Genomic DNA, 70497 nt, shown 5'->3' with positions numbered 1-70497 from the left:
ACAAGAGCCGGGCGGTGGTGGCGCACGCCTGTAGTCCCAGCACTCGGGAGGCAGAGGCAGGCGGATCTCTGCGAGTTCGAGGCCAGCCTGGTCTACAAGAGCTAGTTCCAGGACAGGCTCTAGAAACTACAGGGAAACCCTGTCTCGAAAAAAAAAAACCAAAAAAAAAAAAAAAAAAAACCTCAACAAGGTGGAAAGCCGTGGTAAAGGGGTGGGGAAGTTAGTCTCGAATGGGTCCTGCTTTGTTCCTGGAACCGGGTCCTCACCCCTGCTGACTCTGCACCCCATCATTCTCTTTCTCCAGCCCTTTCCTTCACAACCTGAGGGGTCTTCTCAAGTCACTTGGCTTTTTTTCTCTTTGTCACCAGTCTTTATTTTAGTTATTTATTTATTTTGGTTTTTCTATAGCTTTGGGGCCTGTCCTAGAACTCTCTCTGTAGACCAGACTGGCCTCAAATTTACAGAGATCCACCTGCCTCTGCCTCCTGAGTGCTGGGATCAAAGGTGTGCACCACCACTACCCGACTGCAAGTGCCCTTTCTTGCTGAGACATAGTGTTTGTCCTGTTTTTAGTATTTATTAATTTAAATGTTTTTATTTTAATTTCTCCTCATGTGCATTTATGTGTTGGCATGTGTATACGTGTGCAGGTGCATTGAATTCCCCTGAAGCTGGAGTCACAGAAGTGGCTGTGGGACACCTGAGGTGGGTGCTGGAACTGAACTCATGTCCTGTGGAGAGCCACAGGGCCTCTTGACCACTGAGCCATCTCTCTAGCTCTGCTGAGCCCGGTGTGTATGTGTGCATGCGTATGGGCACCCTGTTGTGTAAGAGGACAGTGTCAGGCTTTGGTCTTGGTTCCCCTTGTCTGAGACAGTGTATCCTCATCGTTCTGGGCGAATCGTCTCTCTTTCCACCTGCGGTAGGGGTAGTATGGGATTACAGATATGAGCACCTAGCTTTATGTGGATTCTGAGATTCGAACTCAGGTCCTTGGAGTTGTACAGCCAGCCATTTCTCCATTAAGCCATTTCCCCAGTCCTATTTTATTTATTTTTTATTTTATGTGTACGATGTTGGGGAGAGGTGTAGAGTGGAAGTCAGAAGACAATTTTGTGACATTTTCTACCTTCGTAGGAGTAATGGGGATTGGGCTCAGGTCATTGAGCTTACTTATCAGCAAGCATTTTACCCTCTAAACCAGTGGTTCTCAACCTTCCTATGCTGTGTTTCTTTAACACAGTTCCTCATGTGTAGTGACTCCTCACCATAAGATTATTTTGTTGTTATCTTTTTTTTTTTTTTTTTTTTTTTTTTTTTTTTGAGACAGGGTTTCTCTGTAGATTTGGAGCCTGTCCTGGAACTAGACCAGGCTTGCCTCGAACTCACAGAGATCCGCCTGCCTCTGCCTCCTGAGTGCTGAGATTAAAGACGTGTGCCACCACCACCCAACTGAGAATCACTGTTTAAACTATCTTGACACCCTAGTGTTTTGGGGACAGAGTCTCATATAGCCCAGGCTGGTCTTGAACTACTGATCCTCCTGCCTCTGATGCTGGTGGATTATAGGCGTGTGCTACATACAGGCTCTTTGTTTTGAAGCATGGTTTCACTATGTAGTTTAGGCTGTGTTTGAACTCACTGGATAATCCAGTCTGGCCTCCAGCTATCCTGACTATCCCCTAGTGACTGGGGCTACAGGCATGTGCCACTATCTATCCCCTAGTGGCTGAGGCTACAGGCATGTGCTACTATCTCCTAGTGGCTGGGGCTACAGGCATGTGCCACTTCACCTGGTTGTATTATATGCTTTCACATACCAGCTTCTTGCCTACCTCACCCACCTACCTGGGGGCCAAAGTTGTCTCTTTTCCTTCTGGCAACTTGGCTTCTGATTAGCAAGGGACAGATTTCATGAGCTATAGGCAGGCAGAGAGCCAGGAGAAAGAAGAGGCAGGGATGGAGGGCTGGATTCCACAGTGAGGGAAGGCTCCGTTTCAGCTGCAGGACCAGCACCCTGGCAGGGTGGGGGCCTGGGAGCCAGAGCTGGAGCTGCCTGCCGCCCTGCCTGCCACTAGTGAGAATTCTCACACGTTGTAAAGGAGGTTCCAGCTCCATTCTGGCGGGGCAGCTGGCTGGGCTGTCTGGGCTAGCCCAGAGATTCCCAATTCCCAGCATGGATGAGTGTGTGGCCGGGCCTCCCTGACCCTGGAATTCTCTTCTTGGGGACAAGACACTGAGCTGAGATCTGGGCCCAAGACTGTTCCTTGATTCATCGAGACACTACACACTGTCCCTTGAGCAGCGACTTCAGCCCCACAGTGACTCGAGCCTGGGTGAAGGACACTTTCAGACAGGCAGAGATGCAAAAGTGGGGTCTGGAGAAATAGACTGTGGTCTGCCTTCTGTGAAGCATGTCTCTGTGTCTGATAGGAGGGGAAGAAATGCAGGGCTGAAGACGGTGGTGGTGGCACACGCCTTTAATCCCAGCACTCAGGAGGCAGAGGCAGGCGGATCTCTGAGTTCGAGGCCAGCCTGGTCTACAAGAGCTAGTTCCAGGACAGGCTCTAGAAACTACAGGGAAACCCTGTCTCGAAAAACCAAAAAAAAAAAACACAAAACCAGGGCTGAGGTGTACCTTCCATCTGGATTTAGTGTCTAATACCTGTAATTCCAGCACTAGGGAAGTTGAGACAGGAGGACAGGAGGATTGTGGTGAGTTTAAGGTCAACCTGGTCTACATAGTCAGTTCCAGAAGGAGGGAGAGAGAGACTTGGAATTAGAGTCATGTCTTGTGAGGGGGAGTTAGTGGGGATCTCCTGAGGGTGGTTAGAAAAGTGCTTGGTGCGGACTCCAGTGGGCCTGAGTTCGAGCCTGGCTCTGCACACACTTCCCCGGGGCACTGTGCAGCCTTGGGTCTCTCCTGCAGGAGGAGAAGCCCCAGAGACCTGGAAAGGACTGCTGGAGGCCTGAGGGGATGTGACATGTGTCAGGCAGGTGTGGGGCTCTCAACTCTCACAGCTGTACAGGTTGGGGCACAGGAGAAACAGAAAGGAAAACAGCGAGAAGAGGGGGCCTCATAGGCTCAGGAGCTGGTGGCTTCTCTAAGTTGGGCCTACGTGCGTGTGAGTCACTATCTTTTAGCTGAATTGGCTTGGCTAAGTGTGTGTATGTTAGTGTAGAGATGTGTGTAGCAGGTGTGAGTGTGTCGGTGGGTGTAGGTATGTCAGTGGGCACATCTGCGCATACAGAGATATATTCTGGGAGTGAACTGCTGTGTGTGTGTGTGTGGTGTGTGTGTATGTGTGTGTGTGTGTGTGTGTGTGTGTGTAGTTGCTGTGGCTATGGCTGTGGCTAGCATTTGTGTCTGAGCTGGGAGGATCTCGGGTTGGAGGCAGCCTCTGGTGTTGGGTGGTGTGAGTGTGAGAACAGGGGAGCCCTTCAGGGCACATGAGGGTAGATTGACGTATTCACATATAGCAAGGTAGGGGATGTCCAGTGTATGTCTGCATGTGTGTGTGTGGCCCTGTCACCGCCGGCTCCAAACCCGGCCACATAAACTTCACACCCCTGCAGGCGGGCTGCGGCAGCCCCTTGGCGGGTGCTGGGCAATGGAAAGCAGATGGGGCCAGGATGCAGGCCATATGGGGCTGGGGGCGGGGGTGCATTCCTCCCTCCCAGAACCAGGAAGCCCCCTGCCTGCGGCCCCCCATCGGGGTGGGACCTGAAGCTGACACTATAACAAATGTCCTGTAGCCAGCGTGGAGCCAACGGAGGCAGCCTCAGCCTCACAGGAGACTCTGTGTGTGTGTGTGAGTGTGTGTGTGTGTGTGTGTGTGTGTGTGTGTGTGTGTGTGTGTGTGTGTGTTGGGGCATAGAGGTGGCATGGAGTGGGGGTGTTCGGGCTGGGTAAGATGATATTGACCTGAGAAATTACAACTGATCCCAGGGTTGTGCCTCTCACACCCTCACTCTGCCCCTCAGTTTCCCCAGTAGGGTACTCACAGGGTGGACTGTTTAGAATCTAATATCGGAGACTTTGGCCCACACTGACACAGATGTCACCAGCCACAAGGTCAGTGGTAATAAAGGCAGTTGACCTTGGTTGTCTGCAGGGCCCTGGCCATGGACCAAGGCCGTGGCTCTAGGACTGGGGTTGTGGCTCAATGACAGAGCTCTGTCCCAGCACGAGTGACCTGGGTTATCTAGCCCTGCTTTGCCACCAACTGTTGGCATAAAGGGCAATAACTCCAGGTCTGGGCTGGGAAACCTACTATGCTACCTTCTTCTGTGCCTCAGTTTACTCTCTGGAGAGTAGACTGATAATCCTGGCACCTTTCTATCTCTGGGCGGTGGTGAACTTAGCATCTGGACACATCTCATTCACATTGGGTGGAAGCTTCCAGAAGCCCAGGAAGGAGCAGTGACTGGAAAGGACTGTCCCACAAGGATGATGTCATCATTACAGTGGATGATGTCATCGCAGCAGGATGAGGTCATCACAGCTGGGGCAGCTCATGTGGCCTGGGGTCCTCAGGTTGTTGGAAGATAGTCCGGTCTGGGGTCTGAGTCCCCCTGACTCCTTCCTTGGTCCCACTGGTGAGAGCGGGGCAGCTTCAGAGCCAGGCTCTCTTTCTGCTGTGGGACCCTGCGCAAGTACCTAAGGGGGTCCCTGCCCTCAGGCAGTGTTAGTGGACAGGGTCAGTGGTGAGGAACGGGGCCTACTTTCAGACATTGAAGCAAGTCTGTCCAGTCCGTCTCTGTCATCTTTTCATCTATGGAAGCTGAGATCAGAAGAGGGCTGGGTGCAGGGCCCAGGGTGCAGGGCCCAGGGTGCAGGGCCCAGGGTGCAGGGCCAGTGCACAGGGGGCAGAGGCCAAGGTGCATGTAGCCCCAGGGTGCAGGGCCAGTGAGTGCATAGGGGCAGGGGGCAGGGCCCGGGAAGCAGGGGGCAGGGGCCAGAGTGGTTCTGCTGGCCTTGGCTTGGTTGGCTACCTCCTATGAGTCTGACTGTTTGGGAGGAATCCTGTTAGGTTGCTTAAACCTTCAGTAAATGTCTGGAGCATGCTAGATGCTCACTAAACACCAAATTGCCTTCACTCTGGTCTTTTCCCTTTTGAACCCCCTTAGTGGGTATCTGATATTGATTTCTACCAAGCCCATCCCCCTTTTCTCCTTTCTCTGGGTCTCAGTCCAAAGGTTTGGGGTGGGGGTAGCTCCAGCCTTAGGGATGGGCAGGACTGACCAATCAGAGAACTACATCCTCTCAGCCAATAACAGCCAAGTCTGGGATGTTTTTCGCTGACCCTATGAGGGCTACTTAGGTTTTTTTTTTTTTTTTTTTTGTCTGGGATTACTAACCCCTTGAGGGTGGAGGCCTGGATGTGGGGTTCACCTTGCCTGAGGTGGGGTTCTCCTTTCACACTGCCTGGATGAGGGGGAAGCGAAGGGCCCGGCATGGCGGAGATTGAGTTCTGGCGGTGAGCGGAGACCGCCTCCATGCCGCCATGCCCCTGCCGTAACCTATCCTTGCTGAGTGAGGGGCGCAGAGGCAGCCGAGGGGCTCACACCCAGGCTGACTGGCGCCAGCCACAGCTCTCTTCAGCTCCAGGCGCTGCAGAGCGGGGTGTAAATCCCTGCTGGCCGAGGCCTCCGCCCCCAGCCTCGCTGCACTAGAGCTCAGCTATTTCGGATTTTCCCAGGGGACAACGTTTCCTGCCTCTGGCGGAAAAATCTGCAGAAAATGAGAGACCTGTGGTCTGGCTCCAATGCAGCCCCAGCCTGGGACAGAGGAGAATTCTTTTCTTAGTCTGCTCCCTTCTCCTTCTCTGCCGTCCCTTTTCTCTCTCTCCCTCTTATTTTGTATTTTTACTTTTTGAGACAGGGCTTCACTCTGTAGCTCGAGATGGCCCTGAACTCATGGCAATCCCCCTGCTTCAGCCTCCGCAGTGCTAGGATTGAGTATGGGCCACCACATTGGGCAGCCTTTCTTTTTTTCCTGCTGTTCTGGGCATTGAACCTAGGTCCTCCTGCATGCAAGGCAAGTGCTCCACCTTTTATTGTGATACAGGATCTCAGTAAATTGCTCAGATGGCCTTGAGCTTGTGATTCTGTCTCAGCCTCTAGAGTAGCAGAGATCACTGGCCTTCAGCACCAGACCCCAATCTTCTGTCTGTCCTTCCTTCTTTCTTCCTACCCCTCCCCCCCAACTCTTTTGCTCCCATTCCTGCAGGTCATATCCGGTTTCCCTCAGCCCCAGGGTCCTTCTGGTGGCTTCTGCCAGGACAACCTGCTTGCCACCCCCAATCCAGGCATCCTTGGCTTGTGCTAGGCCTTCCACACAGTGAGCAGGGATATGTGTGGCCTGATAGGACCCCCCTGAGGATCTCTATGCTCCTCTATGTGTTGGTGCAGTGGCTGGGACCAGTGGAGGAGAATGCTCAGAAGGCTGGGGTACTAGTGGCCCTAGGACCCTTCCCAAAGACATCAAGGGTGTCTTATTTCATTCTATTATTTTATTTTTAGACAGTCAAGATACACAGCTAGGGCTGACCAGGAACTCATTATGTAGATCAAACAGGCTTGAACTCAAGGCAATCCTCCTGCCTCAGCCTTTTCAGTGCCAGGTGTGCACCACTATATCCAATTAATACTTCCTCAAGTCCTGTCCTATTGTGACCCTCACCTTTTGGTGGACAGAAACCCACTTATGTCATGGACCCAGAGGCTGGAGAGCCAAGTGGTTTGGTTTGGTTTGGTTGTTTTTGAGACAGAGTCACTCTGTGTAGTTCTGGAACTCACTGCATAGGCCAGGCTAGCTTCCGTCTTACAGAGATCCACCTGCCTCTACCTCCCATGTGCTGGGACTGAGGTTCAAGGCTTGAGGACTGTATTCAAGGTAGAGCCCATATCTTGCTGGCTTATATTAATTACAGAATCACAGAATGTTTGACCTATAGCTCAGGCCTATTACTAAATAGCTCTCACAACTTAAATGAACCTATTTCTATTAATCTACATTTTGCCATGCGGCTTCATGGCTTTACCTGTTCTCTAGCATCTTGCTTCCCCAGCGGCTGGCTTGTCTCTTCCTGACTCTGCCCTTCTTTCTCCCTGTATCTCTGTTTGGCTTTTCCACCTGGCTTTATTCTGCCTTGCTATAGGCTAAAAGCAACTTCTTTATTAGCCAATGGGAGCAACACATATTCATAGCATACAGAGGGATTATCCTACAGCAGGTTCTATTTGAGAAGAAGGAATTGCAATTGGTAAAATACCCTCACAAGATTGGCCTATGGGATATTTTCTTTTCTTTTCTTTTTTTTTTTTTTGGTTTTTTCGAGACAGGGTTTCCCTGTAGTTTCTAGAGCCTGTCCTGGAACTAGCTCTTGTAGACCAGGCTAGCCTCGAACTCACAGAGATCCACCTGCCTCTGCCTCCCGAGTGCTGGGATTAAAGGCGTGCGCCACCACCGCCCGGCGGGATATTTTCTTAATTAGTAATTGATGTGGGAGGGCCCAGCCCACTGTGGGTGATCCGTTCCTGAGCAGGTGGTTCTGGGTTCTATTAGAAAGCAGGTTGAGCAGGCCAGTAAGCAGCTCCCCTCCAGGACCTCTGCCTCAGCTCCTGCCTCCGGGTTCCTGCCCTGAGTTCTCTCAGGGATGGAGTGTGGCCTGCGAGTTGTAAGCTGGAACCAACCCTTTCTCCCCAGGTTGCTTTTGGCTGTGGTCTTTAACACAGCAATAGGAAGCTGACTGAGACAGTTGACAGTTAACTGAGTGGGTGGCCAAGGAGGCTGTGCCAAGTCCACACTCCACTTGCCTCTTCTCTTGCTTGCCTGGTTTGGTGACAGGGTCTCACCATGCAGCCCAGGAACCTCTAATTAGCTCCTGCTCTCTTTCAGTCCCAAGTGCTGGGATTACAGGCCCGAGCCACTACACCTGTCTCAAAACATCTGTTCAGAATTCCACCTGGGGACTAGAGAGATGGCTCAGCATTTAAGAGCACTTACTGCTCTTCCAGAAGACCTGGGTTTGGTTCCCAGCACCCACCTGGTGGGTCACAACCACCTGTTACTCCATTTCCAGGGGTGGGGGGAGGGTCTAATGCTCTATTCTGGTCTCCGTGAGTACTGCACACTTGGAACACATATTCCCATGCAGACTCACACATACACATTTTTTTTTTTTTAATTTTTGTGGAGGTGTCTTGAAAATTGTCAAGACAGGGTCTCACTATGTAGCTCTGGCTGTCCTTGAACTCACAGAGATCTGCCTGCTTCTGCCTCCTGACTGCTGAGATTAAAGGTGTGCATGACTACGCCCAGCTAAAAATCTTAAAAAATAAAAACACAGCTTATTAGTGTGTGTATGTGTATGTGCACATGCGTGTGTGTGCGCGTACGTGCACCATAGCACATGCGTAGAAGTCAGGGGACAACTCTGTGGAGTTGGTTCTCTCCTTCCGCCTTTACATGGGTTTCAGGGATCAAATCAGGTCACCAGCGCCTTTACTTACTGTGCCCTTTCGCTGGTCCCTGTGGCAGGTTTTATAAGGATTTGTTGAACGAATGCGTGAATGAGGAGAGCTTACCTTTGAAAGGGACCTCAGTGAAGCCCCCTCCTTCTCTTGGTGCCTGCTGAGCTAGAGAGAGAGAGAGAGAGAGAGAGAGAGAGAGAGAGAGAGAGAGTCAGTCCTGGCATCTCTCCCTGCTGTGTGACTCTCCCACTTGGGATTGTCTATATGAACTAGATGACACCTTGCAGACCCCAGCCCTGGCGTGTCTACCGATGGCCTGTAAGCAGAGAGAGTTAGCCTTCTCTTCCTCTGGTTCCCTGTGTGGTCTGTCACACAGGGCACGCAGTCAGTGCAGAGGGGACAGGATGGACAGATGCATGAGATGAGCCTGTGTCCTGGACTGCTTTAAACACTCACTGCCTAACCCTTCCCCGACAACCAGTACCAGGGATGGGAGCCAGGAGCCTGGCCTAGCAGACCCTCCATGAATGTTTGTTGAATAACTGAATGGATACAGCACTGACTGCATTTCACACACTCCGTCAGCCCAGGGTTTTTGGCACAAGTCCCACCCGCCACCCGCTGTCTGCCAGCTCAGCCTCTGGATTTCCACATCTGCCGCCGCTGCCAGGAGTGACAGGCCCTGGGGGAGGTAGTTCCCGTCTTCAGAGCCAGGGACACGGAGGCTGCCAGGACACGAACTTCCTTCATAGAGTAGAGTCAGGCTGAGTTATTCCCCCCGGCCTGGCCAGAGTGTCAGTCAAATTCTTGAGCCTCTGGGCAAGGGCCACATCCAGGAACGACTTCAACTGCTCACACATCTCAACTGCCTGCCTCAGTTTCTCCATTGGAAACTGTTCTGAGTTTGAAAGGAGTTGTGTGTAGAAATCTGGGTTGGTTTCGTCAGTGTACGGAGGAGAGGAGCTGCCTGGAAGCATGGGCAGGCTCGGCCCCAGCTGGAGACAGCCTGCAGGCCTTGGCTGAGTCATTTCCCGCAGGCCTCCTCGTCCCCCTAGAGGGTGTCGGAAGGCCAAGGTGGAATGTGCTGGGAAGCAGGGATTGTCAGCCAAAGGAGAGACAATGCCGGCCTGGGCTGGCTATCCTGCCCGCCGCCTTAATCGGCTTTCTCCTTCCTTCCCACACTAATTCCTTTGGTGGACAAGATGTCTTGTTTATTGCTTTGTTTTGTTTTGTTGACACAGGGTCTTACTTTGTAGCCCAGGCTGGCCTCAAACCCAAAGTGATCCTCCTGCCTCAGCCTTCTGAGTCCTGCGTTCACAGGTGTACGCTACCTGGCATGCCTGTGTCACACATACTCCTGGTGTCAGTGTATCCAGGAGGAACCTGGGATGGCCATGTAAGGCAAGAATGATCCGGAGGGGTCAGAAGCTCAGGGACCCCTCAGGCATGTGTCCTTGGGGCCTCAGGTAAATGTCCTTTGCTCTACTGCTCACTTCCCGCCAGGGTTTCAGAAGCTCAGTTACCTTGGTGCTGCCTGGCACTGTTCCACTCAGTTAGTGACAGTCCCCACGGGTCACCTGAGCTAGACCTGCCCAGCCAGGATGTGGCTGGAGAGCCGAGTGAGTGGACCTCACAGGGAGAAAGTCACAGGCACACAGGGGTCCTCAAGGCTTTGTTGGTCTTCTGCCTGCTCGTGGTCTGTAGTTAACAAGGGTGTCTAGGGTGGTGCCTGTGATGAGAGGGAGCCCCGGGGTCACCCCTTTTCTGTATGTTCTCAAGGAACCCTTAGCCCTCTCTAGGCCCGGGGCCCCTCCTCTCTACAAAGAAGCCGTCTTCATGTACTCATGCATGCATTCATTAATTTGTGCCTGGCATCCACTGATGTTTCTTGCACACCTACTATGTGCAGGACCCTCACTAGGCAGCGGTAAGCAGTCAGCAGCAGCCTGACTCTAAGGGAGTAGATGGTCTCATGGGGCGGGAGGGGGCAGAAAATAGACTCAGATCAAAGATAATTTTGGGTGGAAAAGTACTGAGGTGGCAGTGGGGACTAATAGCAGGGACATAAAGGTCCCTTGGGACAGGGAGGCCGGGAGGCGCTGTTTGAATAGACAGAACCAGTCCAGAGGACACAACCAGTCCAGAGGACACACGCCTCGCACAAGAGCAGCAAGAGCAAAGGTCCTGGGGCAGAGCCAGCCGCGTGTTCCAGGTGTGGTCCGGGCTGGGGAACAGTGGACAAATGGTAGAGAGAGGTGGGAAGGCATGATAGACATCACAGGGTCGTACAAGTCCCAGTTAGAGCCACCAGGCTCGTCTCGAGCTTCGTCATCTCTCTAGAGAGCGTTCCCTGGTGACCCTGGCAGAGCTCGCTGTGCTTTCTCTCTTGACAGCCACAGCCACAGATCACAACCCTCTGAGCCCTGGCGGTGGCGGTGGCGGGAATGTCTTTTTTCCCAAAATGACAAGGAACCATTGACTCGCCTGTGGCAGCAGGTATACAGCTGCTGAGCCAGCACAGAGCCACTGAGGGTGACTGGAAAGAGTGTCACCTCCGAACACGCTCACACGTTCGCCCTGCAGCCAGGTGCGGAGCTGATCCCCTGACTGAGCGGTGATGGCTGACCTAGCTTCCCAAGCTGCGTGCTATGCCAAGCACCAGGGTGGTGGGGCAAGGGGCGGGGTTTCCAGGTGAGGTAGCAAGTGCTGAGTGGTGACCTTCATAAAGTCAAGGGCGTGCAGCCACCACTTCTCTCCAGTTCCAGAACATTCCCATCGCCCCAGAAGGAAGCCCTCACCCAAGATGCTCTGTCCACTCCAGCCTCCCAGCTCCTTGCTCCCCCTTGCTGTGTGTTTGCCTCTCCAGTCATTGTGTAGGAATGGGCTCCTGTGTAGAGACTTCTGTGGCTGTCACCTTGTCTACGGTCAGATCAGTCATGTGATACATAATCAGTCATGTGATATAATGAGTTTGTACTGATCTTCTTGCCTCGATCTAACAAGTGCCTTTTGCAGCCATGCGGTGGTGGCGCATGCTCTTAATCCCAGCACTAGGGAGGCAGAGGCAGACAGATCTCTGTGAGTTTCAGGCCAGCCTAATCTAGAAGAGCTAGTTCCAGGACAGTCTCCAAAGCTAAAGAGAAACCTTGTCTCGGAAAAGAAAAGAAAAGAAAAGAAAAGAAAGAAAAAGGAAAAAAAACGAAAAAACAAGTGCCCTTTGCTCATTTGTTTTTAATTGTGTTTTTAATTGATGAAGAATGTGTCACCTTACCAATAAACTGTATTTTGACCCACTGGTCAGTCAATGGCATCTGAGTTATATCCATGGTTTGACCATTGAGAATGGAGACTGCACTATTAGGAACATTGTGGGCAAGTCTGTCTCTCCTTCTGTTTCTGAGACAGGGTATCCTCGAACTCCTGATTCTTACGCCTCCCGAGTGCTGGGATCCCAGGTGTATGCCATCATACCCAGCACATCAGGGTTTGGTTGCCACCCCCCTCATCTTGGTGTCTAAGAGCAGGGTCCTGTCAGTCTGCATTGAACTCAGGAACTGTCAACTAACGCTGTTAAAAGCAGCCATGGCAGCCGGGTGGTGGTGGTGCACCCCTTTAATCTCAGCATTTGGGAGGCAGGGGAGGCAGGGGAGGCAGGAGAGGCAGAGGCAGGCTGATCTCTGTGAGTTCGAGGCCAGCCTGGTCTACATAGGGAGTTCCAGGACAGACAGGGCCAAGTAGAGAAACCCTGTTTCAGAACAAACAAACAAAGAAGTAAACGAAAAATACAAAGTAGCCACGGCGTTGGGGCTCTCAGGACTGAGTAGTAAGGAGGCCTGTGTTGGCCCATTCATCAGAGGAGGAAACTGAGGCCTCAGAGGTGGAACTTGCCTGCTGTACTGGTAATGAGAGAGCCTCAGGGCTGCTGGATTCCAAACCAACTAGAATGCACAAAAGGGTGGAGAGAGGAGGAGGAGGGAGAGAGAGAGAGGGAGAGAGAGGGAGAGGAAGAGGAACAGGAAAGTGTGAGGGAGAAGGAAGTTTGTCTCCAGGCCAGGTTCTGTCTCCCCAGGTGCCACCTGCAGAGGAAGCTGGGGTCAGAGGTTAGAGTGTCATAGGCCTTCACCTGGATGCCAGCTTCATCTGTCCCTTCCTGACTGAGTGACGTAGGGAAAACTGGTTCACCTTTCCGGCCCCTTTCCACATCAAACAGTAGAGCCATGAGTTTAACATTTTATTATCTATCTATCTATCTATCTATCTATCTATCTATCTATCTATTTTTGGTTTTTCGAGACAGGGTTTCCCAGTAACTATGGAGCCAGTCCTGGAACTCACTCGTAGACCAGGCTGGCCTTGAACTCACAGAGATCCACCTGCCTCTGCCTCCCGAGTGCTGGGATTAAATGTGTGCACCACTACCACTTGGCAACATTATATTTCTGAGACAGGGTCTCATGCTGCTAGTCCAGCCTTGCACTTCTAATCCTTCCGAGTGCTGGGACTGTAGGGGAGTGCCATCGTGCCCAGCCTAGGGACTCCTTTGTGATGCAGAAGGAAGGGTGCCCCCAGAATTATGCTCTTGGTGAGGGTGGAGCTGGGGACACATGGAGTCTGGGGGCCCCTGGAGTCTCTTCTCCAGAGGAGTCTTAGGGGTGGGGAAGAAAGGGCTGTCCTGTATGAGGAAGTAATGCCCCCTTGGGAAACTTCTTAGCTGCAGCAGAAGGTTCTGAATCTGAAGGGGGTCATGATTTTCTCAAACTGCCTGGACTCCAGATCATGGAAAGCCGAGATGGCGGTGCTCATAAGATCCCCAGAATCACCATGCACTCAGCCCAGAAATAGCAGCTGTGGCCAACTCACAGACTCCCACAATGGAACTGTGCCTGCAGCGTAACTATGGCAGGGGCAGTATGACCGGCGACGTACCCCCAGGCGAAGCTGCAGAGTGGGTACCAGGTGGGATCTCCAAACCTGGCATATTTGGTGCTCAGGGAGGACTGCAAGGATGTTTTTGAGCTTTTGTTATGTGCCAGGAAAGTACAAAGCAACCTGGGAAGGGGTGCCAGAGAGGTAGCGATATTTACTGAGGTATGCGCAGCTAAGAAGCTGCTGAATTTTGCTTAGCACGAAAGCCATGCCACACCATCAGGTGTGGTTGTTGTTGCTAGTGTGTCTGTGTGTGTTGGAGGTCAGAGGACAACCTTCCTGGTCAGTTCTTTCCTTCAACTGTGTGTTTCGGTGATCGAAGTCAGGCTTACACAGCGAGAGCCATCTTGCTGAGCCATCTCTGCAGCCCACGCTGCTGTGGGTCTTGCTGATGGGATAGGGAGAGGCATGTGGCCCCCGGAAATGCCCTTCATCTCAGCTGTCGACCTTGCCCTCCTGTGAGTGCCTGGGAACTCAGGGCCGGGATGGAAGGAAGCTCAGGGGTTGCAACCCTGGGGTCCCATCTGCCTAGGGTTCCCAAGGAGACACAATTGCTGATTCTCCCTGTGGCGCTCAGCTCAGCAACACCAGTTCTGAGCTGTGACGAGCATCTCTGTGACTGAAGCCTCTGCATCCAGCTCTGGAAGATGAGGTCAGCCTGGCACATCCCTGGGAAAGGGTCGTGGGTAGGCGGGGCCATGGCTCAGTCTGTGAAACATCTGCCGTGGGAAGGGAGAGCCCCTGGCCACGTTGAGTGGACGCTGGGCTGGAGGCCACACATCAGGCCAAGGCTGGCACCGGCCCAGCCGCCGGGACATAGCTACAGAACCCCAGGCCAGACTCCTGAGTCACCCTTTCCAGTTGTTTGCCAAACCAGGCGGGAAATCGGGGAGCCAGGGTGGAGGCAGGGAGGGGAGGCTGTGGAGAGTTGAGACCTCTGTCGTGCCTTTGTGGGACAGAACAGATACAAATCACCCACCCGTACCAGAGTGGGGTGCTGGTACTCCCAGGTTACAGGCAGCCCCCTCGGTCCTTCCCAGAACCTCCCTCTCAGCCAGCCATGCCACAATTCTGCATCATAATTTTCTGTTTCTGGAGTTTATAGATGAGTTCCAGCTCAGGCCCTCTGTGCTGTGGTGTCTTCTGGACCATTCCAAAGGGCTGGATTAATGCTATCTCAGGAAATCATCCCCCACCCCTGACCTTTAAAGTGTGACCTCCCTATCCCCAGTCCACCTTCTCCAGCTGGTCTTTCCTCGCATTCTTTTTACTGAGAAAACTCAGTGCTCAGACCCTGCCCTGGACACCCAGGATGGAAGGGAATGGAGTGGGCTGTCCACCTGCTCCCCCAGAACTGCTTGTTTAGAGCAGGCTGTGCCATGACAGGGTCATCAGGGTCGGCCAGGGCAAAGGCTGGGGCAGGGATGATATGGCTGGCATAATAGGGAAGCAGCTGAGGCCAGTGTGGCTGAAGCTGGGAGAGGAAGGCAATGGGGCTGGCTCAAGGTCAGCAGTCGAGCAGGCAGAGTGACCAGGATTTAAATCTTGATCTGACGGATGGGGCCTTAGATGGTCCTTAATAGAGGAGCCTCAGAGGTATTGAGACCTAATTAGATATCGAGTAGAGTTGAGGGAGGATGCACCTGTGTCCTTGAAAGGTTGGGGTGAAGGGCTGTGAAGGTTAGGTTACAGGATCTGCAGTGTCCCAGCCTTGGTGGCACATGGGCTTCCACCTTGTTCAGCCCCCAAGGGTGATCAGAACCCAAGCCCAGGGGCTCTGTCCCACAGGGACACACACACATAGACAGATATATACACAGACACACATAGACAGATATACACAGGCACACACACAGATACACATAGACAGACAGACAGACACACACACATATGGTTGTCTCCTGTGATAGACATCGCCCCACGATAGGCCTGTGGGATGTGGGATCCTGGTCAGAGCTCAGCCAGTGACTCACTAAGCCTTGCCCTCATCTGGGACACTCACTGCATCTCCGTGTCCAGACTGGAAACCACCTCTGACCATCTGGGGGACAGGAGCTGGACAAAAATGGCAAAGAGCTCTAGGCTCAGGCCAGGCAGCCTGCAAGGATAGGCACAGAAGACCCCCAGGTTCTCCATCTGCTTTGTGATGTCCTCATGAGGCAGCATTGGGAAGACCCCAGCTACTCTACTGGAGCCTCAGACGCAGCCCTGGTGGGATGTGGGTCCTTACAGTGTGTCTCATCCAAACACTGGACTCTGCCCTTCTTCTGCCTTCCTTTTCACTGTGGGCTCTGGCCGGTTCTAGCACCTTCCATTCCTTTCTATTCTGCTGTCTACTTAGTTGACAAATATTTATTGAGCATCCATTATGTTCCAGAGATTAGTGTTTTTAAGACTTATTTGTTTGTTTGCTTATAAGGTATGATCTTACCTGGCTGGCCTGGAACTCACAAAAATCTACCTGCTTCTGCCTCCAAGGTGCTGGGACTAAAGGTGTGCACCACCACAACTGGCCTCAGTGAGTGGTTTTTTTTTAATTGTTTATTCTTTTTTTAATAAAGTGTCTGTCTATAGTCCAGATGGTCTCAAACTCTTTTGTGTGTGTGTGTGTTGTTTTGTTTTGAGACAGAGTCTCTCCATGTAGCCTTAGCTGTCCTGGAACTTGATACTGTAACCCAGAATAGCCTCAAACTCACACAGGTCCTCCTGCCTTTGCCTCCCAAGTACTGGGACTAAAGGCGTACATCACCACACCTGGCTGCAGGTGACATTCTTGACACTAGACTACAGCTTTAGAGGGGCAGAGACCCTGTCCCTGGGAGCTGGTGGGGAGCCTGGAAGCCAAACAGAATGTTCTCATCCTCAGAAGTGGAGAGAGCCAAAGGAGAAGGCCAGGCTTCCCATCCTGAGTGAAGAGGGCTCAGGATGGCCTCAAGAGGACCATTGAACAGAATCCTGAAGGGAGTGGGGAGGAGGAGCGAGGCCGGTAGACACCTGAGGGACAGGAAAAGCTTCCAGCCAACGAGAGCAGCAAGTGCAAAAGCCCTGGGGTTGGAATGTGCTTGGTGTGTTCAGAGAGCATCTGCAGAAGCGGACAGACAAGGGGCCGGTGGGGATGCACGGTCTGCACATACCCCACACCTCAAAGGTTTGCAAGGATCACTTTGCCTTTTCAGTCAGCTCCAGGAGCCAGCTCACCACTGAGGATGTGTGGGCAGGTCGAGGCCAGAGCTGGACCTGGACACCCGGTTGGTCTGGCTTCCGGCTTCCTTCCTGACCTAGTCAGCTGTCCAGGACTGACGCTGTTCAGTCCTTCCGTCTTCCGTGCAGCTCATCTATTCTTCCCCAACTGCTCTTCAGCTGCGAAAGGAGAATGGCTTCAGGGAGGGCCAGGGCTATGACTCAGTTGGTGAGCGCTTGCCTAGAGTCCCGAATACTAAAGGAGCTGCGGGTTCTGGTGGTGCACACCCAATAATACTGCGGAGCTGGAAGCGGGGGATCAGAAGTTCAAGGTCGCCTGGATTATAGACCCTGTCTCTCTCTCTCTCTCTCTCTCTCTCTCTCTCTCTCTCTCTCTCTCACACACACACACACACACACACACACAAATACATAAAGTTGGTGATCCCAGAGGTTGGGAGGCTGAGGCAGAAAGACTATAGTGAATTCCAGGTCACTCTATCGTTTTTGTTTTTTTTTTTTTTTTTTTTTGGTTTTTCGAGACAAGTTTCTTTGTATATAACCACTCTTGCTTTCCTGGAACTCGATCTGTAGATCAAACAAGCCTCAAACTCACAGAGATCCTCCTGCCTCCTCCTCCTGAGTTCTGGGATCAAAGTTGTAGGCCACCACGCCTGGCTTCAACCCTGTCTTGAAAGAGCAAAAACAGTTGTTACAGGGCTAGAGAGATGACTCAGGGGTTAAGAACACTGTTCTTTGAGAGGACCCAGGCTCAATTCCCAGCACCCACACGGCAATCCACAACTGTCTATAACTCCAGTCCAGGGGAATCTAACTTCACATAGAGATGAATGCAGACAAAACACCAACGCACAGAAAATCAAATTAAATCTTTAAAGCAACAACAGTTGTTACTGAGCTGCCAGCGAACTCTGCCTTTTTCCCCACCCCTCACCCCATGTGGGTTCCTGTGGGCCCTAAAGCCAAGAAGCCTGAGTTCCAGTTGGTCCTGCTGGCCGGGTTGGTGGTCCTGTCTCTCACACCTGTGTGAGGAATGTGGGTGAGACAAAAGTCTTACACCTGGATCTGTCACGCCGGGACATTTGGCATCAGCTCTGGCTTCATTTTTACCTCTGAGAATCCAGAACCCTGAAAGGAACCGTCCACCAGAAAGTGGCTAACCCCAAGCTCCAGCCTCCCAAAGTCCCTATCCTCACACACCTGTGTGCAAAGTGTACATGCTGGGTTTGGCAGAGTGAGCACTCCCAGGTGGGTCTGGCAGCTCAGCAGAGCCCCGAAGGTCTCAGGGGCTCCCTCTTACCCAGCTAGGCTCAGCTCCTCAGGATGCCTCTTCCTGTGAGGCCCACATCTGCTGTCCCTTCCCCTGCATTCAGCGGGGTCAGGTAGGTACTTCAGAGCCTGCAGGTGCTCCAGAGCAGGAAAGGTGGGGCAACAGGGAGGTGGCTGTTGCCATGGAAACCAGACAGTCTGGATATGGCTGGAAAGCTTGTGGGCTAGGATACTTAGTTCAAGCCCCATTGAGGTCAAAGGGGTCCATTCCTCACCCCTGTCCCTTTAGGGGCTCTGGCTTGGTCTGAGGACTCCCAGGGTACGGCCCCTGCCTGTGGGCTGAGGTCAGAGCTGTGGGCTTGCCAAGTACCTTAGACAAGTCCCCAGTGGCCTCTGAGTCCAGTTCCTCCAGGCCTGGCTTGGGGACTTACTCACCGAGAGCTGGGACTGGTTATGGGAAAGCCAGGCAAGATGGCAGGGAAGGGCCAACTGCCTGGGACAGTCAGAGCCATAGTCCAGGACCTAAATGAATAAACACTGTCCTGGGCAAGCCTCCTTCCCGCTCGGCTGGTGTTCGCTCCAGGCCAGCGGCTGTGGGTGCCCTGTTGTAGGAGGTGTCAGCGCCCACCTGAAAGTCCCAGAATGTGCCCAGAAGGCAGGGTTCCAGGAGAACTTGGCTTGGCCTCAGAGGGCAGGGATGATGTCGCCTTGGTCACTTCTGTATGTCTAGTTCCCAAGGTACACTGTAGATGCTCCATAAACATTTGTAAAATAGCCAGGCGTAATGGGGCTCACCTTTAATCCCAGCACTGGCCTACATAGTCTGTTCCAGCTTTAGGATATCCAGGGCTACATGGAGAGACTCTGTCTCCAAAACCTAAATAAATAAATAAAACAGATTTGTAAAATAAGCCAGGTGTGATGGGTCAAGTGTGTGACTCCTGAACTCAGGAAGCTGAGGCAGGAGAATAGCTTTGAGCTCTAGGTAAGCCTGGACTGCTGAGTAAAGACCCTTTGTCATCTCAAAAAACCAATAATTATAAAATAAAAGAGCATAAGATGCCAGCTGCTCGGACCCTGGGCTATCCCTGTGAGGGAAAGTCATTTTACGTATGAGGAAACTTCACACACACAGAGAGGCTGAGGAATTTGCCCAAGGCCACACAGCTAGCAAGTGGTAACCAGGGCCTGAACACAAAAGCTCGTTTGCAAAACTCTGCCCTTTTAGTGTTTGAGTGTGTGGTGTACGTGCATGTGTGCTTGCACGTGTGTGAAGGCCAAAGGTGGACATGGAGGGAGTATCTTCCCCCATCACTTTCCACTTACATACTGAGGCAGGCCTCTCCAGCTGAACTGGAGTTCGCCTGTCCAGCCAGTCACAACCTCCTTCTTCTGTGGGAGCGGGGGTCTGAACTCTGGTCCTCACACTTCTGTGGGAGATGGGGGTCTGAACTCTGCTCCTCACACTTGCTAAGCAGATGCTTGAGCCACTTAGCCATCTCCTTAGCCCTTGATAATTCATTAATTTTTGTTTGTTTGTTTGTTTGTTTCAAGACAGGGTTTCTCAGTGTAGCCCTGACTGTCCTGGAACTCCTCTGTAGACCAGGCTGGCCTCAAACTCAGAGATCCACCTGCCTCTGCCTCCCAAGTGCCAGGCCCTTTGCTTACATTTTTGTGGAGCTGGGCACCGAGCCCAAAGCCTAAGCAGTCTACCACTGCGCTAGGCCCCCGGCCCGATTTTTACTTTTTATTTTGAGACAAGGGCCCACAAAGTTACCCAGGAATGCCTTGAACGTGTGACTTTCCTGCCTCAGCCTGTGCCATCGGGAGTAACAGCTGTTTTCCATGGTCTGGAGAACCCACACTTGCTGAGTGTTAGCCGTCCTGAGAGATCCGGACTCCAACGGGTTACCTTCGTGCAGAAATGGCTCCTCAGCCTCCCGTCCCCTCTCCTGCCACACTCATCCATCTCAGCTTGGATCTCACTCCTCAGAGTAGCCCACCAACCCCTGTGCCCCCAACCACAGCCTAGCCTCTCTTTTTACATCTGAAATGACACAACCATTACTGTGTTGGCAGATTCTCTGTCCCCAGCTGGAACATCAGGCGAGCCTCTGTCATGCAGCCCCTGTCTATCAAATGGGCTTCAGCAAAACCACTAAAATGACATCAGCTCCCTACAGAAAGATAAGTGGGAGGAACAGGAAAGATGTGTGATTTTGAGTTCAAATTCTGCTTGCTGTGCGAACTTGGGCAGGTGCCCTATCCTTTGTTTCAAGACTTCCATTGCCTCAGCTAGTAGAATCGGAGACCATCAGGCTGCTGGCAAGCGGAGAGGCAGCCTGTCCTGGCAGGTGTCTGTGTGAAAGCACTCTCGTGGTCCCCCAGAAGTGAGGGGTCACGGCTGGCTGGGCGATGGGAAGCCACTGCTGGTGGAGTCTGGGTGAGCCGGAGCCCACCTGCCGTCTCCTCCCAAGCCATTCCTGCACCTGCCCCAGGTCACAGAGCACACTTCAGGAGGATGAGGGGGTGAGTGCCTCTGAGAATAGCTTGCCATTGTGCCCTGTGGGTGTGGAGGACTTGTGGGGGAAGACCTTGAGAGGGGACCACAGGGCATGAATGGCTGGGGGAAGGGGAGGTGGGGCAGATGCAGGACAGGTGTGGGGGCAGGTGTCCACAAGCATCCCCCAGCATTGCCCCTAGGGAAGTGCCCTCAGATGCGTGCCCCGGAACCGGCCCAGCTGGTCGGACACCTGTCCCGGTAGCTTCTTGTCCACAGCCAACACAGGTGTGAGCTGGGGGTGGGGTGGGGCTGGAGGTGGAGAGTTGGACTGGGGGCAGGGCCTAGGGAAGAGGCCAAGAGGTCGGGGGGCCCTGGACAGTCAGTTGCCTCCTACTCTGTCCCCTCCTCCATAAAGGAGCTGCGGCTCTTGTGGAAAGGGAATCTATATCCAAGTGGCTTTTCCAGGCACATGCATGGATGGGGGCCTCCTATGATGGTGGCTTAGGCTTCTTACAGGTCTGCCTCCAAGGAAGGCTGGATCCCTCTCCCCATCTCTCTCTCTCTCTCTGGAGGTCTCACGTAGCCCAGGCTGGCCTTGAACTCACAGTATAGCTGAGAACACCTTGAATTTCTGGCCTTCTTGATCACACCCAGACTAAGATTGTATCTTCTCTTTAGCAGCGTCTGTTGGGCACCTACTGTGTGTCAGCAACACGTTGGGCCAGTACTGGGGGACGAGTGAGGTCTCTGCACTGAGGTGGAAGGCAGAAGGTCCATAGGAAGGAAAAAGAAACCAAAATAAATGAGAGCCTTCCAAAGATGGAGAATGAAATTGATGGATTGCAGTCACATGGGCAGGGGAGGGCCACTCCATTCAGGGAGGAGAACACTGGGAGTGGGCAAGGGTCAGGGCCAGCTGGGGCAACAAGGGCAAAGGCAGAGGTGGGCATGAGCTCTCAGCTCCAGGACCCCCATTTCACCCCACTCCCACATGTGTCTGAGGGGCTGCTCTGTTCCCAGGAGCCAAGGCCAAGGGCCAGCCTGGAGGAAATGGGGCTGAGGCCCGGCAGCAGACTCTCCGGGGACAGCTAATATCTCCGAGTGCCACTGACAGGACACAGCCCTGGGTGGCAGGGTGGGGGCCGGGCACTCCATAAACAGCCAAGGCTCATAAAGTTGATCAAAGCAGCAGGCCTGTCCCAGTCCAGGCCACTTCCTGCAGGGGCCCAGTGCCTCCAGCTTGTGGGGGATGTAAGGGGGACCCAGGAAAGCCTTCTCAGCCAGGGGACTCCCCCTGAAACTATGAGGCCTCAGTTTCCTAGCTTGTCTCAGGAGGTTGGCTACCTGCAGCCCCTGAACAGCCTGTTTTCTGGAACAGTGGGGAGGGGTCTTCAAACACAGCCCTGTTACCTTGTGACCTCAGGCAGCGACACCCCTCCCCAACACCCCTGCCTTTAGCTGGAAGATGGGGGGTGGCCATGGTTCCTCTTTAGCAGCCTCAGGCTGTAGAAATTTCTCATTATAATTTATGGTTATAGTTCATTATTGGTTGGTTGGTAACAGCACTGGTCAAGTTCTGGCCAAGAGGAGAGGCTGCGTTGCCCACAGCAGCCAGGGACAGAAGTGAAGGTCCCTCCTCCTCTCATGCTGCTCAGAGGGGCCTAGAGGTAGAAGCTCTTCAGGCATGGCTCTGGTGAATCTGTGCTTCAGCCTGGGACTCCAGGAACCCCAAGGCCTTGCAGGAACTTGAAACCTCCCTTCTGTGCTGTTTGGTAGGATGCAGACAGCTGTGGGCTGTGTTGAAAGCACAGACCTGTAATCCCAGCTAGCTTTTTTTTTTTTTTTTTTTTTTTGGTTTTTCGAGACAGGGTTTCTCTGTGGCTTTGGAGCCTGTCCTGGAACTAGCTCTCGAACTCACAGAGATCCGCCTGCCTCTGCCTCCCGAGTGTTTGGATTAAAGGCGTGCGCCACCATCGCCCGGCCTTTGGGTAGCTTTTTTTTTTTGAAGCCTTCCTCAAAGCCAGGCATGGTAGCACCTACCTATATTCCTAGTACTCTAGAGGCAGAGACATGAGGATTACCAAAGGTTTGAGTCCAGCATGGACTACACAGTGAGTTTCAGATCAGTCAGGGCTGAGGAGCAAGACCCTGTCTCAAAAATAAATAAATAAAAACAAGCAAAAAGACAAAAAACAAAAAAAAAAAGAAAAAAAAGAAAAAGGAGCTAGGCAGTGGTGGTGCATGCTTTTATCTCAGTGCTCGGAAAGCAGAGGCAGGCAGATCTCTGTGAATTCGAAGCCTGCCTGGTCTACACAGCGAGTTCTTGGCTGGGCTATCTAGATTCTGTCTCAGACAACTGCCAGCCAGGATAGCAGCTGTCACCTCCTCCTGGCCATACCTCTGTTCCCTCCAGTGCACACACGAGGTGGAGAAACTGAGTCAGACCACATCTCTCCTCTGCTCAGAGTCCCCTCAGCTCCTACCCAATCCATAAAGCCAGAATTCCCAAAACCCCATGCCCAGTGCAACCAGCAAACCCTCAGTTGTTCCCAGTTCCTGACACATGGATCTGTGCAAGAGGCAGGAGAGGACCTGGTGCTCAGAGTGGCGGGTGCTCCCCTCCAAGTGCTCTGGGGGGGGACCTGGAGCTCAGGGTGGCGGGTCCTCCCCTCCAAGTGCTCTGGGGTGTGTGTGTGTGTGAGAGTAGATCTGGGAAGAAAGTCCCTTGGTCTCAGGAGCAGGTACCCTGAGTAGGGGCAATGGCTGATATACAATGAGCACCTACTGTGTGCCTGACCCCACTCTAGGTGACAGATGGTGACAAAGGCAGAAATCTGAGTGTCGTGGACAGACTCAGCCTTGGGGGGGAGGGGACTTTGTGCAGGTGCCACTTGTGGGAGGAACCCAAATCCCCAGAAGAAGACAACAGATCTCCTTGGCGGCAGGAAGGCCCTGGCTGTCTGTGCCTCTGTCCTCTGGGTATGTATGACCGTGGTATTTCATTTCCCTAGGCAAGGCTGAGCCACAGCCCGTTCATTACAGAGTTCCCTTGTCAGCATTCCTAGTGTCTGGGGACAGGCCCCCAGAACCTCTGTGGGAGTTCCCTGACTAGGGGGAGGAGGCCTTTTGTTTGTTTTGAGACAGGGTTTCAAGCTGCCCAGGTTGGCCTCAAATTCATTATATATGGGAGGCAAACGGTCCATCCTCCTGCCTCTATGGAGTCTTGGGTCCGCTATGGACCCAGACCACCCCCAAGTGTGCCATGCCACCGCCACTCAGTGAGTACTGTTCCCTGAACTGCCCGTGATTTCACAGGTTGACCTTCCTTACTAAGGGGAAACTGAGGCACGGGAGGAGCAGAGCGGCCCAGGGAAAATTTGGAAACCATTTGTGGAGGCCCTGTAATTTGTGTGTGTGGGGTGAGTGGGCAGGTTAGGGGACAGAGCTGTGATGGAGCGCAGAGCCTTCGACATGCTAGGCAAGTGTTCTAACAGCTGTCCCCAGTGGCCACTGTCGTTTCAGAGCCCAGCTTTCCCCTGCCGTGTCTTCACTAAGGTCACAAGTGATTCAGTGGATGAAGCATGAAAGAGAAAGCTGGGCTTCGGAGAGCCACAGCCACGGCCCAGGTCACAGAGATAGCAGAGACTGTTTGCCAGAACTGCAGCAATGGGAGACAGGGGCCCGGAGCAGGGCAGGCTCTGCCCAAGGTCAGGCAGCCCTCCTGGGCCCCGGCTTTGCATAAGCCGGGCCAGAGCTGGTGTCCTGCCTCACATCACAGCCCCTTCCAGAGTCTTCCCACGGCCTTGGTGGGGGTGGGAACACCTGGCATTTCCTGTTTGTTTGGGCAGGGCCCAGGCAAAGCCCGAGGGGAGACATAGGGATTTCCACAGTCCTGTCACTCAGGAACTAGGCCTGCATCAAGGAGGCAGGGACTGGATCCCCCATCCTGGGTCCGACTCACTCAAGCCCAGTTCAGCTGGTTGTCCTGGTCCCCACCACTGCCCTAGTCTCCTTCTCTCAGATTTCTCCATTCTGGGAATTTACTGACCAACCATCCGTGGCTTTGACCCCAAGGCCACAAGTACTCCCCTCTCCGTGCCTTAGTTTCCTTCTCTGTTAAACAGTGTCATTGTGGGGATGAGTTGAGGAATTGTCCACACAGCATTTGGGGAGCTGTTACCCAAACAGAGGGTTTTGACTCTGACCTCGTGTGCTGTTTCCCAGGCAGAAAACTAAGGCCCAAGATAGGGAGGAAACCTGATAAGGACACACACACGGCTGATGGAGGCCTGTCCATCTCCAGCCCCTAAGAGGCCATGTGATGGCAAGCAGGCACATGATGGTATCCAATACAAGAGCTCCAAACCCATTGGCTGGCTGTGTGGCCCCAGGCTGCTTACGGATGGCTCTGAGCCTCAGTTTTCACTTCTGTGAAACGGGAGGAAAACTAACCTAACAACATGACTTAAAGATCTAGCAGAGCAATGGCTGACTCACGCGGCCTTCTTCCCAGAGGGGAGCTTCGTCTGTGCCCTGGGTGGCCCAAGCAGCTGGAGGAAGCCCCAATCTCCAGCCCACCCCAGCTGGCTTTGCTGGAGAGCCAGCACATCGACAGAGTGACTGTCCTGTTTATGCTCCAGGGTGGCCTGCCTGACAAACCTTTCCCGCCCTTCCCCCACCAGGCGGTTACTCAATTGCAGCGGCCTCTCCCAGCTCCTGCCTCTCCAGACTCTGTCACCTTCCACATCAGCACCTGCAGGTCTCTCTCCCTGGTCCCCCAGTGTTCTGACCTCACTAGATCTTATTTTTATCCACTCTCATTAGAGTCTGAAACAGCGTTTCTAACAGATTAAGCTCTCTATAAATATTTGCCCAACAACTGAGGATATTTTTTTTTACCGTGTTTGCTCTTGCAGAGCAGAGGTCAAGGCAGAGCCTTGAGCGTGCCTGCTACGAAGAGTTCCATAGTGAGCCACACTCCTAGCCTTATAGAACAGGCTGGTCTTGAACTCACAGAGATCCACCTGCCTCGCCCTCACAAGTGCTGGGATTAAAGGTGTGGCCAGCACACCTGGCTCCTTCTTTCCTTTTTGAGTTAATCTTTCCACATTTATCCTCAGTCTCAGTTCTGCTGAAGGAGCGCTGGGCTGCTGGGTGGGTGGAGATTGGGGCTTTCCCCAGCTGTGCTGGGCTGTCCAGGTAGAAAACCATGAAACTGAGCTGTGAACGTTGACTCACAACTTGGCACCGCAGCACTCTGGAGGCTGAAGCAGGAGGAAAGCTGTGAGTTCGAGGCCAGCTTGGGCTGTCCGCTTAGATCCTGTCTCAAAATCGACCTGGTAACCCAGGCGTGGGGAGTGCATACCTGGGATCTCAGGAAGTGGAGGCAGGAGGATTGGAAGTTCAAAATCATACTTGGCTACATAGTGAATTTTAAGCCACTTTGGGTTACAAGGGACCCTGTCTCAGAAGAAAAGAAAACATGGAACCAGCCCCTTCTAGCCCCTTACTCCTGCAATTGCTTATTTCATAAGCCTTGAGTTAGATAAGGCCCCGTTGACCACACCCACCAGTGTGTGTGTGTGTGTGTGTGTGTACATGTGTGTATTTGAATGTGCATTTAATATGTGTATACTTAAGTGTGTGTATATGTGTGCGCATGTGTATGAGTGTAAATGTGTGTGTGAATGTGTAGGTGTGCATTTGTGTAAGTATCTGTGTGTTTGTAGGTGTGTACATGAGGGTGTGCATGTGTATGAGCATTTGTGTAAGTATGTATATCTGTACGTGAGTATGTGTGTATGAGTGTGTGTGCATTTGTGTGAAGGTGTGTGTTTGTGTACAAGTGTGTGTGTGTGTGTGTGTTCCTCATCCTGCCTGCACAGCCAGCAGCTTCAGGTTGAGACCCTGGGTCTGAAGTCCAGGCGGCTTCCCGGTGACCTGGCCATGGCCTTGGCTTTCCTCTCAGGGTCCACTTACTTCCTCCCTTGCAGAGCTTGGGTCCCAGTGGCTGCTTCCTACCTTGCCTGCTGAGAGAAGCAGGCCAGGCAGCTGGGGTCAAAGGGCTCAGCTCAATGTCCAGTTCAGTGTGAGTGCCCAGCAAGGGCCAGAACCTGCCTCGCTGCTGCTTCTGTGGTCTCAGTTTCCTCCCTTTGTACAGGAGACCAAGCGGCATTTCCTCTTGAGAGAGCGGGGTCTACTCCACCCACACCATCCTCTTTCGCCTCAGTCCAAATGGGGCTTCAGAGGGGCTGACTACCGGCGGGAGACAGGAACATCAGCTTTAGCTCTCCACACATGGGGAAACTGAGACTCTTTGGAAGGCAGTGAGCCACAGGCACACCTTCCCCACGCACCTGCCATGGGGTCAGACTGAGGCAGCTGGGGACCGGACTGCTGGGGGAAAGGTGCCTGGCCCTGGGGGATCCCAGCAGCTTGCAGAGATGTTTCCTTCTGCCTGCCCAAAAGGCCCTTGCTCCCTCTCCACAGAGGAGAAACCCAAGGCCAGGCCAAGGGGCGTTCCCACTGACCACCGGCTCCCCTGGGTGACGACTGTCTTCCTGCCTCTGCCCCAGCTTTGCCCCTGCTGGGAAAGTTCTTCCTCCAGTGGTCTGCAGATCTGCCCCGTCCCAGTTCAACACACACGTCACTTCCTCAGGGACCTTCCTGACCAGGCACTTGCTCAGAGCCTTGAGGGTTTCCGTTTTCATAAGGAATGTCCTGCTCAACCGAAGGTCCCTGTCCCTTAGTCTCAGAGCTGTGCCTGAGTCGGTGCTCACCTGCCCTGTAGGAGTGACCCACCCTGTCACTGCACGGCACACAGCTGTGCCTTTGCTGCTCCTCAACACGCTCTGCTCTGAGCAGAGGAATGTTCCAGACACTGTCACATCCCAGGGCTAAGACTAGTGCCCAATACACAGTCGGTGCTTAACAGCTATTTGGGGGGCTGGGGCGGGGATAAATTACTACATTCCTTTGTTCGGTTTTTCTTTCCTATTTACTTAATTAAAGAGGATTTCAAGTAGCCCAGGCTGGCCTTGAGCTCCTGATCCTCCGTGCTGGGATTACAGGTGTACTAAACCACACCCAGCGACTGTTCAGTTTTTCCTTTCCTTATTTGGTACTAAGTACCAGCTGTGCTGTGTTTGGTAACTCATGCCTACAGTCCCAAAAGGCTGAAGCAGAAGAATTGCCAGAACTTTGAAGCCAACCTAGGCTACATAGTAAAGCTAGCCTGAGCTACAAAGTAACACTCTGTCTCAGGAGAAAGAAACAAAAGGCCAGGTGCCATCTGGTTCTGGGGAGAATGGTAAAGGGTGACAGACAGCATCCTGCCAGCAAGGCTTTGACTTCCTAGTACTTGCTAACAGTCACTGTCGGGGAAAGAACATGAGGCAGAGTCTCAGAAGAGAGAAGGGAGGGATGTCCAGTTCTCTTGCTAGTCTGTCAGGAGGGGTCACTGGCAGAGGCCAGGACTGCCCAACTACCCCACCCCCCGCTGTCATAACTGTGGGCAGCTGGAGTTGCCAAATACTGCGTCACCAAGGGCCAGGAGGACCCGTGGCTGAGGGGGACTAGGCAGGGCCCACACCCTGGCTAGCTTCAGCCACAGAATTAACCAAAGGCTTGCCCCGTGTCCACTGTTAGTCATTTTGTGGTGGGGCTACGTGGTCACTTGCTGTGACGGGCTCTTTTGACTTGCAACAAAGTTCAGGAATATGGAGTTTGAGCTCCCACATCCCCACTTCCCAGAGGACAGAAAGCTGCAGGCCTGCCAAGGCCATGGGAATCCTGAGATTTCTCTTGCCTCTGTGGTCCCTCCTTTCTTCCCTCCATAACCAGTGTGTATGTCTTCCTGGGTCTCTTTCTCTGTGTACCTGGACCACTCGTACCATTCTGAGCCCTGGCTTGCCTATCTGTAAGATGGGCTGGTAATAGTCCTTCCTTTGGAGGAGTGAGCCAAGAATCCAATATGCTGTCAGAGAGCCGGGCATACACTAACTATCAGGGACACCCACAACTGATGGACAAAGATTGCAGGTTTGCCTTTAGCCTTTTCTCTCTCTCACCTTTTCTTTTCCTTTTTTTTTTTCAGGACAGGGTTTCTCTGTGTAACAGTGCTAACTGTCCTGGAACTCGCTTTGTAGACCAGGCTGGCCTCGAACTCAGAGATCTGCTGACTGACATTAAAGGCGTGCACCGCTAGGCCCAACCCTGCCCTCCCTCCTCTCCCTCCTCTCCCTCCTCTCCCTCCTCTCCCTCCTCTCCCTCCTCTCTTTTATTTTGACGTAAGATGTTAGCCTTGCAGTCACTCCGTATGCAGCCCCCGCAGGCCTTGTTGCAATCCTGTCTCGGCTTCTTGAGTGGGTGGCGTGACAGAGTGCACCATCAGGTAGTTAGCGCATGTTAGCGCACGTGCCAGGCTCTAGGCCCTTAGACACCTGAACTAGGAACAGGGTGAGTCCTTGCCAAGCTTTGCCAGGGATTCGCTGTGGTCATGGTTATCTGTGTCCTGGCGGGAGGATGAGAGAGGGTTGGGGGGCTGGCCAGAGGAGGACTTGGGCTTGAGCTGAGGCTCAGATGGGAGATGATTCCATTTTTTCTATTTAGCTTTATTTTATTTTAATGCGTTTGTGTGGGCATGTGTGTGTGTGCGTGTGTGTGTGTGTGTGTGTGTGTGTGTGTGTGTGTGTGTGTGTGTGTGTGTGTGGAGACCCAGGGAGACCAGAATGAGGTGACAGATTTCCTGAAGTGAGAGTTACAGGTGGCTGTGAGCCACTGGCATGTGTGCTGGGAATTGAACCCCGGTCCTCTGCAAGAGCAGGAAGTGCTCTTAACGCTGAGCTGGCTCTCCAGCCCCTCCTCCCTCCTCTGCTATCTCCTCTCCGGCTGGAGTGGGAGCCTGGATGGGAGAAGGCTGCACGAGGAAGGGAAGCTGGAGGAGTCACGAAGCAGAGTCTCGGTGCGGTGGGAAGGAGCTGCATGGCTTCATGCCCTGAGGTCTCTGGAAGCAAGCCTAGGACATGGGATTGAGGGCAGGGGTCCAGGTCAGCATCAGCAACACCTCCCCACGGAGGACATTGGGCGGATGGCCCTCAGCCCAGGAAATGGTCACCATGGTGACAAACAGCCCCTTCTGGGAATGGAAACACCCCCACACCCCCACCACTGCCACAGATGTAGTCTGGCCAGCCCACAATGGACACAAGCCAGCTGTGCACCACTGGAGGCCTGTCCAGATACCAGATCTCTCCAGAACTCTCTGCAGCCCAGGGAGAGGCGACATGGTCCTGGGGGCTGGCAGCCAGATCTTGTACCTCAGCTCTGCCTGTCACCTTGTGTGACACCAGGCAGGTACCTCACCTCTGCACCTCTATTTCCTCTAATGGGGGACAGCGATGGTGTGGACAACCTCCTGATGGGGTCTCCCAACCATGTGATTAACGCACGGGAAACATTCAGACATGGGGGGTGCGCAGCAAGACACCCTCCCCTCCACGCTGCAGTCTCTAGCTTCACTCCCAGGAGCTGCAGGAACAGAAGTGTAGATTCATCTTGGGCCCAAGGTAGGGGCAGGACAGAGGGCTGTCACTGAATGAAAAAAAAGAGAGAAGTCAGGTGTGGCGACACAGGCCTCGAATCCCAGAATTCAGAAGAGGCAGGAATACAGTTCTAGGCTAGCCTCAGCTCCTCAGGGAGAGCTTACAGACCAGCAGGTAGGCCTCAGAAGTAGAGAGCTTGCCTGACACCAGCAGGAGCAGGTCTCTGGGACCCATTCCCAGCACTGAAGGAAAAGAGAGAAGGTTGGAGGAGTAGCACAGTTGGTACAGTGCTTACCGAGCATGCGCAAAGCCCTGGATCCCATCCTGCCCGTTATAAACCTGTCATGGTGGCTCAAGCCTGTAATCCCAGCTTTCAGGAGGTGGAGGCAGGAGGATCAGAAGTTCAAAGTCATCCCCAGCTACATAAAGAGTTTGAGGCCAACCTGGGGTATATGAGGCCCTATCTCCACCTCCCCTTCCTCCCAGAAACAAGGAAGAAAGGCTTGCTGGTCTCCATGGGTGGGTGTTCCCACCATAACAAGAGACCCCGGACCCTGGTCACAGCAGCTCTCTCTGCCTGCCTCTGGGCTTTGCTGATGGGGTTAGTATTTCTTCCTGAATACATTAATATTCTGAAAAAGGCATTCTTCCCCGGGGAAAGCCCCAGATTCTGGCCCGCAGCTTCACCCAGACCCCTGGCCTGCATATGGCCCAGCTCCTGCCACTGTGGAGCATGGGATTCTGAACTGCTGGCATGGAGGAGCTGGGGGAGACTTCCCAGAGACCCCCAGCGCAGCCTGGGATCCACTGGTGCGGGGGTGGGGAGGTGGGCGGTGGATCCCACCATTGATGAGAACTCCTAATACCCCTTGGCCCAGCTGCTAATCACTTCCAGATTGGCCGGGTCAGGGCCAGGGCCGCAGCCGCCTGGCTCCATAAACCGCCCGGCATTCCAGATGGCGGCTGGCTCCAGCCTGGCGAGCAGGTTCATGGGACCAGGGGGGCCAGCAGGTGGAGGACCCTCCCCACCAACCAGCTTCTATTTCCATGTGCCCTAGCCTTCAGGGACCCTGGCCAGAAAGGCACCTTGGAGGCGAAGCCCTTGCTCAGAGGAGGGAAACAGAGGCCAGAAGAGACAGGGGCGGAGACAGGGAAGCAATGAGGGGGCTCCCAAAGGGAAGCATACTTCAGCATGGGGGACCAGGCACACAGTAGACTTGTATACTAATGGACAGGAGGGAAGATGCCCATGGCCCCTTACCCTCCCCAGTGAATGAAGCACCTGCCCCTCTGGGCCTCAGTTTCCTCTTAGGTCAGCTAGGAAGGCTGAAACTCCATGAAGTAAGCGTTCAAGCTATGCTAGATACAGGGCTGCCAATCATGCCCTCTCCTCCTCCAACCTGAAAGCCCCAAGGCCCCCTCTTCCAGGAAGCGCCCTGACTGTTCCCACACCTCTAGCCCTTTGTGGCCTCCACCATCCCAGCAGGGCCCATTCTCTAGGAGTGTCTCTGAAGGAGTCATGGAGGCGGCAGAACCTGCTGGTGGTGTGCGGCTGAAGCCAGGAGACCCCCTTTCCTGTTGGAGCAGATGGTGATGTCCCAGGCTGCTGTCCCATGGCTGGACTGTGTAGTAATCCACCAGGGGTAGGGATAGAGAAGCTTGCCAGTTTCCCAACTGGGCTGGAGTAGGGAGTAGTCTAGTCCTGGGGTAGCCAGCAGCCAGATATGGTGGGGGGCAGCTCCTCTGAGAAACGACAAGGCTCCAAGGCCTGTGCCCCCGTTTCCACCTCCTCGTTTTTGTGTCTGGCACGGAGTGACCTCGGAGGGAGAGTGTGATGGGACTAACCACCTGGGCAGCCGGAGGTCAGCCAGTTTCTCTCCCAGCACTTCACCCATGGTGACTTCTTGAAACCCATCGGGTCCTCTGCCTGTAGGACAGCTGTGTGCCCCAGCCTGAGGCTCGGGGAGGCCCAGTGACTTTTCGAAGGGCACGCAGCTGGAGCCAGGTTCTCAACTCTGGCTTCCGTAGGAATTCATGGATCACCTTCACCCACACGTCCCCACTCCGGGGGACGTGGGGAGGGGATGGTCTGAACCACAGTCAGGGCCTGGCAAGCCGGAGACTCTTCCCTGAGTCCCCCCTCTACCTCAACCTGCGCCTGCTCCGGTTCGGATTTCAGCCAGCCTTGGGGTGAGCAGCCTGTTCTGCCCTGTGCCCGGGAGGAATGTTCGCGGTGGCATGGGCCCGGGTCCGAGAAGAAAGGCAGCCTTGTGGGCGAAAGGTGAGCCGCTGGGTGGGCGCGGGCGTGTTTACCCAGGGCCGGGCGTGTGGCTCTGGATGGCGCCGCTGTCGGCCGCCGGCTGCCTGGGCCTCTGCTGGCCTCCAGATGTGCGCTGGCTCCAGCCGGCCGGGCCCCCACCCCACGCACAGAGGGGCTTTATCAAAAGCGGCTGCGAGGAGGCCCGGGAGGCTGCCTGGCTCCAGCCTGCTGGCTCTGCGCCCCACCCGGCTGCTGCAGCCAGGGCCCAAGCCAGCAGCTCCCCTCCGCACGGAGAGCTCCCACTTGCCTGGTGGTGGTGGTGGGGGCGAAGATGGGGAGAGAGCAGGGCTGTGGGGTGGGCGCCAGCTTCTGGGCAGGAGGTCCCCTCCACTCTCTGGTTGGATGGGGCTGGCTAGGGTGCTATTCTTTTCTGGCTCCTGGTAATACTAAAACTTATAGCCAAAAAGTAAATAAATAGAGACCAGGACTCCTGCCTAGGCTGCAGCCTCAGCCTTGCTGCCATGAGCCGCTCTCTACAGCTAGTCGGAGCACACCACATGCCTCTTCCTAGCTAGGTTCCCCCCCTCCCCCCCCCCGAGGCTGTTCGAGGCTGGGAGTGTGACAGGGCGGCAGGCACCTTGCTCTGTCAATGGAGAAGGCCCGGGCTGCACGTGCAAACCCCTGTTGCGAGTCTACTCATCCAAGGCTCTAAAGCTAAGCAAATCTCACAGTTGTGTAGTGTTCCACAGTATGAATTTCCTTGATTTCTAGGCCTGCAGTGAGGAGCCTTTAGGTCGCTCCCCGTGGCACACACCGTAGACTGCCCACAGTCGTCTCACTGTGTTTCTTTCTGTTCCAGGACCTCGCGAAGTATTTTCTGGGCTTTGGGGGTCCAGTCCTAGCACCGCGGCAGGTGATGTCCTTCCTCCTTTAAAAGCAGTTCCACACTTACCCATGCTAAAACCTGGGATCTCTGTCACCAAAGCCGCCATGCTGGATAGAACATGGGAGTGGGATGGAGATGCCCTCCTGCTAAAAGCCACACCATAGAACCTTTCTTATTTTTGTTTATCTGAGACAGGGTTTCACTGTGTAACTTTGGTTGGCCTGGAACTCACTATGTAGATCAGACTGGTCTCAAACTCAAAGAGATCTTCCTGCTTCTGCCTCCCGAGTGCTTCAATTAATAATAATATATATATGTTGAGACAAGATTTCTCTGTGTACCCTGGAACTCATTCTGTAGACCAGACTGGCCTCAAATTCAGAAATCTGCCTGCCTCTGCCTCCCGAGTGCTGGGATTAAAGGTGTGTGCCACCACCCGCCCGGTTGATTTGTTATTAGCTTATCATTCCTGGCATGGCTGTTGTGCACAGGAGGGGGGTGTCAGATCCACTGGAGTTACAGGCGGTTACACGCTGTATGACGTGGGAGCCGAGAGCTGAACTTGAGTCCAAGTAGCCAATCCTCTCAACTACTGGGCCAGCTCTGCAGCCGGGAAACCACTTGTTGTTGTTGTTAGCAAATAAACATTTCCAAGTGGCACTGGGGGTTGTGGCTTAAAAACCTGCGCCTAACTTGTACAGGACCCTGGGTTCCATCTCCAGAACCCCAAGCCCAAAGTCCCAAGCCTGTGAAAATGTACCATCCCTGTGGACGCTGGGAGAAAATGGAGGGAGACAGGGAAGCACAGGGGAGAGGGGACAGGAGCTGACCCGTGCGGAGGGCCCAGCCCCCAGCCACTGCCACTCCAAGGTCAACTCTTGCCTGGTGGCCTGACTAGGCCAGCCGTGTCTCCTGTGGGGTCTCAGAGGCTATAATTAAAGCCACATTCAGTTCTGTAATTGTTGGTTCTGCCCCTGTCGGCCCCTTCCCAGAACTGACTTTCCAAGGTGGACCCCAACTAGCCTGCCCAGTTACCATTCCGTCTGAGAGAACACAGTGGGTGCTTGTAGCTGATTGGGTTGTGTTTCCTCCTGATCCGTGGGCACCTGGCACCCCAGGTGGGGCTGTATTTGAGACTTAGTTAACAGACTCTCATAGACCCACTAAACGGAGGGTCTCAAGACGCAATTACATAATGGCAAATGGTGAGGCCACTGAGAGAGGGAGAACAGAGACAGAGACAGAGACCTGGCTCGGAGATGGGGTGGCCGGAGTCTAGTGTGGCTCTGTGGGAAGCCAGGGCGAGCCAGGTGCCACTGGGGCAGCCCGTCACAACCTCTGGTTGTCACCCTCGAAAAACACATATTCCCCATGGTCTAAGGAACTGAGACACCGCTCAGTAGCAAAACTATAGTTATGAGGTTGCAACAAAAATAATTTTATGGCTGGGGTCACCACAATATGAGGAACTGTATTAAAGGGTCGCAGCCTTAGGAAGGTTGAGAGCCATTGAACCAGGAGATGGAGTCTCGGGGGAGCAGCACCATACCCCAGCTGGGCTTCAAAGTTTGGCCCTAGAAACATGAGAATAAATGTTTCTCTGTCTCTGTGGGTCTCTGTGTTTGTTTATTTAGATAAGATCATGTGTAGCCCAGGCTAGCCTCAGACTACCTACATAGCTGAGGATCCTCCTGCCTCCACACGATTGCGGCATGTGCTTCAGGAAGCATTTCTTTAGGTTTATGTCATAGATCCTGGGAGCTTTTTGTGGCTACCCTAGTCTGTGGGGGGAGGGGAGCGTCTCCATGAGGGAGTGGATAGAGGCCGAAACCAAGAGTTTCTGCAGAAGAACCCATCAGACAAGGCTGAGACCCTCACTGGGGGGCCAGGGGAGATGGAAACAGGGCTGCTCCCCTACTTGATGACCTAGGGGAGCTGGATGGGGGCCACCTGGTGACACAGACACCACCCCTCAACCACAGAAGTGAAGCCCATACCCACTGAAAACTTCAGGGTCGTTCTCTCCTGATGGATGCCTCTAGAGAAGCTGCAGCTAGTACTGGTCCCTTCAGGCACAGCCCAGAGTCAGGCAGGTGGAGGGAAGTTCCCCACCTGTCTGCCCTTAGTCCTTCTTGCTGTGGTTCTGGAAGTCAGCAGGAGATAGTTCAAAAAAGGGCCCAAAGCCAGGCTCGGTCCTGACTACTCCCTACTGAACCTCAGTTTCCCCAGCTGCAGGGATGGACTTGCCAAGGTCCATCTGCTTTCTGCCCTGAGGCCTGTCCTGAGGCTTGTCCAGCGGCCTCACAGGGCTACAGGCACAGGCGTCCTGCCCTCCGAGGGACAGTCTGCTTCCTGCTGTGGAAAGGCCTAGAATCAAAGCTGGCTCAGGCCAGGAGGGTTCTGAAGAGGCTGGGGTAGGGAAGGGGGTGTGAAATTCTGGTGTCTGTCCCTCCGGGGGACCTGCTGGCAGCAGAAGGGTGGAGCTGAAAGGGCCAGCTGCTAACTTAAGAGCAACTGAGCTCTGTCAGATTTGGGAGACAAAATCCCCAAGTTTTGGACAAGTGGCACAGATGCACCTTTGTGGTAACAGAAGCAGGGAGGGGCTGGCTGGCATGCGGACACTCAGGCCGGGCTCTGTCCACACTGTATGTTGGGACTTGTGTAGTGCTGGACGGGCTGCCGACTTCTTGGTGCGTCAGCTTCCTGGTTCACCAAATGGAGGGAAAGGGTGCCCCTGGCCTCAGGCTTGGGATGAAGGTGACAAATGACATCATGGGGCGTGCTGGTGTGGTCTGCCCCTGTTGGTTGTTCTACCTTTACTAACTCCGTGGAGCCTGTCTTTAATCTCCCACCCCTGAGGTGCCTCCCCCCCTCCCCCGCACAGGCCCTGGCTGTCGTCATGGAAACCAATGATGAGGAGAGACTGCAGGACCCCGGTCTGGGGCACACAGCAGGTAGAAGACATGGCTGAGATTCGAACCCTGTTCTAGTTTTCCTTCTGTTGTTGGGATAAACATGGTGACCAGAGCAACTTGGAGAGGGCGGGGTGTATTTAGGAGACAGTTCATCCTCCTGCAGCGGAAGCAGAAACCAAGTGGGCCTGGACCGTCCGCTTACCACCACCTCTACCACGCGCTCAGCTACCACCTCGTGCTTTAGAAGTGTTTTTGTCACAGTTACTCATTCTGTGTGTGTGCAAGTGCACACGAGGACACGCATGTGTGGAGTCAGAGAGCAACTTTCAGGACTTGGTTCTTTCCTCCCATCATGTGGTATCCACTCAGGTCATTAACTTTGGCAGTAAATGCCTTTACCAGCTGAGAGCCATCTCTCTGGCCCCTAATTTCTTTTTTTTTTTTTTTTTTTTTTTTTTTTGGTTTTGGTTTCTCTTGGAACTCTCTATGCAGGCCAGGCTGGCCTCAAACTCAGAGATCCCACGTGCTGGGATTGTTAAAGGCATAAACTACTATACTCTTGATTGCTTGTTTGTTTGTTTTGGAGACAGGGTTTCTCTGTGTGGTCCTGGCTGTCCTCAAATTTACAGAGAGATTCGCATGCTCCTGTCTCCCGAGTGCTGGGATTAGAGAGGCATGGGCCACCACACTCATTTTATTATGTATTTATTTCCTTTTTTTTGACACATGGTCTCTATATGCAGAGCTGGTATCCTAGAACTTGTCCTATAGCTCAAGCTGGCCTCAAACACACAGAGCTCCACCTGCCTCTGCATCCAGAGGGATGGAATTAAAGGTGTGTGTCACCGTGCCTGGGTTCAGCAACCTTTCGTACACAGCCCTGGCTCACCTGCCTAGGGGTGGCACCGCCCAGAGTGGAATGGGTCTTCCTACATCTGCCTAATACATGTGGCCACAGGTTAATCTGGTCTGGGCAATTCTTCCGTTGAGGGTCCCTCTTCCCAGGTGATGCTGGGTCTGAGTTGCAGTGACAGCCAACGTTGTGACAGACCCCGATCTACACACACTTGATCCTCCAGGTTGTGTGTAGGGCTCAGAGGAAGAGAACCTTGCCTACTAGCTGTGTTGGCGTAGACCATGCTGGTCCAGATCCTCTGTATGTGTGTGGGGGGGCATTGCCTGGGTACCTGGGACTGACAGCTTTCTTGGCTCTGCCCACTGAACCCCCCCAGCTGGGACAGCCGAGTGACCCTGGAGAGGCTGCTCTGAGGTGACAGGACTCATAGCCCCTTAAAGACCCTCTCTTTCTCACAGCAGGAAGTCCCTGGCTATTGCTACTGGGGAGACAACCTTGAGTCCTATGGAACACAGGTGACTTGTTATGGGCAGTGAGTGTCACGCCCAGGGCTGTGTACCAGGTGTCTCCTTCCAGTGCTCATCTGGATGACCTCTGACCCAGTGCCTGTAGAAAGTCCTGATTTCCGGGTCAAGGGGTGTCAAGTAAGAAGGGAAGGTGGCAGGAGAGAAGGTCAGTCCTCTGTAGCAGCTATAAGACATAGCTCTTGCGAGTGAGAAATTCTGTAGGCCCTGTCACGCTTTGGCCGCTGTCACTCATAGGACACGGCAGTAGGTCTGAGTCTGGGATTTGAACCCAGGCAACTTGTCCGAAAGCCCATGCTCAGCCATGTCGCGGCATATGGAGGGAAGTGCGCTGCTCCAAGGTACTCTGGAGGACAGGGCAGATCTGCTCCCCGCTTTCATGCTCCTACTCAGGCATGCTGTCTTTGAGCAAAGGGCGCCCCGCTCTGGGTATCTGAGTCTGTGCTCACCCGCAGCGGCAAACAGCTGGCTAAACTTGGGCCAGAAAGGGGCAGACTTCAAGTAGTGATGGGGTGGGACTCAGTGGTTGCCATGCTAACCCTGCATCTGCGAGGCTCTGGCTGACCTGTAGGACTGAGTCCCCAGGGACCTCTGCTCTACCACCTGTAGGGAACACCTGGTTCCCAGGTCACCAGTAGACTCCAGCCTTGCTGCAGGGAGGGACATGGTCACTTCCTTGTCCCCTGCCTCCTTCCTCCTGGCTCCCTCCCAGCTATGCTGGCCTCCCAGCTACCCCTGCCTAGAGCCTTTGCACTGATTTCATCTCTCCGAAGCCTCCTCCCTTAGATGCTGGCAGACTCCCTTGCTCTTCTTACATCTTTGTTCAAATGCCACCTTCCCTGGCTTTCTCCAGCTCCAGTGACACCTCAGCCCCGTCTCATCTCTGTCACTCAAGTCTTTTCCCTGCCTTATGCCCCGCTAGCATTTGCCAGTATCATTTTCCTGTCCCTGCAGTGCTCACTGATGTCCCAGGTCACCTGTACCAGCACTGGGGGGTCTGCTGGGCAGCTTTCTCCTATACCTTTTGGGCCTCTGGAAGCACCCTTCCCCCCACAGTAGCTGCTCATTGAACCCTGGTGGAGCAGGTGAACCCAGAAGTATGTTCCTGGCTAAGCAAAGGCAATGTAATGTGGGTCACTGTCTAAACTGTAGAGTGCCATGCTTTCTGGAGGTCTCAGGTGGGCACAGCAGATTCTTGGGGCTGGGCCCAGGAGAGGCCTTTAGGGCATCAAGTCTCTGACCTGAAGCAGGTGCTAGAGGAGTCAGGGAGGTAAGTGTCAGGAGTCACACGAGGGTAGTGTGGCTGGAGGGGCCCAGGAGTCTCCTAGCCTGAACTATCTGGGAGAAAGAATAATTATGTTCCCATGAAGCTGTGCTGAAGTGAATGCCAGAGCCACAGGGTGGGGTGGGAGGCTGGCGAGGAAGATGACGATCCCGCCCGAAGGGCATGGGTTCAAGTTACAAGGCAGGGTCAGGAATGCTGGGAGTTCACTGGGCCAGAGGCGAGGTTTCCCCCAAACTGTGAGTGGGTGGGTGTGGCAGCCCCAGCTCCTGCTGTGGGGGATGGGCAGCATCCTGGCAGTGTCAGGATGACACAGCCGATGGGGGTTGCTGGGGCCCCCACCTTGTCACACGCTCATTTATCTGTTCCTTGGATGCCTGCTCAGTGCTGCACGCTGGGGACTTTAGTGTGATCTGTAGTCTTCAACTCTGGCCTCTGTTCTCAACCGTCCCCTGCCTAGAACTCAGCCTGTGCTCTCCTCCACTCTGGGTCCCGGGTCCCCACAGGACACTTGCTAGATACCTCTGAAGTCACACTGTGTGCACCTGTTTCCTTGTCTCCCATCTTGCCTCCTGTTCCAGCTCATGGCTCTTGCTCACCGCACAGGCTTTGACATACAGTAAGCACACACACACACACACACACACACACACACACACACACAAATGCTTGCTGGGTGTGTTGAGGGAGACAAGGGTCCTGGGGCAGTTCAGGGCTGGGGCTTTACCGGATGTTTAAGGGACTGTCAGGCCAGTGGCCTGGGGGAAAGGCTGAAGGGAGGTGGGAAAGCAGGCCTCAGGGGAGGGCGAGGTAGTTCAGGGGCGAGAGCCCAAGTGATGGCAACGGAAATAAAACCCCTCAGTCCACTGTTCCCACAGGAGCAAGGGACCTCACCTGCAGCCTGGCTCCTCTCCGTGAGGGGAAAGGCTGGTCCAAGGGGCTTGTGTTCCACTCACTTTCTGCCTTCTCTCGGGCCCTCTGGGTTTTGCTTTTGACTGCAGTCAGTGGCCATCGGAGCACACCCCCCTCCCCGCCTCCACCTTCACTGGGGACATTGACTTTTAGGACAGCTGGGAGCCACCAGCTCATCTCCTGCCTAGTGGCCACATCTGTCCCCACCTGTCCATTTTAGTACTGCTGCAGGGGAAACTGTTGCAAAGCGGCAGTCTGCAGCGCAAGCGCACCCTCTGCTGGCCCCAATGGGTACGAAGGCCTGAGTTGAACCTGGAGGTCAGAACTGCAGATTTGAGCCAGGAAGGAGAGCTTTGACACCAGCTGTGTGTGAGCGCTCTCTACCTAAAATCTTGTCTAAGCATTAGAATAACTTTTTGTTTTTTTTGTTTTTCGAGACAGGGTTTCTCTGTAGCTTTGGAGCCTGTCCTGGAACTAGCTCTTGTAGACCAGGCTGGTCTCGAACTCAGAGATCCGCCTGCCTCTGCCTTAGAATAACTTTTGTAGGTAGAAAGACACAGAGGGGTTAGTGAACCTGCCTGGACTCACACAGCAGAGCCTAGCCCGGAGCCCTCAACAATGCCTGTCCCCACCCACCCACTCCCAGTCACTAATATTTATGGAGTTCCTAGGGAATGCCAGAGTGAGCTCAGACAGTACCAACACAATAGGCCCTGCCCTGCTGCTCATGGCTGACGTTCAGTGGGATGGTACGGGCAAACAATAGGAGTAAATATGTCCCTATCAGGTGTGATAGAGCCCCAGTCTGTCCCAGTTTCAGTCACATGTCCAACCTGAAACATCTGAGATGGGGTCCTATCACTGTGCTCAGAACCCAGTGTCCTCGACGGTCAGAGGGGTACCCTGGGTACCCCAAGACCTCCAAGACAAAGCCAGTCCCCGGTGGGGGCTGGGATGCTCAAAAGGCCTGGGCTACAAAACCTTATCTCACAATCACCAGAGTCATTGGGGTCCCTATGATTAAGACATCAATATGTGTGAAAATGTCATAATGAAACCCATTTACTGTTCATGTTATTTTAAAAGAAATTAAAAATGACACTGGAGTCCCGTCTTCTTACTGGCATGTCTAGTTTCTCACAATGACTGGTATCTTGTAGCTGTTGATGGTACCTTGGTCAGCATTTGGAGACTCTGGGGCAATTTAGGGCCCAGCCTGTGAACACAGGCGCCAATACCCAGGCTCCTAGGCCCACGGTTCCCAAGAAGCCAAAGGCATGTCAGGCATCACAGGAGGACATAGGGTTGGTAGGTGCCCTGTGCAGAGGCTGCGGGGAGACGTCACATGACATCTGTTCCTACAGCGTTCGGATGTTCACAGCTGTGTGCAGTGCCCCTTCAATGACAGCTGATAGCAGCAGCTGCAAGGCTGGCTCCAGCCTGAGGATCTGTCCCCCAAGCCATTTCAACTGGTGGACATCAAGGGACCAATGTGGATGCCATCGCCTAGAGCTGGTCCTGTTGGCTCATGGTGGTGTCACCTCCCAAAAGAGAACACGATGCTCTACAAACTGCTGAGTGTTGAGAACACCAAGACTAAGTCTCAAGTCACCTGGCAGTGATGAGGAAGCAAAAGAGAGCAAGTCAAGAAGGAACATGTCAGCATCCTCTTGCTCCTTGGGTCCTGAGGGCAAGGGACCTGTTGGCAGGCACCAGAGAGGGCAAAGTGGTTATCCACCTGGGGTCTAGCCCAGCCTTTCCCCATGGCCAGCTTCAGACACCTGAACTGGCCAAGGGCCAGAAGGGAATTTCTGCTCCTCCTACAGGTTGGCCTGTTTCCAGTGACAGCAGGTCCACGGGACGAAGTTCAGCTCCTGGGTCAAGGCAGCTAGACATGTCCTCACTCCTTGCATAGTGGACAGCTGTGGACCAGTTGCCAAAACAAGAATCAAAATTCTTGTTTGCAACAACACAGCTATGACAACGCATTAGTATTCTTTTTAAAAAGTATTTATTATGCATACAATATTCTGTCTGCATGTATGCCTGCGGGCCAGGTGGTTGTGAGCCACCATGTGGTTGCTGGGAATTGAACTCAGGACCTTTGCAAGAGCAGGCAATGCTCTTAACCACTGAGCCATCTCTCCAGCCCCCACATTAGTATTCTTACTTTTGGCTTTGAAAGTTCAGCCAGTGCAGGTTCTTCCCAATGAACCGAGTAGGTATAGGACCCCAAACTCACCTCAGCATTTCCAGCCTTTACTGAGAAGTGCCCCTTTCATATCCAGTGTTTGGTGAGGGTCATTTTTAGCCAGCATGCACTGAGGCATGGTGGGCTCACAGGTGCCTCCACCCCTAAATATGAGGGTTAAGGGTGTGCACAACCATGACCAGCTGTTTGGTCTCCCTCAGGGTCTCGTTAAAGTCCTAACCTTGCTGCACCACCTCCCAAATAAAAACCTTTAACAACTCATCTTCTGGCTGGCAGTAGAGAATACACCTTTAATCCCAGCACTTGAGAGGCAGAGACAGAATCCAAGAGTTCAAGGCCAGTCTGATCTACAAAGTGAGTTCCAGGACAGCCAGGGCTACACAACAGAGACTATGTCTCAAAAACAAACAAAAACCCCTTAGTTCTTCTGAGAGAAGACAACAAACTGGTCCACAGGCCAACCCAACCACTGCTTGCTTCTGACCACTGCAGGTGAAGGGCAAACCTCACCCACAGATGCCCCTGGCAGGGTCCCTTTACTTCAAGCGCAGCGATCAAGAGCCCAGACTTGGCTGGAACACCCTGAGAACTACCTGATGCTTTCAGACATGCTCTTCTCAGAGCATCTAAAGCATTTGACCCTCTGGCTGAATAAGCCTGGCGGAAAAAGGGCACAGCCTGCTCTGTATCAATGCACACTTGTTTATTATAGTAAAGTCAGGCAATGACTGACAGCACACTGCTTATGGAACACTGTTAAACTTGACTTACAGGATGCCTAGCCCGGACAGCTACAGTTTGCCCCAGAAAGATCAATGGCCACATGAGCCACGCTTCAGACCTGATAGTTGCTGCTTCAACAGGTGGGTTCACATATATGCTCACCCCCCACACACACACACAAAAAAACCCAAACCCAAAAAAACCCTTGCAACACAACAAATTGCCTTTATTTCAGTATGCATCCATATTTCAACATTTAGTGGTCCTGAACAGAGTGGGGAACATGGCAACGAGCCAGGAGGCCAGGCCCACTGAAAACTCGGGACACGGAGCTCCTCCAGGTCCCTGCCGAGGGTCTGAGGAGCAGCAACACTGAAACCTGAGTCCACAGGGTCAGGGCCTCTGTTCCAGCTGTCAGGCTCCACATCAGACCTTATGGGTGGCCAGGGAGCCCTGTCCAAACCTCTTCAGTTTGTAAAAGCAAAGCGATTATGAGAAAAGGAACCGACACAGAACCCCGTGCGCTTAGGACTCTCCGCATGGCCTTTCTCTAGGCGGAATCACCAAGGACCCTGAGCGCTGGCAGGTTTGTTGCCTCGTGACTGCTCTGTTCACCTCGAGACCCGAGCTCAAAGTGCATCGGCTGATGGTGGCAGCAGGGCTGGGGACCCAGCACCCCCTTCCCAGGCTGGTGGCAGGTAATGTGTGGTCCAGAGCTAAGTGAGGGAGGCCAGGCTCTTCCAACCTCATCTGATGGCTTCTGGCCACAGCAAGTGTTGGGTGGTGATGGGCAACAAGGGAGTTGAGGAGGGGGAAAGCAGCACCCCTTGATAAAGGTGGGGAGACGGGAAGCCCTGAATTCCTCACCCACGGCCAATTTCAGAGGGAGGGGAGGGTTACAATCTAAGCCTTGGCCAAGGGCGGGAGTGGAGGAATGGGGGAAGACGATGGCTTGGACGGGGCATCACTTAAGACTTAAGGAAGCAGGGGTACAGCCAAAGCACCCCAAACCCAGCAGTAGTCCCACGGCTGCTACCTGAAGCCTTCCCATCTAGTCTAAGGGCCACCACACAGCTGTGGCAGGAGGGCGGGGCGGGCAAAGGCAGACACAGGCCATGTGTCAGCAGCAGGTGATTGTGTGACGTGTCTGTTCACAGTTGCGTTAGCTGTGCCCACCGCTCCCAAAGGAAACTGATTTCAACACACCTTCTTGATCCCAGAAGTTCAACTAGGCAGCCAGCGGTTCCACTCGACAGAAGATGTTACACAGCACAACTCAGGTATTTCAAATGGACAGAAATTAGTATCAGAACAGTGTCTCAGGATGAAGTCTCAGTGGCGCTTCCTCTCCAGGACTTTGAGGTCTACAAGATGAATCTAGAAAATTCACTACTGTGGAAAATGAAGACTTAGGTTGGACTGGGGAGGGGAGGCCTGGGCCTTGGTGACTAATTGCTGTAACACTGTCCTTCTGGCGGCTGTGGCAGCTTCATGTTCTCTTTTGACATCATCAAGCGTCGAAGCTCCTGCAGGATGACTTTGATGCTGTGGGAATTCTGCCACTTTGCCAGCACTGCTGTGGCCCTAGGGTCCACCTGCAAAGAGGGGAAACACCTACATTACCCTGGACTCCAGAGCAAAGCTTTCCCCGAGGTTGCTATGTTGAGCCCACATGACCCCAGCAACATAGAGGCCATGCCAAGCCGCCCTCCCTGCCCTATAGCCAGCCTGCCTCCTTTTTCTGGGTCCCACCTAGCATGGAAGAACGAACAGAGCCTGTGGAACGTGGGAAGACTTAACCTGGTCAAACTCAGGCCATCCTGATGGATCAGCACCTGGGCGTCCACACCCTGGCTTTCTCCACTATCCACCCAGGGTGGGGCTGATAAAGATGGGAGTGGCAGCAAGAGCAGCCAGGTCTCTCAGGTTATCAAGGGGTTGGTGGCTCCAATACAGCAACACAACGGACGGCTCATTTCTAGTTCTCTGGCCCATCTTCTCAAGACTTCAAGGACAGAGGCCGGGCAAGGTGCCCCCAAGCCTCTGGCAAGCAACATAGACTCAGGAGTTATGGCTGGGGTATGGCTCCATGGCAGATCCCTAGCCTGAGTAAGGCCCTGGGCTCTCATGTACCAAAGTCTCAGGGCAAGGCCTGGATTTGAGATTCTGTTGTCAAAATGCACTTAGAGACTGGAGAGATGGCTCAGAGGTTAAGAGCACTGGCTGCTCTTCCAGAGGTCCTGAGTTTAATTCCCAGCAACCACATGGTGGCTCACAACCATCTGTACTGAGATCTGATGCCCTCCTCTGGCGTGCGGGCATACATCAAGACAGAATGTTGTTTACATAATAAATAAATTTTAAAAATGCACTTAGAGGGGGCTGGAGAGATGACTTAGTGGTTAAGAGCATTGACTGCTCTTCCAGAGGTCCTGAGTTCAATTCCTAGCAATCATATAGTGGCTCACAACCACTGGTAATAAGATCTGGTGCCAACTTCTGTCTGCAGGAACACATACAGGCAGACCATTGTAATAATAATAATAATAATAATAATAATAATAATAATAATAATAATAATAAAGCACTTAGAAAGTAAGGTCCCAGTTAGACACTCGGGAAGGGGCAGGACTGACTGCCATGGGTAGAGGCCAGCCTGGGCTACATAATGAGTTCCAAAGCTAGACATGGCTATAGAACAGGATCCTCTCAAAAAATAAAAAAGAAAGAACGAAAGAACGAACGAACGAAAGAAAGAAAGAAAGAAAGAAAGAAAGAAAGAAAGAAAGAAAGAAAGAAAGAAAGAAAGAGAGAGAAAGAGAAGCAAACAGGCTGAAGAGACGGCTCAGGGGTTAAGAACACTGGCTGCTCTTCCAGAGGACTTGAGTTTAACTCCCAGCACCCACATGGCAGCTCACAGTTGTCTGTAGCCTCAGTTCTCAGTTTCCGGGGATCTGACACTGTAACAAGGACAAATGGACAAAACACCAATAACACAAAATAAATAAGTAATATTAAAGCCGTGGCATGGCAGTGGTCAAGGGCCATGTAGAGATGTTGGAAAGGCCAAGCCTCTGCCTCAGTCTTATCAGCGACAGTACAGGGCTCCAGGAGTGAGCTCAGAGGAGTGACAAGACACAATGGAAGGAGCCCTGCCCCAGTGCTGCAGACACATGTGATAACCTGCAGAGGATAAGCCAGCAGAGCACCGTGGGCAGGAGGGGACTTACCACGCCATTTGAACTACTCACGCCGCTCATATTGACTTTTGTTACAAATCTTACAGATGGAGGTGCTTCTGGGTATTTAGGCCCACATTCTATTTTAAGGCTGTATATTCGGTTTTCATAAATTGTCTGGAAAAAAAGGGTACAGAGATATCAGTTACAAAGAGCTAAGAGACAAACAGCTTGTGACAACTTCCGAGACACTGTTGTCCTTGGACCACAGCTTGAGGCGCCTGTGTGGACAGGTGGGAGATCACAAGGCTCGGCACTAACCTCCAAGGACCCTGACCTTGAAGAAACAAGCAAAGGGCAGAACTATGAAGCTAGTGACGCTCACCAAGTCCAGCCCGAGGCCACTTCTCCTACAGCATGTGCCACCTGGCCACAGAACCTTCTATTTCGTAGTAACACTGACATGAGAAGCCACCAGCATCTAATGAAAGAAGGCGGCCACGCAGCTGATGCACCGGATCACCAGCGGCAGCATCAACTCTAAAATGGCAGCTATGGCTGGGCGTCGTGTGCAGACCTGTAGCCCCAAGAGCAAGGTTATCTAGCTACAGTGACTTTGAGGCCAATCTGGGCTATGTATGTCTCTGTCTTCAATAAACAAAATTTCAACTGTTGAGGGCTGTGGAGATGGTTCAGTGGGGAGAGGTGCTTGTTATGCAAGTCTGCCAAGGCGAAAGGAGGAAGAGTACGAAATGTGTCTGCTGGTCTTTAAAAAGGCAATCATGCCTTCATGAGAACACAGGCAGGCCCAATCCCTACACTAGCACCACTGACCCTGACTGTGCCCTCAGACAACACTGCCATGACCTCCCCCATGAAAGCAGGACCCTGGACCAGGGGCCGCCCTTCTTTCCCGAGTCCTCCGCACATGGCAGTGTTCCCTCCTTAGGAGTCTTGCATGCACAGCAGTTGCTCCTATGCAAACAGTGACATCTACTGGTCTCAGGGTCTTTTTAAAAACCACTGAACATGTCTGAGAAGCCAGTTCTTCAGGTCACTCACCTACCTATACAAACCATTCTCACGCCAAGCCGACTAAGCCAGTGCTAAACCTCTCTCCTCTCTCCCTCTTTTCTTCCCTCTCTAGGGAGTGCTGCCACCCTTTTATCCAGCATGGTCAACCAAAACCTAGCTGCAGGGCTGGGGGTCTGGTGGAAGAGTGCCCTCACAGCTTATGGGTTCACATCGCTGAGGTCTCCCTAAGCCTGCAATGTTAGCCTCTCAGCTCCCAGCACAGACTCCATGAAGAGCCATAACCCCCAGGGACATCCAGGAGAAGCCAAGGTAAAACTGCCAAAGGGCAAAATTCCAGGTAAGAGCTATAGAGTAAGGTCTTGCCTCAAAAACAAACAAACAAGTAAATAAATGAAGGAGCTGAGAGCAGGTAAAAGCACCAGCTGCTCTTGCAGAAGACCTGGTTCAGCTCTAGCACCCATATGGTAGTTCCAGGGGATCTGAGGCCCTCAGTGGACACCAGACATGCAAATAGTACACAGACATACATGCAGGCTAAGCACCTACATACATTACATAAAAGACTGGCCCTCTTAAAAACCCAGCAGCTGGGGGATGGTTTGCTTAGTGTACAGGGTGTTGTGCTCCATCCCCACCACAGCAGATAACCCCAACCAACACAACTACAGTTTCATTAATGCAGTGATGTACACCTGCATGTACACCTATAGCTCTGTGCAAGGAGGGGGGTCTCATCTAACACAGAACAAATAAAATGAATACATACATACATACATACAAACAACAACAACAACAAAAACCACAAAAAACAACCAAACTAGCAAAAATAAACAGGCAACCTGGGCCAGGAAGTCCAGGCTTGTGACTGAGGTACAGGGGGCTGAGGCCAAATGATTTAGGTTCCAGCCCTGCTACAGAGTTTTCAAGGGCAGCCTTGAAAAAACTGTTTTCAAAAACAGCACCTGCCTGGCATGCAGGGACCCTAACACCAGTCCTCAACACTAAAATGAATAAGCAAAGAGCTGAGTCCCTCAGGGGTTCTACTTAGATGCTCTGCCAAGGGCCAGTGAGCTGATTCAGCAGGTAAAGATGTTTGACACCTGAGCTCACTTCCCTGGGATCCACAGGGTAAGAGGCACTTCAGAGTGGCCTCTGACCCCATGCACGCTGTAATGCATGTACATGTAATGCATATATAGGTAAATATGGGTAAAGAATTTATTATGAATATACATAAATTTGTGTATGTGTGTGCGATGCCCACGGAAGCCAGAAAGGCCTGAGGTGGAACTTGCTGCCATACCTGGCAACCAGAGTTCAGTGTATATACGCACATGCACGCATGCACAAATTAGTGAACAAATGGCATTCACTTAACAAGACCACCACAGCATAGAAGCTGGGATGGAATCTTAATCCTCTGGCGTAGCAAGCACTCTAGCTGCTGAGCCATTCTTTCCAGCCCCATAAACAACTAAATGCTAAAAATAAAATTGCTTGCACACACTTAGGAGGTTGAGGCAGGCACATCTCTGCCAGTTTGAAATGACACAGTGAGTTCCAGGCTAGCAGTGACTGAGACCTGATACCCTAGATGTTATGAGACAGGGTTTCTCTGTGTAACCCTGGCTGCTTGGAACTCACACTCTGTAGACCAGGTTGGCCTCAGAGACCCACCTGCCTCTGCCTATTTAAAAAAAATCTGATTATGTCAGAGATTATGTGGGGGTTATGGTACATACCCATAAACCCAACACTTAGGAGGTAGAATGAGGAAGTTCTGGCGTTCAAGATCTATACTACATAAGACCCCAACTCAAAACACCAAGTCAGTTCTTAGTTCCAGAGCACACACCTTATGACCCAATCATAGAGCAGAACACTCACACCAGGAACCTAAAAATAGTTGCTTGTATGACTCTGTTTTTAACATCAGAGAACCAAGTTTAATCAAAACTATTGGGATGTGCCGGGCGGTGGTGGCACATGCCTTTAATCCCAGCACTCGGGAGGCAGAGGCAGGTGGATCTCTGTGAGTTCGAGGCCAGCCTGGGCTACAACAGCTAGTTCCAGGACAGGCTCCAAAGCCACAGAGAAACCCTGTCTCGAAAAATTTAAAAAAACAAAACAAAACAAAACAAAACCTATTGGGATGTCAGGTGTGGTGGTTCATGACAACGACCCAGCTTTTGGGAGGTTGAGGCAGAAGGATTGCTCTAAATTCCAGGCCAATCTGGGCTGCAGACTCTAAAATGTCTCCTAAAGCAAGACAATGAAAGCACAGGTTTTAAAAGGAGAACAGGGGCTGGAGAGATGGCTCAGTGGTTAAGAGCACTGGCTGCTCTTCCAGAGATTCCTGAGTTCAATTCCCAGCAACCACATGTGGCTCACAACCATATGTAATGGGATCTGATCCCCTCTCTGGCCTGCAGCTGTACATGTAGAGTACCCACACATTAAAAATAAATAAATACTTGGCTGGTGGTGGCGCACGCCTTTAATCCCAGCACTCAGGAGGCAGGCGGATCTCTGTGAATTCCAGGCCAACCTGGTCTACAGAGTGAGTTCCACGACAGGCTCCAAGCTACACAGAGAAACCCTGTCTCAAAAAACAAAACAAAAAACCCTGCAAACAAACAAAATTCAAAAAAATAAATGAATAAAAAAGGAGAACAGACGACAGACTGGGTAGACGGGAAGCACACCTTTAGCCCCAGCACTAGGGAGGTGGAAGCAGGCAGATCCCTGAGTTCAAGGCTATTTATACAGAGAAACTCTGTCTTAAAAACAAACAAATAAAGCAATACATCCCAGCTGGGCAGGGATGGCGCATGCCCAGTGCACTCCTAACACTTAGGCGGCAGAGGCACATGAAACTCTGAGTTCGAGGCAAGCTAGCCCAGTCTACAGAGTGAGTTCCAGGAAAACCAGGCTACACAGATATGCCCTGTCTCGAATAAAACATTAAAAGAAGAAAGGACCAGGAAAAAGTGTTAGTAACAGTGGGACAGGCAGAGCCTCAGACACTGAACAGCTGTCACTAATCTGGCACTGCCAGTCCTAGGTACATAACCCAAAAAACTGAAAACACAAAAAATTCCATCACATGCCATCGGTGTTAGTCCCAATGTTACCACAATGAGTGGGTAAACTAAGCAGGCACACCCAGGATGAAGTTCCTCCGGGCAGTGCAAAGTACTGCAGGCGCTACAGGGTGGGATGGGGAAGAAGTCACCGCCAGCATGTTAAGTGACGGATACTGTGGTGGTCTTGTTAGCTGAGTGCCATTTGTTCACTAATTCGTGTGTGTGCGTGTATACATATTGAACTACTCTGTACACTGTAACAGCATCACTGACTGGGGCCCCAGACCACATGGAGGGCGCTTACTGAGCACCAGCTCTCAACCTTCTCCTCCTTTTGTCAGGGCACTGAGAAAAACTTGAAGATTATACTTATTAGGAGCACACTCTACACCAAGCATGGTGACATGCATGTAATCTCAGTACATCAGAAGGAGAGCAATAGTCTTGGTTTGAAGCCTGCACTACACTGTCCACCTGTATCTCAGAAATCAAGGACTGCAGGTCAGAGAGACGGCTTAGCTATTAAGAGCTTATTCTGGGGGCTAGAGAGATGGCTCAGCGGTTAAGAGCACTGCCTGCTCTTCCAAAGGTCCTGAGTTCAATTCCTGGCAACCACATGGTGGCTCACAACCATCTGTAATTAGGTTTGGTGCCCTCTTCTGGCCTGCAGGAATACACGCAGACAGAATATTGTATACATAATAATTTTTTTTTTTTTTAAAAAGAGCTTATTCTGTTCTTGCAGAGGACCCACTCGGTTCCCAGCCCCTCTGTTGGCAGATCATAGCTTCCTGTTAAATCCAGCTCCAGGGATTCCAATACCTCTGGCTTCGTTGGGTATCTGCAGACACATCCCTACACCAACCACAGAGTTAAACTAAGAAAAGCCCCATGGCAGAGCACTTGCCTGCCTTGTGCAAAGCTCTAGGTCCCAGCATTTGGGAGGCTGGGGCAAGAAGATGCCAAATTTAAGGCCCGTGTAGCCTGCAAAGCAAGGTCCTGCTCTATTTTTGAGATGGGATCTGGCTATATAGCCCAGGCTGGCCTCTAAGCAATAGTGATCCTCCTGCCCCAACCTTCCAAGAGCTGGGATTACAGGTCTGAGCCATCACCGCCTGGCTCAAGAACCTGTCTTAATAAAAGATGTGCAGGCATGTTTGGGGTGTGGCTCAGTGGCATGATGCGTGATTTGCCAAGCATGCATTTGTGAGGTCTAATGTGGCCTTGTCACACTGGGGCTGCAGGGCAGGCGCACACAGTAGCACACGGAGAGCACTTGGTGCTGTAGCAGCTCTCTCAGCTCTACGCCCGTCTCAGAAAAGAGTAATCCACCAGTTTCTGTTCATTAGAGACAGGGCCTTGGCATGTAGCCCAAGCTGCTTTGAACTTGTAGCATTCGTGCCTCCCCTTCTAGTTTACAGGTGTGCGCTGTACCACACCCAGCCCGCATTTAAACAGAACAGAGTATTTTCAATACCATTTATGGGATGTTCTAGATTTCTGTCTGCCTGTTCCTTTCGTTTTGCTCACATTTATGTGGGTCCTGGAGCTGGAGTTATGGGTATTTGTGAGCCATCACATGGAGCCTGAGTCCTCTGCAAGAGTAGCAAGCGCTCCTGACCTCTGAGCCATCTTCAGCCCACCTGTCTCTTGAGACAGCATCAAGGATACAGACTGGTTTGAAATTCCCCACGTGGTAAAGATTACCGTGACTGACCCTTCTGCCTCTACTGCCACATGCGGGGATTCAGGCAACTGTAGCCACGGCAAGTTCAACACGAATCAGCACCCAGTGCAGCGGTGGCTCAGTGCCGCACACGCTCTGCTCTCAGCATGCTGAGCCTGGGAACCTGTCAGCTGGTTCACAGCCGTTGCAACTGCTTGACCCCAGTCGTGCAGATACTCTGGGGAGAAGGACTCTCTAGAGGCTGGATCCCCTCAGCAAAGAATGGGTTGCAGAGCCATCTATATGAGCACCCCTGGTGCCCTACGGAGTCAGTATGCTGTTGTCACAGGGAGAAGGGAAAAGGGCACAATCAGACTGTACTAACTCTCTGTACCTGGCAAGAGAATCATAACCATGACTTAGGAAGCCACAGTAAGGTGCAAGGCTGGCCATCCCCCAACAGTGTCAACGATCCTCTAAAATGAACTTCAAGTCTCTGAATGCTAATGAGCCTGAGGCAGGTGTCAGCTCCTGCTGCCTACATCTGGACTCCTCCTATCTCCAAAGTGCACAGGCAGCACCTTGCTCAAGCTAAAAAGGAAGGAAGCTGTCACCCATAGGCACAAACACACTAGACAGGTCTAGCCACATTCAGGCCACACCTCCCATCTGCAGGAGTGTCCCATTCTAGGGTCTTTCCTTTTGCCAGATTCTCTTCTACACCAAGAAGTAAACATCTACCACCCCAGTGCTGACCAATGAAAACTCAACTTCTCAAGTGGAGAGTGTCAGTGTGGCCTAGTAGGCAGGGAGCACAGGCTTAGCAACCAGACCAGGGCAGGTGACTTCACTCCTGGGTCAGCTTCCCGAGCTGTGATCTGGAATGTGGCTATGTAGGAGGACCTGACAACAACCTTGCAGCACTAAATACACTTCTGGAGGGCTAACTATGTACTCAGACACAACTGGCCAGGACCTCACAAACCAGAGCTCTCATAGGTCCTGGCTTTTAAAGATACCTTTGGACCCAGCAGCACTGACAGGCGGAAACAGAACCTATGCTCAGTTGACGAGCAGTACACAAAGGCACAGCACAGCTGGGCAGTGGTGGCTGCTGCCTCAGGAGTATGCTGGCAGCCCAGGTGCTCAGAGCTTGTTCAGCCTGAGATGTACCAGCTCAAAGGTCTACACTGTCATGTAAACTCATACTACAGACTGTACAGGGTTGACTCACCCAAGAGGGTTAGACCTCACCAGAGGGGCTCAAATGTATAAACTGAAACTGGCCAGAGAAAGAACAGCCACATTTCAGAAAGCATTGCTGGTGAGCGTTTGCCCACAAGGCTACCACTGCTTTAAAAGGAGGCACAGTGCACTTAAGACAAAGACAGTTGTAGTCATGGCTTGGTGCTTACTCTTGGAGGCCCAATTATCATCCCTGTCCATCTTGTAAGTGTCATGTCTTCGTCGTCCTCTAGACCCCAGCTAACTGTGCCGTCGCCTACTCCTTTCTGGCCTTCTTCCAGCTCTTCCAACAGTCGGAAATTTCGAGGGACTTTTACTCCTAAAACAAATGGAAAGAAATTCAAGATACTAGCAAGTCCAGGGGAAGTTGTAAGCCTCGAGCAGGCTGCTCATTGCCACTGTCTGAACACAAGGGCAGCATGCACGCAGCTCCCAGAGGTCTCACCTGCAGCACACTGAGCCCTGGGGAGCCGGAGGGGTGCTCAGTCACCCCAGCCCTTCCACACACCCCATCCCAACTCCCAGTCTAGATGCTGCTTCCTTCGGGTCCAAGAGCTGGCTGAGAGGAAAGGCAACACCAAATGCAAACTGTGGCCTGGAACATAGCACTTTCTTTCACCTGGTCCCAGCATGGCACATTCTGGAGGCTGCAGAGACTTGGAGATGCTCCTAGCTGGGATGACTCACGTGGCCTTAGAGGCACAAGCATTGTACCCCAAGAAATGCTGTCCCGACAAGTGGTTGTCAGCAGAGATGCCAAGGGCAGGCTCTCAAGGCTTTCCCAATTGGGAAGCTGGGGCTCCTCTCTTCATTTGTAAAAAAAAAAAATGCCAAGAGCAGCTGGTTCTGACTTTTTTTTAGTCCTAAAGCCCAGCAAGTTGTCCAAGAAGGCAACACAGAAACATTGCCAGGTCACACTAGCCACCTGAGCTGAGCCTGAGCCTTGAACCACGTCAAGGTCAAGCAAGGTGTCTTGTACAGAGCTCAAACTGGGGGCACAAATGCCAGCGGTGGCAGCTGACAGCTCATCCCTGGACTCCCCTGAACTTTCCCTGAGGGGGGAAAAACCCTTAAGATCTACACAAGTCACAGGCTCTCTTTGAACACTGAGCGCCTCACCTACCCGACTCCAGCACTCACTCTGTAGCACAGTGAGGAAAGGCCGAGGAGTCCAGAAGAGAGAGCTCCTGGGGTGCCCTGAGCTTCCTCACGTGCAGAGCACAGGCCAGCACAGGCTCACTTGCCCCACTGCGGCAGCCATGCCCCAGGCTCTGGGAGATAGGCAGAGAGCGGAGCCTGTTTTCCTGGAGCCCACCACTCCAGGGAGGCATGGGACAGACATAATAAGTTCTGATATTTCTAAGTGCCAAGGAGCAGATGCCAACCCAGCAGAGGAAACGGCTCTGACACTGCTGCACCTGGGGAACAGGAGAGGCCACTGGAGCTCTCAGAGTGACCTGCGGTTTTCTCCCAATTCAGACAGACCCCAAGTGCTATTGGGGTTGGGGGGTGCTGAAAAGGACCAGTGGCCATGTAGCGAGGAGTGCATGGTTCAAGCAGACAGGATTTCTGTCAGGTGGCCTGTGGTGTTTAAGAAAGAGAGGTCAACTCTAGCACCCAAAGGTTTGGTTTGAGTATCGAACTTACTCATGGACCATGAGATGACTTTGGCAGTAATGGAGTGCTTCATCCTCCAGAGCCACAATTATTGTGACTTACTGGGCTAGGAGCAGTACAGGTCCTAGCAGTTGAAAGGACCTGGATTCCATTCTCACTAAAATGAGAGTGACTTTTTATTTATTTTTTTGAGGATGAGTTTCTCTGTGTAGCCTTGGCTGGCCTTGAACTCACAGAGATCCACCTGCCTCTACCTCCTGAGTGCTGGGATTAAAGGCCTGCGCCACCACCTCCTGGTGAGAGTGACTTCTTACTGCTGGGATGCAGCAGCAGAGGCAGAGCATGGCTCAGCAGGCAGCTCCCGCTTCTATCTCCAGCACTACAGAATTTATTTAAGGCAAATAACATTATCCTATCTCCTATTTACAGTAACAGTAAAGTTCCTTTTTTAAAAAATCATGCTTGAAGCTGGGAATGCTGGTTCATGTCTTTAATCCCAGCACTCGGGAGACAGAGGCAGGCAGACTTTGAGGCCAGTCTGGACTACAGGGTGAGCTCCAGGGCAGCCAGGGCTGCACAGAGAAACCTCGTCTCAAAGAACTGTGCACGCATGGACCTCAGAGTCACTCCACAGGAGCTGGCCACCTCGCTTTGGTTTGTTATTTTGTTTTGTTTTTGAGGCAGGGTCTCTCAGTGGCCTGATGTTCACGTCAGACTACAACGGCTGGCCACTGAACCCCAGGGATCCTGCCCCCACCTCTAAACACTGAGATCACAGACCATGCCTGCCTGCTTGGCTTTCTATTTGAGTGTTGAGGCTCAAAACCAAGTCAGCAGTCTTACAAGGCAGTTTCACCTGAGCCATCTTCAGGACAAGAAGGGCCATCTGACTGAAAACACTACACAACAGCACACGTGGTCCTGGGGGGTGTTTGACGATGAACGGCTCAGCAAAAATCTAAAAGCATACTTGACTCACGGGCTTGGGAGCCACCCGCATTTGTCACACTCAGGAGAGCCAACTGCACGGTCTGGCTGGTGACGTTCTACAGCAGCACACATGAAGCTAAAAGAGATTTGGGTATCAGAGGCAAAACAAAAACAACACAATTATTCTGTTTAGAGAGGAAGATTGGGAGACGGCTCAATGGCAAGAGCACTTGTTCTGCAAGCACAAGGACCTGAGTTCAAATCCCAACATCCATGTAGACATTGGGGCATGGGTGAACATGCCTATGTGCCTGTGACCCCATCACTTGGATGGAGTCAGGCGAGCTTCTGACTGTGAGACTGTCCTGTACCGTGTGGACAGGTGTGCATTCCTGCATTCTCATGTGCTTGCATGCCTCAGAGTTAAATCTAACTACTACTGCTATTAGACACAGGGTTTTCATATGTAGCCTAGGCTGGCCTCAAACTCAAAGGAGATCCTCCTGCTTCTGTTTCCCAAGTGCTAGGATTAAAGGCATGTACCACATTTGGCCACTCTTAATTTTTTATTACATTAACGTGCATGTAAGCATATGTAGGTCAGAGGGCAACCTGCATGAGTTGCTTCTCAGGTATCAAACCCAGTCTGTCAGCAGTGACCAGGCTAGTCTTGAACTCACAGAGACCCGCCTGCCTCTGCCTCCCGAGTGCTGGAATTAAAGACATGTGCCACCACTGCCCGATCTTAAATTATTTTTTAATAATCACATATAGCTGGGTGGTGGCGGTGCTATTTTTAATTCCAGCACTGGGGAGGCAGAGGCAGGCAGATCTCTGAGTTTGAGGCCAGTATGGCATACAGATCATGTTCCAGGACAGTCAAGGATATACAGAGAGACCCTGTCTTGAAAAACCAAACCAAACCAAAAAACAAAGACAAAACCAAGCCAAATTAAAAAAAAAAAAAAAAAAAAAAAAACCAGCCGCACAGGTAAAGTGTATTTGTGCATGTGAGTGTGGATCCCACAGAGGCCAGAAGAGAGATCCTGGAGCTGGAGTCACAGCCGCTTGTGAGCCTCCAAAATTAAATTTAAACCAGCCCTAAACTTAAGTGTTTAATAATAATACAAACTTGGCTGTACAAATGACTGCATATCACTCCTGGCTGTCACTAAAGTCCACAAGAGCAGAAACGAAGGACCAAAGAGCACTAGTTATGCTGCTAGACGGCCATGACCACCCTATCTGAAGGGCTTTACTAGTGGACAGTCTATGGGCCAGGCCCAACTCAGCAACAGTTCCTGCCTAGTGGGCATGAAGCCCTGGGTTTCAACCCTACCAAGGTAAAGGTAAGACAGTCATGGATCCATGGACTAACTCCTATTCCTCCTGAACTAAGGAGGCAGCTTGGGACCCTAAACCAAATTACAGACTCCTTAAGAGGACATTAGGATATAGAAAGCAGGAATCAACCTGCAAGCAAAAGGGAGGGGCCTCAGAAGACATCAGAGGACTTGACTCTGGACTTCCTGTCGAGCGAGCGAGCGAGAGAGAGACAGAGACAGAGAGAGGCACACACACACACAGAGAGAGAGAGAGAGAGAGAGAGAGAGAGAGAGAGAGAGAGAGAGAGAGAGAGAGAGAGAGAGAGAGAGAGAGAGAGAGAGAGAGAATTTGTTTGGGTATCCAGTTACAGCAGTTCAGATGGTGGGAGATAACTCAAGAAAGCCGGGAAGGATACAGACTGGGATGATGTTAGCAGAGGCACCTGTGGATACAATGGCTGCCGTGATTCCCTCCTTCCTTCTGCGCCTTGGCCCAGATCTACATAACCTTCCTGCCTCAGCCTCCTTAGCTGAAAATATGGTGTGTGTGAGCTCATGTGCAAGCGTGTGCACCCACGGCACTCCTAGCAAGGTCCTACCACTAGGCCTTTTTTTTGTGCGGCAGGGTCTCCCTACATAGTCCTGGCTGTCCAGGAACTATGTAGACAAGCTGGCCTTGAACTCACAAAGATCTGTCTGCCTCTGTTGGGATTAACAGCGTCATTATGCCTTGCTCCAACTTATTTATTTTCTAAACAAGTTTTAATTCACATTAAAATTTTGATTAAAAGTTTTGGGGGAACAGTGACAGCTGGCTGAAATCAGGAGTTAGGGTCACAGGAAAGCCACTTTGCCTCTCTGCACTGAACTCCTGTGCTTAGCAAGTGCACACAGTGTGTGCCAACCCTTCATGGGCTGCAGGGGAAAGCTGTCTAGGCTCTTCACCTCTGTAGAGCCGAGTGAATTGGTTAATGCCTGCATCCGAGTACTCTGGAGACTGGTGTAGTAGGGCTAGAAGTCCAAAGTCATCCTCAGCACAATAGGAGTTGAAGCTACCCTAGACTACTCAAGACCCTGTCTACAAACAACAGGATCCTTTTATGTAAATTATCAACAACATGTTGGATGTGGTGGCACACACCTTTAGTCAAGCACTCTGGAGGCAGAAGCAGGAGGAGGATTTCTGTGAGTTTAAGGTCAGTCTGGTCTATATAGCAAGTTCCAGTCAGCTATGGCTACATTAACAAGACTCGGTCTCAAAAACAATCAACAACACAATGGGTACCCACTCTCACTCAGTGTGGCTACCCTGTGTCTAGCACCATACCAGACAACATGGGAAGCAGGAAAGAACATAGAATCTCAGTACAAAAAGAACACCAACATTCAACTGCAGCCAATGGGAGGAAACAGTGAGAAACAGGATCTACCACTGAGCAGCCTTCCTAACCACGGATGCTGGCAGGCTCTGAAGTGACAGGTATGGGAGCCCCAATGACTGGGCCACTCCTTAAGGATATGTGGGGAGCTGCACGCGGCTCTGAGGAGAAGAAGAGAAAAGGGAAACCAAGTCTCTGGCTAGTGTCAGGATGAGCCAGCAGGCATGGCCCAGCTTCGGACTGCTTCTACCATGGCTCAGGATGGGTGTCTGCCAGAAGAGGAAGTGACAATCACCTGCCACTGACTCCCTGCAGGCCTGGCAGGTATTAAGGAGGAATCTAGACTGAGTCAGCAGGTTGTATACATCATGGTGGGGAGGTGGTGGGAGGCATGTGCTGTGCACAGCACTGTGCAAGGCGTCACTCCCAGGTTACCAAAGGGGCAATACTTCCACGCCCTCATCCTGGACTTGACAGGCTTCAGATATGCACTTGATAAAACCGAAGCTGGTGTGACAATACAGGACTGCAATCCATGTGCTCAGAAGGCTGAGGCTGAAGGCTTGGCAAGTTCAAGGGTTGGCTGGCAACTTAGCCCATCTCAAAATATTTAAAAAGTGGAGAGTGGACTGAGGGCACATATAGTTCAGAAAACAGTGTCATAGAGCCTGTGTGAAACCCCGGGTTTTACTCAGCACCAAAAAGGAGAAGACAGGCTTGGTGGCACTTGCCTGGGCTACAAAGGGAGACTCGCCCCCGCCACACACCCAGGACTGAAAAGTAAAGAAAAGCGTGCAGAGCGCATATGACAGTTGCACGTGCCAGGAAAACACTTCTCTACTGAGCTCCACTGCAGCCACCAGGCACCCCAGGGGCAGATCAGAGTGCACCCATGCTGTCACCAACGAGAACCAAGAGACCAGAGGCATCCTCTTGCTGCAGAGCTGAGACGGGTCAGTGTGAGTGCGCATGTGTGTGCAGTCTGTTCGTTCCACAACAGTTTCCCTCAGTCCCGTATGGCAGGGGGCACAGTACTCTACAGAAGGAGTGAGCCCTGAGAGTTCTGGAGATGATGCCTGGTACACGGCCACCTTGCTGTGGTACCTCTTCCCTCAGTACAATGTAGCATTTCCAAATACCAAAACAAGCCCCTCCTGACCCACACCCTCTCCAGCTCAGCAGTTACAATCCTAAAAGGTCACTCCACAGGAGCTCTATTTGCGCCTTCTACCAGGTCATCCACATCAGGACATGCTGCACCTAAGTCCCTGACCATCAGATGAGATGGTCAGTTCCATGCCCCTGCCCCTTCAACTCCTGCCTCCAAACTCAATCTGGCCTGTGAATCCACTCCTTGAGTTCTTGATAGGCCCCACTGCTCAAGTGCTTCCACAGAAGCCATGGCCCCCAATAAACTGACCTTCAATTTCCACACCGACAGGCCTCAGGCACTAAGACACTTCCCACCCCAGTCTGTCATCCCCAGGCTCCTTCCATCTCAGGCCAGTCTTCTTGTCATGCTCATCACCTCACTCATGACTGCTGGGGATCTGCCTGTTCTCCAAGGACAGGACGCAGTCTTTTCCTTATATGAAGCCACACCAACTGCCTTGTACAGCCGGGGTCTGCCCCACTGTGGCTCCTCTCTGCTGCCGCTACAGTAGCAGCTCCTAAGGCTTCTGCGGAAGGCTTGTCTTCCTCCAGCCTTTGTGCTCACTGTGGTCGTTCCCAGGCCAGAGGACTGCTAGTTACTAGTTCCATCCTCAACATGCATTCCCTTGTCTCTTGTTCAGTAAACGTAAGCCAATTGGACACTTTGAACACATCTGTCTGGCCTCCCATCTGAGCACACGTAAGCCAACTGGACACTTTGAACACATCTGTCTGGCCTCCCATCTGAGCACACGTAAGCCAACTGGACACTTTGAACATATCTGTCTGGCCTCCCATCTGAGCACACTTGCTCATGAGTGCTCAGGTCAGTCTGTTTGCTCACTGTCTTCTCCAACAGGTATGTGATGTGTGCTGACAAACCCTCAGTCTCACAAAATTCTAACATGCTGGAAAACACATACAGGAAATATTTACAGAACCATTAAAAGGGAGCCTAATTATTATCTTGAGGGGTGAAGGCAGGGTTTTACATAGCCCATGCTGGTCTTGAGCTAGTTCTGTAACCAAAAATGCCCTTGATCCACCTGCCTCCACTCCCAAGTCCTACTAGCATTACATGTGCATCCATCATGCTTGGCTTAAGAATTTATCAAAAGGTTAAGTATGGATTTTAAATTAAGCAAAATTCCATATGCAAACAGAACATGCATAAAAGCTGTCAATCTTCCGACTGCAGAGGCCAACAGGAGCTTGTAGCCATGCACCTTGCCCTACCAGCTCTGTCCCACATACCAGTACTGATGTGGGATCCCCCTCTGTATGCTGTGAATATTATTAATAAAGGAACTGCTTGGGCTTATAGTAGGGCTATAGGGAAACAGAGCTAGGCGGGGAAAACTAAACGGAATGCTGGGAGAAAGAGGGCAGAGTCAGAGAGAAGCCATGTAGCCATGTAGAACCTTGCCTGTAAGCCACAACCACGTGGCAATACACAGATTAATGGAAATGGGTTAAATTAAGATATAAAAGCTAGCCAATAATAAGTTAGAGCAAATAATCCAAGCAGTGATTCATGATATACTTTCTGTGTGATTATTTCGGGGCTGAGCAGCCAGGAACCAACAAGTGGCTCCTTACAACACAGCACTTTCTCTTTCTGTTTCTCCCACTTTGCTCTTTACCATCTTTGCGCCTTTCAGACAGCAGCGACTCATTCAACCTGCCCCTCCCCTGGCAAGCGATGGTGCTCAATAAATGCTTCCGGGATGGACATATGAGACCATTACACTAGATGACGACATCATACAACTGAGGTATCTAAGTGTCTTCAATTTACTGTGCGTGTGTGGTCAGAGAACAACTTTGTGAACACAATTCTCGCCTTCCTTTTACATGGTTTTGGAGATCAAACTCAAGTCTCCAGGTTTAGCCAGCAAATGTTTTTATCCACAGAGCTATCTCACTGACTCCATCTCAGGGTTTTGTCTCTCAGTTACATATTACTTATTTTGTGTGTACCATGATGCACTTGAGGCGGTCAGAGGACAACTTTCAGGAGCCAGCTCTCTCTTTCACCATGTAGATTCCAAGGAGTAAATTCAGGTCACCAGACTTTGTGGCAGGAACCTTTATCCATGGAGTCATCTCAGAGGGTTTTATCATAAAATCTGGTAGCTTTTTAAATGACTACATTTTACTTATTTTGTATGCATGTTACGTTTGGATGTGCTGGTGCCATAGCTGGCCATGCGGTAGCACCCAGGAGTCAGTTCTACCATGTGGTCCTGGGATTGAACTCAGGTTATCAGTCTTGGTAGCAAGAGCCCTTCCTCTGTAATTCATCCCCAGTCCCCAGCCTAGCTTATAGTCCTGGTTGGCCTGAAACTTGCTATGTGGACCAGGCTGGCTTTGAACTTGAGAGACTTACCTGCTCCTGCGTCCCTAGTGCTGGGATTAAAGGCATATGTCACCACAACTGGCCCAGCTTTTTAAAATTTATATTTAGTTTTTTAGAGAGAGGGTCTCAAACTTCTTCTGTAGACCAGGCTGGCCTCAAACTCAAGAGATCCACCTGTCTCTGCCGCAGCAGTGCTAGGATTAAAGGTGTGCGCCATTACAGATGGTTCCAAAAGCCTTCTCCATTAAAATTAAAATTAGCAATCTGAGTGAAAGTTATTTTGGGGGATGGAGGGGAAGTGCTGGAGATTGACCAGTCAATTATTCTACTGTGGAACTATATTATCACATCACCTCTTTTGAGGCAGCATCTCACTGGTTTGCAGGCTGGCCTTGAACTGCCCCTACAGTTGAAGTGAGCTTTCAACTTCTATCTTCCTGACTTTGCATCTCCGGCAGCCGTACTGGTTTCCCAGTCTGTGTCACTAGGCCTTGCTTTGGTTCCTCACCAAACCTCACAAGAGAAAGGCTCTTTTCTGTGCTGGGCCTGAGCTTCTCCAAGACAACAATGCCCAACCTCTAGAAAGGGTTCCTCGGGGCAAAGCCATGAGTGTGTCACTGGTGTCCCACACCTTAGAAAGGGCACGGGAAGCTAATGCAGCTAATGCTGCAGCAGTCTACAAAGCGCTGAGAACACCTCAGTCCTGGGACCCCAGGGCACAACCAAACACTGACTGAATCAAAATGAGATGTGCAGTTACGTCAAGAAGTGAAATCAAGGGGCTGGAGAGATGGCTCAGTGGTTAAGAGCATGGTCTGCTCTTCCAAAGGTCCTGAGTTCAATTCCCAGCAACCACATGGTGGCTCACAACCATCTGTAATGGGGTCTGGTGCCCTCTTCTGGCCTGCAGACATACACACAGACAGAATACTGTATACATAATAAATTATTATTATTAATAATTTTTTAAAAAGTGAAATAAAGGGTCAAGGCCCGGCTGCCACGTCTGACTCCTCGAGTTCTAGCTTGGATCCCACACAGCAGAAGAGTCAGTCCATGCGGATTCTAACCTCCAACCCTGCAATGAGGTACATGTAACCACACAAAGCAAATGAAAGTAGCTAAAAACAAAAGGCAATGATAACCTAGGTGCTTGAAATATGGCTCAGAAGGTGAAGATACTGTCACCAAACCTGACTCGAGGTTCAATCCCTGAAACTGATATGGCAGAAGAGAACCAATTACCACTAAGTTGTCCTCTGACCTCCAAAAGTATACCACAACATACACCACTCTCCTAAGAAGAAAAAGTATGACATGCAGGTTGAAAAGGCATTGAATGTTTTACACAGTATCCTAGGGTAACACTGAACACAGTAATTCAAAGCACAGAAATATATTAAATTGAGCTGTAGAGACAGCTCAGAGGTTAAGAGCACTGGCTGCTCTTCCAGAGGTCCTGAGTTCAATTCCCAGCAACCACTTGGTGGCTCACAACCATTGATAATGAGATAATAATAAGCACTCTTCTGGTGTTCAAGTTGGCAGAACACTGTATATAATAAATCTTTAAAAAAAATAAAAGGAAACAAAAAAGAAACATTTTTAAATCTTAGAAAAAGGATTCTGGGGTGTGCCTACACACCTACAATCTCAGCCCTCTGGAAGCTGAGGCAGGGAGACTGAGACCAGCCAGGGCTACACAGCATGATCTGTCTCTAAAACAAACTGAAGGTTAAAAAGGCGGAGGGGAGCACCCAGCTGGTGAAGAGCTTAGCACGCAAGCCAGGACAGAAGTTCCGAGTCTGCACCAACAAACGCCAGGCGTAGTGTGTGCGCCTGTGACCTCAGCATCTAGGAGGTGAAAGCAGAGGCCCAGGAGTCTATGGCCATCCTCTCCTTTACAAGTCAGGTCAGGTCAGTCTGAGACAATGAATACAGCCTCAGAATCAAGTGCACACAAAATCCAGGTGAGCCAGGTGGATTTCTGAGTTGGAGGCCAGCCTGGACTGCGCAGTGAGTTCAGGCCAGCCTGGTCTATGCAGACAAGGACGCACATGGATTTAACCCCAGCACCCGAGAGGCAGAGACAGTATCTGAGTCTGAGGTCAGCTACAACTGTACAGTGAAACTGTGTCTAAAAAATAAAAATATGTTTTGGGAGCCTCATGCAGTGGCTCATATATGTAACTGCAGCACTAAAGAGGCTGAAGCAGGAGGATTGTCACAAGTTCCAGTCCAGCCTGAACTAAAGAATAAGACTTTGCCTAAAAATAAACAGTTATAATACAAATATCTTTGGAGAACCAGTGATCATAAAGCCATGGTTCTTAGTTCTGGCAGACTGTGTGTCCTACCCAAGCCCCTCCCTTTATTTTTCAATTTAACTTTTTTAGCTTTTCTTTCTGAGACAGGGTTTCTCTGTGTAACAGCTCTGGCTGTCCTGGAACTAAGTTTGTATACCAGGCTGGCTCCAAACTCACAGAGATCTGTCTGCCTATGCTTCCCAAGTGCTGGGATTAAATAAGTGTGCCACCACTGCCTGGCTCAGGTCCCAGTTTATGAGGGTGGACTTCTGGGTCCTGATGGTTTAGGTGCCTGTTCAGGGACCAGGACTAGAAGGTTGCTCTAGCCTCAGAAGTGACAAGGCCTGGAAGGTGCCCTGGGGGCAGTATTCCTGAAACTGGACAGTGGTCAAATGACGGCTTTTGTTCTGATAGCCAGTCTTCCTGAGGGCTGGCCTGGGATGTCCTCTGGGAATTCCAGGACAAGAGCTTCATATGGTGGCCCAGCAATGTCTAGGACAGGCCTTTAGACTGTCTGAGGATAGAGAGTCTTCTATGGAAGATTCCATGGCAACCTGTTATTTTTTTTTAAGATTTATTTATGTTTTGCCTGCATGTAAGTAAGTGAACCATGTGTGTGCCTGGTGCCCTAAGAAGTGAGAGGGCATTGCATCTGCTGGAACTGAAGTCAATGATGGCTGTGGGTGCTGGGAGCCCAACCCAGGTGGTTTCCAAGAGCAGTCAGTGCTCTTCACCACTGAGCCCATCTCTTCAGTCCCCATAGTCTACCGATCTTTTTTTTTTTTTTTTTGGTTTTTTCGAGACAGGGTTTCTCTGTGGCTTTGGAGCCTGTCCTGGAACTAGCTCTTGTAGACCAGGCTGGTCTCGAACTCACAGAGATCCGCCTGCCTCTGCCTCCCGAGTGCTGGGATTAAAGGCGTGCGCCACCATCGCCCGGCAGTCTACCGATCTTTACAGCTTAGTGTGACAGGACAGAAGACTGCTGATGGCTCAGGGACCAAGTGAAGATCAGATTTTCTCTGATGGGGTAGAAGGAGCCAGAAGTTCAGTTCAAAAAGGAGCACTGAATTCTGTCCCTTTCTTCAGGGACAGTCTCACACCTGAGTTCCACACCTCCTCACCACCCTGTCAGTTTCCCCTGCAAGCATCTGGTCAGAGAACTCATTACGACAGCCCATGGCGTTTACTGAATACCTGCTATGTCACCCAGGCCTCAGTTCCCTCACCATCTCAAGAGGTATCTGCCTCAACAGGTTTGGCAAAATGAAAAGATGTGCTCAAGCCAGTACCTGGCACCCAGTAAGCCCTCTAAGCGCAAGTTCAGGTCTTAGAGCCAGGCATGCAGTGCTCACCTGTAATCCCAGGCTCAGGAAGGACCACCTGAGTATGAGAGCAGTCTAGGCTCCATAGTGAGATCATGTGGCAAAACAACAATAACAAAAATACTACACTCAAACCCCAACAAAAATCAAGAAGCCTGAAGGCTTGCGCACAGACGAGGACAATGACCTGCTTCTCTATGTGGGCACACAGCTGCCCCCAGCTCAGCAGGCGTGGATTACTCAGGAAAGGTACACACCTGTAAGTCCCACCACTGGGGAGGCAGAGGCAGGTGGATCTCAGAGTTTGAGGGTAGCCTAGTCTACAGAGTGAGTTCCAGGACAACCAGGAGGCTACATAGTGAAACCCCTCTGGGGAGAAGGGATCTCTAGGTGTTGTGGCCTTTTCACAATTATGCTGAGGACTCCTAGCTTGTATTTATTCCACTGCCATCAAACTTGTGCAGTTTCAACTCGGAACACAGAGTAAGAGAGAGAGGGAGAAGGTAGAGGAAGGTAAATATGATTTTGTCGTTCTGTTGATGCAAGAAACCAAACCAAAGGCTGTGCTAGGCAGGTATGCTACATGAGCTAAATTCTCGGCCCCATAAGTTAACACGAAGAGCAAACGCTCCATGAAAACTCACTTGGCAATTCTCTTCTGAAGCTCTATCCTGGCCTTTTCTATTTATATGTATATGTCTGTGTATACGACACATATGTACAAGTGCCCACAGGCCAAAAGAGAGGCAGTGGATCCCCTGAAGCTAGAGTCAGGCAGTTGTGAGCTGCCCTAAGTGGGTGCTGGCCGCAGAGCTCTGGTCTTCTGGAAGAACAGCAAGTGCTCCAACCACGGAGCAACCCCGCCAGCCCTCGAGTGGTAAGTCTTGATACAATGGTAGCGGGTAGCACACATCTGTGACCCCAACACTCAGGAGACGGAGGCAGGAGGATCAGGGGTGTGTCAAAGTCATCCTCAACTCCACAGGGGTTGAAGACCAACCCGGACTACATGAGATCCTGTCTTAAAATAAAAGGACAAAATAACATCAAAAAGAAAAGAAATCCCCCTTGGACTGGCTCACCAAGCAGACCCCACTTTGGGGCAGGCTTCTGCTTCCCAGGCTGAACATACTAGGAAGCAGCTCTCCTGAGGGCAGGCCATGGAGGAAAAAAGGTACTTGTTGGCTGTGAGGGACCTGAAATGGCTCACAGTGAGACCCAAGGAAACTGGGGCTCCTTTCCAATCTTCAGCTGCCTGGGGACACCCATGAATGGAAGGAAAGACTACAATCTCTACTGCCCAGATGGTGACATTTCTAGAAGCTGTATGTGTGCATGAGGCCACGCCTCTGCATGCATATTTACACCTTGCCAAGGCTTGTCACTCTGGCACTTGGTATCTGGTTATCTGTCAGGGCAGGGCAGGGCAGCACAGTATGTGGGCTGCTGGATGAGCGGAAGAGCCTGGCAGCCAAGGGCCACTGTGATGTCCTGCAGTCCTGGAGCCACAGGAGAGAAGTTACCTACCACTGCAGACATCTTGAGTGGTTGTAGTGTGCTTGTCTCAGCCTCTCTCTGAGACCTAGGCCAAGATCACAGCAGCAAACGATGTGGGAAGGTGCCAGCAGCAGTGACCACAAAACCCAAGCTCAACCCCTACAGGAACTCCAAGGCTACACAGTGGTTTCCTGGCAACCAGAGCACAGATTAATGAAAAGGCTCAATCTAAAGGTGGACAGGCCTGAGAGTACCTGAAGGATGCAGAGGGGAGCACAGGCTAAGCTCCAGTTTAACAAACTAAGGTCCTGCTTCCACTCTAACACTCCACGCTCAGCCTCTTGATGCCTTGAGGCACAGGTCAGACCCCATCATTCCTTCTCTTCGAGGCAAGCATTCATTCAACATACACTGAGCACCTGCTTCATACCAGACACTTGTTCCATTCCATGGCTTCCCTCTGCACTTAGTAAAACCCGAAGCCATGTCGTCTCTCTCCAGCTCATCTCTAAGGCATTTAATTCTTCTCCCCTGACATTTATTTACAGGGGAAAGGAGCACCTATAGAGATCAGAGTGCAACTTGTGGAAGCTGGTTCTTTCCTCAAACAATGTGGGTCCTGGGGATCAAGCTCACTGCCCAAGGCTCAGCAAGGACCTTTGCCTGCTGAACCATCTCATTGGTTCCATGCCTTTTAATTTGATCTTTCACCTCTTCAAGTTGTCCCCACTATGAGGCCACTGCACTGACAGTCCTTCCCCACCACTGGTCTATTCAAATGTTGCCCCAGAAGCCTGCCCGACCTCTCCAGACTCCCTTATCACAGCACACAATTTTCTTCACAGCACTTCCTGCTTTTTGGAGTCACTTTATTTATACCCTGAATGGCCTTCTGTCTGGTTTGAATGAAACTCAAGGATAACAGGCTGGAAAGATGGCTTAGTGGTTAAGAGCACTCACTGGCTGCTCTCCCAGAGGTCCTGGGTTCAAGTCCCAACACCCACACGGCAGCTCACAGCTGTTTATAACTCCCGTTCCTGGAGGCAAAACACCAACATACATAAAATAAAGATAAATAAATAAAGATTTATTTAAAAAAAAAAAAAAGAAGAAGCCGGGCAGTGGTGGCGCACGCCTTTAATCCCAGCACTCGGGAGGCAGAGGCAGGCGGATCTCTGTGAGTTCGAGACCAGCCTGGTCTACAAGAGCTAGTTCCAGGACAGGCTCCAAAGCTACAGAGAAACCCTGTCTCGAAAAACAAAAACAAAAAAATAAAAAAATAAAAAAATAAAAAAAGAAGAAGAAGAAACTCAAGGATAGCACTGCCTCTATTTCGTTTGCTGCCCACAACAGGACACAACAGGGCCCAGCAGCTATCTGTGGAAGAGAGGAGAGCTGTACCTCAAAGCCTAGCCTATGGTGTCTAAGCACACTAGGCACTCTGCTTCATTGCCATGCTCGGGATGGAATTCAGGACCGCCACCATGCTAGATGAACTTGCTACCACTGAGCTACATTCCAGCCCAGGCGCTCGGATTCGTCAACCGCAGCTGCTGCTGTCTGTGTCTTCCCTCCCCTGTGCTTATGAAGCACTGGCAGGGTCTCAGAAGTCAGAAGTAGCTGTCAAACCAGATTGTGAGATGGTCTCAAGTAGCTACAAGCCGAGTGCCAGTGCCACCCCAATACTGGCTGCCAGGCCTGGCAGGGACACTGCTGTGAGATACTCCTGCCTCAACCCAGTCCAGCCTGCCTCAGCCTTGGTCTTCCTGGAGTGTCCATTGCCAGGGGATGAATGAACTGATTTAGCACTGGGCACAGCCTTCTCCAGGAGACTCCAGGCAAAGACTGTCTGCTGTGCATTCCTTTACTGACCCGCCACCCCACCCCCACACACAAAGAGGGCTCCTTGGAATACAATTGCAATGACCCTGGAAAGATGGCTCCCTTACAAACTTCCCTCCAACCAACCCACCCCTAACTCTGTTGGTGTTGGGGCTGCCCACAGCTCCAAGAAGCCAACCAGTGTCCAGACTGGTGGCCCATCCTTAACTCCTTGCCCACCTCCACCGCCAGACTCCTGAAGGTACAGCTCCTCATCAAAATGGGGCACCCAGTCTCTCCTGAATCCCTCACTTGGAAGAGCCAGGCTCTCCTGCCTGCCCAGACCCTAGGGAATCTCCTTCGCAAATGCCTACCCCAGCCCTAGACCGACAGCGCTCAGGCTCCAATACCCAAGTACAAGTTCTCAGCACTGAGGCAGATCCTGCAGGTTTCTCTTAGCCCACCAGAGGCTGGCAGAGCTTCTCCCCTAAAGAACTACCCTTTCCCCCTCTTGCTAGTCCTTCCGTGTCATCCAAAGGTTCCCATTTCAGTGTTCCTCTCCCACCCATCCAGATAGTGGGGAGTTTCTGAGTTGAACCCGTATATATTTTTTTCCAATTATCGAAGTGACCGCCTCCACCAAACAGGCATTTCCTCCATCCGCCCAGTGCAGGAAGAGGTTTTTCTTCTTTAAAAGAAACATCTGCGGGACTTCACCCCATCCCGTGCTCCCCAATGCAGGAGGCTTCCCACCGATGACACGCCCCAACAGACTTCCCCGCCTCCCGCCAGGGCTCCTGAGGCACCTGCTCATGCCCACCCCACACTGGGCACGGTTCCTAGCGCACCCTCTGAAACCTATCTGGGCAGACCCTGGTCTCCACCACCTAGGCCTGTTCCCGCTGCGGACGCCCTGCCTCGGCCTGTGCAGATGCCCCGATTTCCCCGGGAAGCGACCACCATGAGCTCTCCCTCTCGCAGCCCCGACCCCAAATTGGCGCGGGGCCCTGAGGTGGCCTCGCCTGCGGCCCGCGAGGCTCCGTCTCCTCCCGTGCTCCCTGGGTTCCGCCCGCATCCCCCACCAAGCATCCCCGAATCCCCGTAGCTCGGGCCGGCTCAGCAGGGCCTCGTCCGGGCGTTCCCAGGCTCGCTCGGCCCCTCGGCCGGCCTCCCCCACCCCCCCCCCCCCGGAGGCGCCCGAGGAACCTCCGGCTTGGCCGCACCGCCCACGGCCCCACTGCCCCCGCCCGGGCTTCCGGCCGCCGCCTGCTCGTCCCGGGCCGGGCCGGGCCGCCAGGAGCAGCCGTAGGGAGAGCGCGGAGCCCCGGCCGGGTCATCATGGCCTCCGCAAGCCCCGGCCCGGCCCAGCCAGCCCGCACCCCTTCCGCTAGCACGCCCGGCGCCTCCGCTCACCCGAGCCTGTGGTGGCTGCCATCTTGCGTCGCTGTCGCTCGAAGGCCGGCCCCTTCTTCACCCCCCCTTGAGCTCTCCCGAGCGCTAGTGCGCAGGCGCAGGCATAAGCGCAGGCGCAGACGGTGCCGCTGACGCCCGCTCGGGGTCGCACGAGCCGGGCGGGAAGGGCTTTGCCCGGGTCTTCAGTGAGCGAGCTAGAGGGCGGGGCAACCTGCGTGTCCCTCCCAGCCGGGAGCGGGGGAGGTGTGCAGGTGTTCGGTGCCGGGGCACGGGGTGACCACGCTGTGCTGGGAGAGCAAAGAGGGGGAAGGGCTGCGGAGCCCGGCGTTTTTCTTCGATGGCTTCCCCTCTCGCTGCGTCCTCACCACGTAGCGAGCAAGTCATTAATGTGAAAATTAGGACGCCCAGAGATGAAGTTCAATTCAGCTGCTGAATCAGAATATGAGCCCAGGGTAGATGATCTTTGTTGTGGGATACCTGAATTAAGAAATAAAAACAACCGAGAGGCCTCAATAGGTCAAATTGTGGGCCGCTACAATCTTGCTTCCAGCGTCGCTGCTGCTACGGGGGACCTGAGGTTTGATGAGACTGGACGCTGCTCGGGGCTTGAGAACCTTCCTGAGGCATGCACTCAGCCTTTTTTTAAAAGGGGGTTTGTTTGCTTGCTACAGGATCT

The 70497-nt window shown here is 52.2% G+C and overlaps 1 protein-coding gene across 1 annotated transcript; it reads right to left on the bottom strand.

The window, feature by feature from the left end:
* Positions 1 to 42694: 42694 nt before the first annotated feature.
* On the bottom strand, positions 42695 to 70112 carry Ube2v1 (ubiquitin conjugating enzyme E2 V1). The gene is made up of 4 exons (XM_038330104.2): positions 69822 to 70112; positions 52871 to 53019; positions 45720 to 45845; positions 42695 to 44084 (listed from the first exon to the last, which is right to left on the bottom strand). Exons 1-4 carry the CDS (start codon positions 69841 to 69843, stop codon positions 43938 to 43940), a joined length of 444 nt encoding a protein of 147 aa, XP_038186032.1. The 5' UTR covers positions 69844 to 70112; the 3' UTR covers positions 42695 to 43937.
* Positions 70113 to 70497: the final 385 nt, after the last annotated feature.

This window comes from Arvicola amphibius, chromosome 5 (assembly GCF_903992535.2).
Source record: "Arvicola amphibius chromosome 5, mArvAmp1.2, whole genome shotgun sequence".
NCBI classification, from domain to species: Eukaryota; Metazoa; Chordata; class Mammalia; order Rodentia; family Cricetidae; genus Arvicola; species Arvicola amphibius.
This window is presented reverse-complemented; position numbering and strand designations above follow the sequence as displayed.

Bases quoted from the DNA above. Each gene is read 5' to 3' on its own strand.
- Ube2v1 (XM_038330104.2), bottom strand. From the start codon at position 69,843: ATGGCAGCCACCACAGGCTCGG. The intron at 53,020-69,821 runs GTGAGCGGAGGC...CATTTGTTTTAG, and splicing joins GGCAGCCACCACAGGCTCGG to GAGTAAAAGTCCCTCGAAAT. The intron at 44,085-45,719 runs GTAAGTCCCCTC...CCCTCTTTGCAG, and splicing joins TGAGTAGTTCAAATGGCGTG to GTGGACCCTAGGGCCACAGC.